We start from the raw sequence: 72089 nt of genomic DNA on the forward strand, positions 1-72089 counted from the left end.
ATTTAAAAAAAAGAGTATTAAGAAGTCAGAAATAGAGCAGGTAGGAAAGAACAGGGAGCTAAGAAGAAATCACAAAACTAAGCAAAGAAATATTACTTTGGTGTAAATATGTCAGCAGTTATGAACTTATAAGTTATTTTACTGCAGAATGGATAAAACAGAAGATAGCCAGTTCTTACACTGATATGAATGTCACTTACTGAGGATCACCTCTGCCTTAAGTAGTAAATTAGACATAGGAAGAATAACAACAGCAAAAATTAGAAGATAGCTTCTACTTTGGCTATTTAACAATTTATGCAAATAAGAAATATAGCAAATATCAGAGACAATCATGGATGCCTAAGAACACAAAGGCTTCATAATTCTTACATAATTAGCTACAAATGAGCCCCAGTAAATATAAGTAGGTAAGTACTGAGGTACAATATAGATGTATGTATGTGCATGAATAAATGAAAAGATACATGTAAACAATATATTTGTCATGTAAAGCAGATCACCTTGAGAAGAATAATGACCTGCATTAAAAGAGCCAGCCTAGGATGATTCCACATGAAACAAAATAGGGAATAAATACTCTGATATGATTCTCTTTCCTCTCCCAGATCTGGGGTTCCCCACTGTCTAGTGGCAACTGGAAACCTGTGGGCAAGGAAGCCCGTGCAAGTAAACTCCAGGCTCCTGGGACACAGAGCAAAGGGGAGAAAGGTGGAAAGGGGATCAGGAGGTGTAAACAATATAGCTAGCACACTAACTTTAATGGAAATACTTCAAAAGTTTCTTAAGGATAATATTTGCTGTCATTTGGAGTACTTTTTAAAATCAGGTTAAGAATGTTGCCTTCTAATCCTAGTTATCATCATAAATAAGCTGAATTTTTGAATCCTTTTTCCCTGCATATATTGAGATAATTATATGATTTCCTCCTTTAATCTGTTGATCTAAATTGGTATGTTTTCTAATGCGGAACCATCTTTGCATTTCCTAGATACTATGTGATATCAATGTATTATTTGTATATAAAGTGATTTATTTTGATGAAATTTTCTCTAGAAGTTTTGAATATCCATGTTTATGTCATAATGTGCTCTAATTTTATTTTCTTGAGCTATTCTTGACTATATTTTCTTTTAATTCTTAATTTTATTTACTGAAACAAGTTATATAGATAAAAATTGTAAATTTCCTAAAGGCTTGGTAAAATGTGCTTATCAAGTCTCTGAATATAATGCTTTATTTCAGGAAGAGTGGTTTTTTTTGTTTTTTTTTTTAGTGGTACGTGGGACTCTCACTGTTGTGGCCTCTCCTGTTGCGGAGCACAGGCTCCGGACGCGCAGGCTCAGCGGCCATGGCTCACAGGTCCAGCCGCTCCGCGGCGTGTGGGATCTTCCCGGACCGGGGCACGAACCCACGTCCCCTGCATTGGCACGTGGACTCTCAACCACTGCGCCACCAGGGAAGCCCAGGAAGAGTGTTTTTATTAATTAAAACTAATTCAATTTTTCTTTAATGATTCTCCATCATTAAGGTTTTATTCTTAGTGAATTAATTTTGTTAAATTATATTTTATATAAATTGGTTTTATCTACATTTTCAAAATTATTGGCATATAGTGTTTGTAACATTATATATTCTTAAAATTGTTAGTATTACCTACTTCTTGGATGGTCATGTTACCATACTCATTCTTAATATTGCTTTTTGGTTTTGTTTGGCTGCACTGCGTGGCTTCTGGGAGTTTAGGTCCCCAACCAGGAGTTGAACCCAGGCCCTTGGCAGTGATAGCACCGAGTCTTAACCCCTGGACTGCCAGAGAATTCCCTTAATATTGTTTTTATCCTCTGAGGCTTGTGTTTTCTGTTTGTTCAAAGTATCAGCTTTTATTTTTCTGGATCACCTCTACTGTTTATTTGTTGTCTGTCACTTTGCTATTTTCCTTTTATCCTTATCATCTCCTCCTTTGTTTTAATTCTATAATTCTTTTTCTTACCTTCATTAGTTAAGCAGTTTATTAACTTTCAGTGTTTTATTTTTTGTTTGTTTTCTAGTATGTGCTTTTCGGGCTATAAATTCCCTACCCAAATACTATTTTAAATGCATCCCACATGTTCTGGTAAGTAATGCTTTCATTGTCACTTAGCTTCCAAATATTTTTTAATTCACTATGATTTCCTATTCTTAATGTATGAATTATTTAGATGTGTGATTCTTTTAAGTTTCCCTTGTGTTTTTTTAAACACACCGTTTTTGGGTATCTTTTTATTATTTATTTCTAATTTTATTGCATACTCATCAAAGGATATGTGAAACTGCAAGAAACTTCCTTTCTAGATCAGTTTGTAGAAAAGTTTTATAAATCATTAATGTAACTTTGAAAGAAATGTGTAATCACTATTCATTTGGTATGGAAGTTACATATATTCAGCTTGTAAGTTGTGTTGTTAACAGTTGATTAATCAGAAGCATATCATAATTTCCCTCTATTAATGTTACAATTTCTGTAATTTAACCAGTTCTCACTTTATGTATGTTTATGGTTTTTTAAATACACATGTGCTCATAATAATTAATTTTAGCTGGTGGATGTTTCATTTTATCATTGTGTAATATCCCCCTTTATCCCTGTTAGTGATTTTTGTCTCAAGTTCCTTTTCTTCTCAATTTAATATAACTACTAATGATCAGCCTTATTTTGGAAGAGAATAAATATGGAATGATTTTATCTTTTCCAGTTCCCTCATTATCTTTTAGTGACATATAGGGCAGAACTCATAGCTTTCTAGTCAAGTTCAGCCATTAAAAATTCATTCCAGGGCTTCCCTGGTGGCACAGTGGTTGAGAGTCCGCCTGCCGATGCAGGGGACACGGGTTCGTGCCCCGGTTCAGGAAGATCCCACATGCCGCGGAGCGGCTGGGCCCGTGAGCCATGGCCGCTGAGCCTGCGTGTCCGGAGCCTGTGCTCCACAACGGGAGAGGCCACAACAGCGAGAGGCCCGCGTATCGCAAAAAAAAAAAAAAAAAAATTCATTCCAGGGCTTCCCTGGTGGCGCAGTGGTTGAGAATCTGCCTGCCAATGGAGGGGACATGGGTTCGAACCCTGGTCTGGGAAGATCCCACGTGTCATGGAGCAACTAGACCCATGAGCCACAACTACTGAGCCTGTGCATCTGGAGCCTGTGCTCTGCAACAAGAGAGGCCGTGACAGTGAGAGGCCCACACACCACGATGAAGAGTGGCCCCCACTCGCTGCTACTAGAGAAAGCCCTCACACAGAAATGAAGACCCAACACACCCCAAAATAAATAAATACATAAATAAATTAAAAGCCATGCTCATAAAATCTTTCTTAAAAAAAAATAAAAATTTCAGTCCAGTCTAGTCCAAAACTCCAGTCTCATATATAACTTAAATCTCATCTCATCCCTATCCCTTAGTTGCATACCACCTTCCCATTCTAGGTTCCTCATCCACAAGTCCAACAGTTTCTTCATTTAACCAACTTCTCATCCAAATCAGTGCTGAAATTTGTTTTAAATTAAAAAATTGAAATAAATTAAAAAATACCATATCTTTACACAGAAAGATATAACAGAATGGAATAGAGGGAAAATAAGAAAAGTTTATTAAAATTACTATCAATTCTGACTCACAAACAACTCTGCCTTAGAATATCTAGTGCTAGGAATCCCAGAGGGAGAAGAAAGAAAGAAAGGGAAAAAGCAATATTCAAAGAAATAACAGCTGAGATTTTTTTGTTTTTAATTTATGACAGGCACTAAATCATAGATAAAGGAAGCTTAAAGAACACCAAGGAGGAGAAATACCAAGAAATCTATAACTTGGCATGTCACATTCAAGTAGCAGAAAATCGAAGACAAAGAAAACAAAAATCTTAAAAGAAGCCAGAGAAAGAAAACACCTTACTTACAGAGGAATAAAAATAACAATTATATAAACATCACTTCTGAAAACATGCAAGCAAGAAAAGAGTGGAGTGAAATAGGTAAAGTGTTGAAAGAAAAAAAGAGCTGTCAAACTAGAATTTGGTATCTAGTGAAGTTGTCCTTCAGTACTGAAAGAGAAATAAAGACTTTCTCAGACAAACAAAAATTGAAGGAATTTATCACCAGCAGAATATTGTAAGAAATGTTCAAAGAAGTTCTTCAGAGAGAAAGAACTATATGACATTCCAAAAAAGGCAAAACTATGAAGCTGCTAAAAGACCAGGTGTTTTTTGTTGTTTGTTTGTTTTGGGGTTTTTTTGCCAAGGGTGCAGGTGGAGGGAGTAGGAGTGGATAGGTGGAGCACAGAGGACTTTTAGGGCAGTGAAACTATTCTGTATGATACCATAATGGTGGTAACATGACATTGTACGTTTGTCAAAATGCATAGAACTATACAACACAAAGAGTGTACCCTAATGTAAACTATGGACTTTAGTCAATAATAATGTATCAATATTGGCTCATCAATTGTAGCAAATGTACCAAACTAACACATGATGTTAATAATAGGTGAAACTGTGTGCAGGGACAAGAGAGGATATAGGAACTCTGTACTTCCTGCTTAATTTTTCTATAAACAGAAAGCTCCTCTTTAAAAAAAAATTTATTAATTAAAAAAATTAACTTAAAAATGTTAAACTAAATATATATAATTATATTGTGTATATCTCTAGATAGATAGAGAAATATATTCTTAAGGCATGTTAGGGATAGGAGTAGAGTATTAATTATCTGGATAATATACTTAGTGTCCCACTTCAGCTTCTACCAGAAACCAATAAATTGTTAAGAAGATTTTTGAAGATGGTAGTTATTTTTCTTACTACATCTTAGCTTCATCACCTGGGTGAAGTCAGGATGTGCTGGGAACTTTACTGTGGGTCACTGGGTTCCCATACAGATGATGCAATGGAAAAACAGCACACAAGCAAGGGAAATGGTTTGACTTTGTTATTGCAAAGAGAATTTTTGGTTGACCATATAATATGCTGGAAATTAGATCTTTGTACCTCAGGATCTCATAGCTTTCCTTCTGCCATCTGATCTTCCTCTGTCAGCATGTTAGAATACCTTTGTATATAGAATACCTATAAGACTTTTTTTTTTTTTTAACAGCATTCACATATGAATCCCTGTGTTTGGGAGTCCCTTGCTGTGCTGATGTGATTCAGGAGAGCAAATGCAGAACACATGATTGAACTGAAGGGCTGAGCCTCAGCAAAACCATTATGTGCTTTTACTTTTCTGTTTCCTCACTTTGCCTCATCCTTCCACATTCTTCACGGTATTTGCATGCGTGGTCTTTGTTTTCAGAGCAATAAGAAGGTGATAAAGTGTTTTAATTGGAATGGGTGTTAGAGAGAGATCATATTTACGTTTCAATAAATCATTGTGGTGAAAAACAGGTCAGAAGGAGGCAAAACTGGATGTGGATTTACCTGTTAGATGGCACGTCTAACCTAGATGAGAGATGGTTCTTCCCTTCTAAGGATATCTGCATGTTAACAGTTGATAATCCTTTCACTCAAAGGAAGAAAGTAAAATTTCTGATATTCTTAAATTATGTAGAAAGAAAGACATTTAGAGTAGTCTCAGGGCCCCTCAAATTACTCTAATTATATCTAAATACGAATATATTTCTTGAACTTTTTAAAAAAATAATGCAGTCAAGCTTAATGTTTCTTGCTCAATTCCCCAGTGGTATTTGGGCTATAAGGCCACATTTCATACCCTGATTGCTGTAACAAATACCGACCTAATGGAGTCATTGGAAGATTTGATTTCAGCCTCAGTAAAGTTACAGGATTTCTCTATTTTCAAATAATCTTTAGATTTTGTTGGCAAATGGATGACTAAATACTGCTGGATATTATACAAAATGTATGGTTTAGTCAGTGAGTGCAATAAGGCTAAGTTACTCATGCACTAAAGTATATATTTAAATAGCTATTGAGCCCCTAACACCATGCTTGGCACTGTGGGAAATAAAAAAGTTCATAAGACATGTTATGTACCCTTGAAGGAACATATAGAAGCAGTAAGACATGTATACAAATAAACATAAAACAGAAGAGAATAGACCTGTTATTAAAAGTTATCTATGAAGCTATGACAATTCAGAGGAGGAAGAGATCTAAGAAAAACTTTTAAGAAGGGGATTGCATTTGAATAACACCTTACAGAGTAGGTGAATGGAAGCAGAGGACATTCTACTTGGAGGCACAGCATGAGCAAACCCGTATTCATAGAATGGTGAGCTCTCCAATTAGGATGGAGCATAGGGTACCTAAAAAAGGTAGGGTTTGAGACTGAAATGGAGTGTAGAGCCAGTGAACAGTCATGAGTGTCAGGTTAAGGATCCCAAGCTCATGTTTTATTAGTTTTGGAAAAGCTAAAGGAGGTTTTAAAATGAGAAACAGAGAGAAGAGAGGTATATGGAATTACAGAAATTTTTCTATCTAAGACAATGTTTCTCAAAAATGCCCATGGTTGTACCTCACCTCCAGAGGCCCTGAATTTTTTGGTCTGATCATCTGTATTTTTTAGAAATTCCCTGGTGATTCTAATGTGCTAGCCAGTGTTGGAGAAAAACCACTACATTAGAATGTATCTGCTAAGTTCACAATGACCCCCTCCAGGATCTCCTACGTAATTTGCAGGTCCAGTGCAAAATGCAAATGCAGGGCTGGTCCTTGTTCAAAAACTATTAAGGCTTTCAAGACTGTAACAGCATTAAAGCAAGGGTGGGGTCTCAATGAGCTTGAGACCCTGTGTGACTGCACAAGTCACACTGCCCTGAAGCTAGCCCTGCCTCCCTCCTTGTTTTTCTGTGAAATAGCATCGCCCTAACCTGGGTGAGGGCTTTCAGGAGCTGTGTTTGAATTTTTTTACTCCATTCCCCCAGCCATAGCTGACTGGTGCAGCCCAAGCTATGTAGTATAATCTATTCCACAATACAATGCACTAATTGAGACTGAGGGAGGGTAGATAACTTGCCCAAGATCATACAGTTACACAGCAGCAGATCTGAGATATAAACCTGGACAGCTTGACTCTGAACCAGAAGTCTGCCGCCCAATATGCTTTGGGTCAGATAACTGTGTGTTCTCAAAGTTTATGACAAAACTGATCTAAGACTCAGTTCCTTCCAACCGATATAGTAAATGAGATTCTATTTTATTTGTAATTGTTTTAATGTGTGGTAGCTATAAAACACTTTCTTAAATGACTAAGTAACAGTTTGGTTGGTATTTAGCAACTCCCCTTCAAGAATTTTTTTAAAAGAAAAAAAAAACAAAACCAGCTTCAGGATAGTGCACGTGTAACTTAGTTGTATTTTGTTTCAAACAGCAGTTCTTTTCTTCCATTCCCACTGCCATCTTTTTAATCTAGGAATTTATTACTCATACCAAGACTATCTTAATAGCCTACCTCTAAATTCTCACTGTTCCACATTGCCCTAGCTCCTTCTCCTTAAAATACTGCTATAATTATCATGCATAACCCCCTCCCTGACCCCGCTTAAAATCCCACATACTGGTCTTCACTAGCAGGACCCCTGGATTCACCCCATCTATTGCTTCAACGAAGCTACAATTTCTCCATCAGTTTAGTTCCTAACTGAGGCAGGAAATTTACCAGCATCCCTCACGCCCACTTCTCAGTCTAGTGAGCTTTAATAGTCACCCCCTCTGATCCAAAGACCTGTTACAACTTGCAGCCTCTTCACTGAACCTGTGCTCGCAATGATGACCCAGGGGCGGGTGTGTCACATGAGTATTTTCCCTCACCCTGTGCTCTCCCCTAGCCCACATTCCTGCCCCCTTTGCTCAGGGTATAAGATAAGGACCCTGCCTTGGACATTCTTAGCTCCATCTATTTCTCTCTCTAAGTGACATATAGAGTTGAAATTCTTTCCTCTGTTAAATGCAAGTAAGATACTGTATTTGAGGGGATAACTGAGACAAAAAAGATATGGTCCCTGCCTTCAAGACTTAAATTAATGGACAAGTTAGATTATGAATAAATAACTATAATCTAAGGCATAGTTAAATGCATACTATAGTAAAGGGATAAGCAAAGTTTAGGGAATTCAAAGGAGAAAAGCTCTTAATTCTGGCTTTGAGGGCTGGAAAAAACTAAGCAAAGGAATGGTATTTGAGCTTACTGTTGGCGGATAAGCAAGAGTTTGATGGATATAAGCCATATTATTCTCATGTTACAAAGATGAATAACCATGTCAGTAAAAATTACACTACAATTATAAATTAATAGTCAAAATTAATACCAGTCGGATTTAACAAATCTTACATTGGAAAATTTATAAATAATTTAACAGTTAGTTTAATAAAATTAAACAACTTTAGAGTCATGATCCATGCCAATTTAGCCACATTTGTGTTTAAAATCTTATGTTTTAATTTGGATCACTAGAGTGAATTTAGTATATTAATTATCATACTTATTGAATTATACATTTCTAGTGAAATGGCATCAGTGTTGTAATTCTCTATTTATTTGTGTGTCTCCCACTTGACTGGGAATCCCTTGAAGGCACGGACTTTGTTTAATTATCAGGTATCCCTAGCACTTGACACATGGTAAGCATGCCTTAAATATTTATGAAGGGAATGAATGAATAAATGAATGAATTGTTACCTATGTGCCTTACAGCCAGAAAACTTTAATTCCAACAATCAGTAATTTCACAGATCAATCTAAAGAATAAAATACCACTCCGGTACCACCCCTTTCTTAATCGGAATTCAAGTACAGGTTTCCCAATATCCAAAAGTAGAGCATTCCTAGGAAACTTTTTGTAAGCCAAATTGGCATAAAGCAAAGAAGCAATTACCTTAGGACACATCTTGCTAACAGATGAACAAAATAAATCAAGATAAAGCACAGATGCTCACAGATACAGTTCAAAGCTATAGCAGTTTGATGCCTGAGATGCTGAGTGTAGTTCTCTGGGCAGGAGCTTGGCAGTGCCACTCTCACTGCAAAATTCCTCTTTGGATTTCTTTCAGTTAGCCAAGACAGGTACTAATATAGGTCTTTAGAAAAGCAAAGTGACATAAAGCGAAATTTGGAAAAATATAGGATAACTGTCATTATATCTTTCAATTAATGGAGATTTTAAAATGTATATTTTGTTTATTTTTGGCTGCATTGGGTCTTTGTTGCTGCACGTGGGCTTTCTCTAGTTGCAGCGAGCGGAGGCTACTCTTTGCTGTGGTGTGCGGGCTTCTCATTGCAGTGCCTTTTGTTGCAGAGCATGGGCTCTAGGAGCGTGGGCTTCAGTAGTTGCACCACGCGGGCTCAGTAGTTGTGGCTCATGGGCTCTAGAGCGCAGGCTCAGTAGTTGTGGTGCACGGGCTTAGTTGCTCTGCAGCATGTGGGATCTTCCTGAACCAGGGATCGAACCTGTGTCCCCTGCACTGTCAGGCAGATTCCTAACCACTGCGTCACCAGGGAAGTCCCAATAGTGATTCTTAATAGAGTCCTCCCTCAGTACCTGTGGGGAACTGGTTTCAAGAACCCCTGTGGATACCAAAATCCATGGATGTTCAAGTTCCTTACATAAAATGGCATAGTATTTGCAAGTAACCTACACACATCCTCCCATATACCTTAAATCATCTCTAGATGACTTATAATACCTAACACAATGTAAATGCTATGTAAATTTTTGCCATTGCAACAAATTCAAGTATTAGAACTTTCTGAAATTTTTTAAAATACTTTGACCCCTGGTTGGTTGACTCTGCAGATGCAGAACTTGTGGATACCAAGTGCCAACTCTATTTTTAGAAGAAAGAGACAAATTTCCAGGACAATCTCCTGTACCTTCTATATTAACAGCTACAGTGTGTGAGGTTAAAAATAATGAGCCTAAGCAGCAAAAAAAAAAAAGTCACAATGCTTAATAATTATTTAGTGTTTTCAGTATACATATTGCTTAGCGTATATCAATTTATTTGAGCCTCAACCCTGAGAGGTAAGAGTCACTAAAATGATCATTTACAAATGAAGAAAGTTAAATGAGGTCATAAACTGCTCAAGATCACGTGGTTATGAACTGTAGAGGTAAGTTTTGAACATTAAATTATCTTAATATACTTACTGGAGTAGAACATACACTAATATTTCTGAAACATGAACCATATCAAATTACAAATTAACCAGAAATACCCTGCTCACCAGAAACCATATTCTCAAGCAATAAAACAGTACATATTTTTTTCTGCCTGGTATGTGAACCCCCTTTCTGTTTGAGGAATTTTCTAGCGTATGAGTTTTGGTGGCAGTCAGAACTGCCTCCCACTTATGGAGGCTGAAAAGGCCAGATACTTGATTTCCCAGCCTCTCCTTTAGCATGGATATAGGCACTTGACCTGTATTTGGTGACCAGAAGCCTCTGTCCCAGAGTTTGGATCTGGGCGCTGATGCCACAGAGAAGCAGAGACAATGGACACCTTATAAGCAGTTCTTTGCGGTACCACTGGCTGCCTGACATCCCTTATTCCTGTCTATTCGCTGACTCTAGTTCTCTAGCTTTCTGGGGATTTCAGTAGGTTTGCAATGTATTATTTTTCTACTTATTCAGCTGGAATGTGTTTGTTTGCTTGCATTGATGCACTTAAATGACAGATACAATGATGTCCCTCATTAATAGCTAGATGATACAGGCCCGGTTTTATCTGTCAGGAAATGTTGGGCTTTTTTCACACCAGATAGGGCTACAGTCAATTTAGAACACTGGAATTGTGGAATGAAAAAGTTTAGGGAACAATGTAGTAGATTAATTTATTCATTTATTTTTTTCATGTTCACAATATTTTGTATGTCCTTGACATTCCCCAGTAAAAACTTGCCAGTGCTCTATGCTCTGACCTGAAAATTATGCTCTCTGCTTCTCACATTTTTGTCACTTGCTAGTCTTCCATGCCAGCCCAGAGTACAGGATATTCAACGTAGCTTAGTGGTTCCCAAGTGTGGGTGCACATTGCAATCCCCTGTGGGATTTTTTTAAAACATGGAGTTCCAGGTCCTACCCCGTATCTGTTAAATTACAGTGTCCAGAAGTGGGACCAGTGCAGGCACACACACTCCTCTGATGACTCCACAGCATACCTGTGGTTAAGAACCCCTGGCTTTTTCACTAATTCTACTTGTATGTTTAACATGCTTCATTTAGAGGAATCCCACTATGGTGGTCTCAATACAAATAATAAAATCTAAGGAGAAATTACTGAGTTTAATTTTACCTATCAACACCACCTTTTTCTTCTTGATTTCTTTAGGAAACTGTCTCAAATATTAATGCATTGAATCATGTAGTCTTCCTAATATTCATAGACTCTACCAAGGTTTCTCATCTATAGGATACTAAAAAACTAGATTTTCTGCAGAGATTTTGAGTAATCACGGCAATTAAAGAAATTAGAGTTTTTTTTTAAGTCAAAGTGATTAAAAGTCCTATTATATTATCATCGCCGAAGAGTAAAAATGAAAGCAGGAGGATGATATCATCAGCACTGTGTGAGGTCAGGAAATCAATCATGACTTTCACAGCTCTGTACATCATCAAGTAAACAGATTGTCCAAGACTTCAACACCTTCTACTTTCTAAATTTAAAAAATCTAGTGGGTTCTCAATGTTTTCTCATACATGCATTTAAAGAATCTTCACATTCCTTTTTTGGATTTCATCCCAGGATTCGATCAGCTTGAAGTGTATTCACTCATCCAAGACAAGGCAACTTTGTCTGTCCTGTGAGTGAACTTCATAAAGTCAAGTCTGATAGATGCCACTGCATTTCATACTAGGACTCAAACTGTCTCTCCTCAGTTTTACTTTTTTTTTCAGGTTTCATACCATCCTAAGTCTGTATTAAATCTCTCAGGGAAAGAAAGTTTCATTATAAAAGTTGGAGCTGATGGTCTGGTGTTCGTTTTTATGGCTTCCTCCTAAGTGTGAAGTACTCTAATCCCATGTGTCAAGTGCAGTAAAAGATAATGTGATAAATATCTTCATCTTTCTGACCCTGGTTGGACTGTGGCGTGTTAAACAATTGATAAGATTTATTTTGAATGGCACATATTTTTGGTAGAATAAAAATCTATCACTTTATTTTGTAAGGTTGAGTGTAATACGAACAGAGGAAGGATTAAGGGGGCTTCTGCGCATAGATTTCCAAGAAGATAAGAATACTTTAATTATACTCAATACATGCTATTCTACTCAAACCTTATTTAGAGCAACAGCTAAAACTGAGAGACCTACATTCAAAGAGGCTGACTGCAGCAGCAAATGAGGAGAAAGAGGGTAGAATCTGGAAAACAATATTTGAGAAAAACTCAAAAAGAAAACAGTAGAATGTGGTATCCTCTAGGAGAGGATTTCGAGAAATAAAGAATGAGAGGATGGGAGTCAAGGGAAATTTTGGAGGGAGGCGTGAACGAGTCTTGAGCTTGTTTACAAGCTAAATGGAAGAATTTGGTAGGAAGAAAGGCATTGAAGATGCAAGAGGAACAAAGGCAGGGTTCCAGAGGTAGTGAGTATGGAGGATCAAAGCACAGCAAATGGGGTGACCACCACCTCTCCAGCGCTCAACAGTGATCTCATCTCCTGCTGCACAGAGGACACCGGGGGCCCCTCCCAAACACACTGAGAAATATAGCTTTGTCTGCACCTCTCCCTTCCTTTCCATCTGTGTAGAAGATGTGTCTTTTCTCATTAAGAAGCTCAGTCTCTATATATGGTAAATAAAACTGTGATTGACGTTTGCCACATATATAATTATACAACTTAAAGAACACAAAAAGTCCATTGCAAAGCAATTATACTCCAATAAAAATGTTTAAAAAAAAATTAGGAAAGTACTCCCCCCCCCAAAAAAAGAACACGAAAAGTATGAAGTGATCTACAGTGTGTTTAAATCTATGCAATAAGCATAGATTTTATTACTGTACTAATTGAATAATTATAACATTGTAGATTTAAAATGGATCACTCTTTCATTCACATGAAATTGGAACAGTCACTAATATAAACATTGATAAGATCCTTTATTTAGGACATCATGACCAAATGCTAAACAATTGGTCTGGATTAACCATATAATCCATCTGTTCGGCTAATTATTCAAATAATTTAAGACACATTCCTTTTGCTATTACATCATATGGATACAGTCTTTAGCTTTATCGAACGTAAAAAAAATGATATAGCCAAAATTCAACTGCAAGCATGAAAACAATGAGAAGAAAGAACTGTCTCATCTGTAATATTAAACACACTTTCACTGATGCCCTGAATACTTAGTAGTTAAACATTAGCTTTACACTACTTTTGGCAAAAAAAAGTGTCACACTAAGCTTTTAGAGATAGAATTTTCCATTACCAATGCCAAAATGATAAGAATGACTACAATATAGCTATCACTTAACAATCCATAATCACTTCTTCATGTATTCTGCAAATGCTTCTTTCATGCCCACTATCTGACATACACTGTGCTCAGGAGGAGGAGATACAAAATAGATAAAATACCAATTCTGCCTTTGAGGAACTTGCAATCTCATAGGAGAGACATGTTCATAATTAGTTATTTCGTAAACGTAGTATGTAATGCCATGAGAGAATTATGGTATAAAAAGGCTACAAATAAGTATTGAAGTTTATATCCTTTGATCAAAAATTTTACCTCTGGAAATCCATCTAAAGAGAATAATCTGAAAAATAAAACTAAAATTCAGTGCAACAGACAATCATCATATTGTAATTTACAGTGACAAGAAATATTTAGAACAATTACCAAAAATATCCATACGCATACTTGTCAGGACAGGCTAAGGTATGCCATCGTAACAAATAACCCTAAAATTTCAGTGGCTTAACAAAACTAATGGCACAATCCAATGTGAGTTAAAGGCCTCTCCTTGTCAGCTTTTCCCCAAGCAGTGACTCAGGAATCCAGACCCTTTCTATCATGAATGAACAGATGTGATTTTTGGAATGTGTGGCTTTCCAGGGAAGATAAGAGAAGGCTGAAGGATCGTGCAGGGTATCCTTAAGGATAAGGCCTAGCAGAGGCTTGCATCACTTTGCCCACACTCCATTGACTGTAACTCAGTCACATAAGCCCTCACCTAACTGTAATCTTTTGCTTGCCAGGAAGACAAAATGCAACCTTATCATATGCCAGGAAGACAAAACGGTATAGGAACACGCCGTCTCATCTCTAATGAAGAGTTAATAAATTGGGCAATGGATGCATACTTTTATCAAGAGCTTATAAACATACAAAAAAATGTTTTTGTTACAAAGTTTAATAAAAATTTAGTATGCAAAGATTTATCATGATTGAAAAAATGGGAATATAGAAAGGACTGGCAGGAAATATACTAAAAAATTAATATTAATAGTAATGTGGATGAAAGAATGAAAATAAAATGTTTTCTATTTGAATTTCTTCACTTTCTATAAAATATGTATTATGATGGAAAAAGTTAAAGTGACTTTTTGAATTTCTTTAGGGCTGTATGATAGCAATTACCATACTATTAGGGATAACTGGAAGTCAGGTACTCTGCGGGGGTGGCAAAGAAGGGAAAAGGGAATGAGATGGGTAGCAAACTAGGAGTCAGTAGCTTTTGGAGGTAAAAGCAACATACCATGGGCATTTCAGCCTAGGAACTGCATGTGAACGTTGTACATCATTCATGTAAGGGGCCTGGGGCCCTGAGAGACACTAAAACCTGGCATTTGTGCAAGAGCGGAGGGCAGGGTGCAGTGTGGCCCTGGTGTGAGGTCCTCATAGATGAAGCTAGAAGTACATAACCCACTGTGTGAGGGAAATGTAGAGATCATTTTATTCTGTGAAGGTTGTATTGAGTAGAAGAATGAAATGTTTCTGGAAAGATGTCCAAGTCATACTATACCTCAGGAGCCACAGCAAACAGCAATGTGTACATCTGGACATTGGATTTCAGGTTTACTACACTGTGAGTTATTTGTGTCCTGTGTACCCATTAGATGAAGCATGTGTAATTTAAGTCCTGCACAGAGAACTATGGTGTCGGATGTATTCACAGGCTAAAATTATCATAAACCAGCAATGATACTGATGCAGACTTTGGGCAAATGGATGTAGAAAATTCCTTCACTGACATTTAACTACATTGAAGGTCACTGTGAATTTTTCCTCCACCTATTATTCTTCTACTTTATTCCTCAGGAGTTAAACAATCTACTATTTGTTTTGTTAGGTTTAATTTTTCAGTACCAGTTGGTAGGTAGAGTGAGGCTTACACTCTTAGCTTCTCTGCTAAACTTCAACCAGGCCCAGGTCTTAGCCTCTTGCTGTCTTCCTCAGGGCCTGACACAGTGTCTAGCATCTAGTTTCTTTTTAAAATAATTATCTGTTGAATAAATGATTCCTTACAGCTCACATTCACATTCGTCATGTTTAACTATGTATTCTAAATCTAACTTTTACTTTGAAACAAACTTACTGAATATCCCCTCAGATGCCATTTTCCCAAAGCAAACTGCTCTGAATCTTTGCAGTACTTCTTCAAATAATGAATCAGCTTGTGTAACTGCCCCGCAGAAGCTTGTGGTGTGCCATCTAGTGACCAATGCCACCAATATATGAACTGTACTTAGGATATTTGTTATTGCATAAATATATGCATTAAAGTTTTATGAATATTTGAGTGGAAAAGAACTTTTCCAAGTAATTATGTGCATATTAATATTACTGATGTATGACACTCAAATAGAGGAAGGATGAAAAGAAATGCTGGCTGATGTTGGCCTCCTACTATTAAGCATTCCTACACAGTGTACAAAATGACTAACCACTATCGTGGTCGTTGTTATCACCAATGGTTACCCACCATGCACCTACAGTGTGCAAGGTACCATGAAGAAAACAAAAAAATCATTGATATGGTACCTTCTCTCCAGGCATGATGTGCACACAGAGGTAGTTCGTGGCAAGTGACAAATATTTGATGTACACTACTACAAACAAGTGATAAATGGGTTATAAGAGTGGAAAAGGCAAAAAGTGAAATGAATGTCTTAAAAAACGGGAAAACAGAAGCAGTACTCATAAAGAAGTAAGATAAGGAACCTTGGAGCCATGCTAAGACATTCAGACTTTATCGTGTATCCTGTTAAGTTATAAGAACCCCTGAAGAGCTTTAAGGAAGAGAGTAACATGATTTAAACGGCTTTTGAGCAGGCATGTAATATAGTTAGACGATAAGCACAAGTCCTCTCTTATAAGAGGAAATAGGATACAGATTAGAATTATTTAATGCTATCAACACAACAACTTGCAAAGTATAGTCTATCCAGAGGATAACTGTTATTATTATATAGATGATCATGAAATAATATTGGAAATGTCATATCCTTAATTTTTAAAAATATTACAAAGAACTATTGCCCTTGCTAGATGAGCAGAGTAAAGTATGGGCTTGGTTTTCATACACTTGTGTGTGTATGTCTGGGATGGGTCTTCTCTGTTTTCTTTCTGGGATGGGAACTCTCAGAGATCCAGGGGAGAGTTTAAGATGTTTACTGGATCTCAATCCTAATGGTGAGGCCGAAAGGTCCTGCCCGATGATTTATGGGTTCAGGTGGGGCGACCTTCACACTAGCAACAGAACTTTGGTTGCTAGATAAACACAGTCAGAGGGATACTGCTTGGGTGATTTGCAACAGTGAAGGATGGCAAAGGCATTTATGATTCTCCTTTCACCAAACAGGACACGTCAAAATGACTTGGCAAGATGGAGAAAAAGTATTAGATTCAAATGACAATTACCTGACACCAGCTGAGTTTCCTCTGGAAGGGTTATTATGAGACTACAAATAGCCAGCATGTCTATGACCTCATGTTTGATAATTTATTAAGAAAAGTGGGAAAAAGATGTCATCTCCTGGGTGAGCATTCAGAAGTGAAGGTTTCACCTCCTCCTAACTTATGTTACCATTCCTTTCTTTTAGCTTGTCTATAACATTGATTACACTGGGAAACACACCTAAAATTTATTTCTAATAGTTATCTTATAACACTTTATTTAATATGGGAATATTTGTTTTAAAAAAATTGTATCTGCCTAAATTCAATCATATCCACACAAAAGATAGTCAAGAGGTTTGATTGTTCTGAATCCTTAATAAGAAATTTTTCCTTTATATTTTGTCAGGGTTCATAAAAACATTGTTTCAGACTCAAAACATTGTTTCAGACTTTAAAGTCTAAATTTAAATGAATATTTAGGTTCCATTCAATGTGATCCAAAACAACTAGGCAATATTAATTGTGATAGAAATAAAAGAGGAAGCAAAAGGAACGAAGGCAGCAAAGGAGACATTTCAACAAATCTTCTGAAAGTGACAAAACAGTTGTATGTGTGTATCAAGTAGACCAAACTTCTTGCCAATTAGCATCAAGGTGTTTTCTTCTCTCTAGCTGCCTTTCAGTTCCTCTAATGTACCCTCTTCTCTAGCCCTAGGGTCTCTGCTCTTGCTGTGTCCCTGGCCCGGAAACCTTCCTCTCTAGCCCCTACTGCTCTCTGGATATTCTGAACACTCCCTTCAGAGCTCAGCTCCAGCATCATCTCCTTAGGACAGCCTCCCTAATTACCAACAAACTCTGTCCTCACCAGATTAAATGCCCCCTGCTATGCATGCTTCCAACACCCCAAGATTCTTCTTGATTATACTAAAGAAATAACTGTAAGTAGTTAATCTCTCACTCCTCCTGCACAGTGTGAGCTCCAAGGAAGTGGACTTTTGTCTTTCTCAGCTATGTCTTCAGGGAGGAAAAGTCAACTGAAATCTAGCACATTTCCAACCTTCCTGTGGAAGCACCACCCCAGACACTGCCCAGAAGAGCGCCCCTCCCGCCACCCCTGCAAGACGGTGCAGTCTGCCCAGCCACCCGGCCCCAGCCACTCTAGCTCCACACACCTGGGCTCCGCCTTTCCCTACCCAGGGGTGGGTCACTTCGCAAGTCAGCAGCATGCAGAGGCTGCTACTGCCAGAGTTTTGTGACAGGTATTTTGAAGTCCTTGGATGCTTTCTGCACCTGCTTCAAGGATTTCAAGGGCAGTCTCCCGCATCACCTAAGAAGCAGCCCAACTTATAATGATCCTGGTGGCTTACCTAATAAGGATGTAGACAGCTAGACTGTTTTGAAAAAACAGCTTTTTGAATGAAGAGATTAAGGTCACAACTCGATTTTAAGAACACACTCATTCTAAAAAGTATTTGGAGCTGTGGGTAGTGATGGACAGTTAAGTACAAATACAGATTGCAATGAGTGTTGAGAGAAAGATAGATTATTACTAACTTTTTAGATACTTTATATGAGTCACTAAATGCTGTTATTTACATTGGCTGCTATGGAAATGTAGACAGAATCAAATCCAATAAATGCTGACACGAAAGAATTAAGGACTTTTCACAGCATTCCGTGACTGCAAGTAAAACACTCATTACCTAAGGCTCATTATGACTGTGCACATTTTTCTGCATATCATGCTTACGATGATTCTTTGGAAATAGCCAATAGGGACTCTGTCTGTAGGAGGAGAAATCATTTTTTAAGCAACTGCATTTGGTCATGGAGGCTGTTTTTGTTACTCCTGAAATAGGTCATTCCTTGGTATGAGGTTGGATAAGCAATACTGTACATGTAATCCAGAGGTGTTGTGATGACTATTTTAATTGGACATTCAGTGGTTCTATTTCAGTAATATACCCATGGCCAACGCTGTACAAGAACAGGAAGGTAACAAGTTGGTGGGAAAAGCAGAGGAGTGTGACTGTGGCTCAGCAAAAGCAAGTGAAAAGGATGCTTGCCGTCAGATTGTAAGAAAGCCAGATGCACTGGACTTTAGGACTTTTCCGTGAGAAGTGCAGTTTTTTCCCTGCTAAATACAGTTTCAGAAAAGAGAAAAATGAATATGATCTGGAGGAGCTTTGTACAGGGATCTCAGAAGAGTACCCAATAGATGTCTATGTACAAGATGGAACCCTTGTATAATGATTCCCATTGCTAACATGGTATTTGCGATTCTTACCTTCAGTAGTACAGAAACATTTTTGATCAAGAAGCAAAGAGTGGACCAATTAAGGGTTACTATGATAAAGAAGACAGGTTTTTCACCTGGGGTATTTCAGGCATTGATTACAAAAAGGTGTTCATTGAGTGACATGTTATGGCAGCGAATACAATGTGTCGGTGCTAAAGGCTTTTCTATTATGACAGAGAACATTTCCCTAATTCAGACTGGAATGAAAAGCAAGGATGCCACATGCCGGGGAACAGGCTACCATTTAGCAATGATGCCATCAGGCTTGCATGATATTGGAGGAGTAAAAGACCACACCTCATGTGGCAAGAATGTAATATGTATTAATAGGACCTGTCAGAGTATATCAATACTTGATGTGACTGTCTTCAGGAAAAGCACAACCAACAGGGATGTGCAAAAAAAAGAAATATCGGCACTGTAATGGCCCTTTCTGTGAATATCCTAGAAATGGAGGAAGCTTTAACATCAATGGCCTGGGAACCCCACGATCTCTTTTCTCATCAGGGCGGCCACTGTGGTCACCTTTCACAAAATAACTTCTAAAAGACATGGATAAAAAGACACATGTCACATGTGTGGGATACAACTACAAAGCAAAATTTTCTGGTTTTGTTTTTTCGATTTAGCTGTAGAATCTCAATATCTAACGATCACACTTAACTGACAAACATAAAAAATAGATAATATATATATACACACACGCGTATATACCTTAAACAGAAGTTTGGACTTGCTTACAAGTTTCTTTAATGTATTTTTGCAAACGTCAGGGAAAATTAGAACCATTAATTGACTAGGAGTTAATATCATTTTTCATAGACTCGGCTTCTTTAGAGCAAACAATAAAATGCCGTATTAGAGCCAAGCGGAATTTGTTTTCTTTCTAATGTTGACAATGAGGAGATTTTGTCCTGTAACCCACCTAGTCATAAAAGTATGAAATAATGGATGCTAGATGATTTATGATAGCCATCTGACCAATTGCATTAAAATTACTTGTGGAGCTTCTCTAAAATATATAAATAAACACTGACAACGCCCTCAGGAAGAAACATACCCATCCATATTTTAATTTCCTGAGATAATCCTAACAAACACTGTCTGTGGTATGCAGCCATCATAAAATTTCTAAATTCTACCTTTTTAATACTAGTTTGGCATATAGACAGTGAATCTCCCAATCATATTATTAGTTTTAAAGGAAAATAATAGGTGAACTTGAGTTAACATCTAACCGTGGCCATGCTAACACTGCCATCTGATCAGTTTTCACTATTTACGAGCTTTGTACTCATATAAATCTCCAATTATTTCATCGTCCTCAGCCAATCAGCCTCTTACAAAGTTTTCAGTTATCCATTAGAAACTGACTCAGAAAGTACATCAACAACACCTTGATAGAGAGACTTTGTCAAATGCATTTATCTCCTCAAATTTTGGCCAGGTAATTTTAGAAAAAGAAGCTCTGAAGGAAAGACAGCACATTACTTACCCTCCCTGAGCCTCCCTTTCTTTATCTGCAGGGTTACAGAAAGGATAAGCAATACCGTATTGTTGTTACTGGCACTAAGCATCCACTCAACAGTTGATAATTAAAATAATAGCTATTGGATGTTTCTCCAAAGAAGTCCTACAGATGGCCAACAAGTACATGAAAAAGTGCTCAACATCATTAATCATCAGGGAAATGTAGATCAAAGCCACAGTGAGATATCACCTCAGACACATTCTCGAACACATAAGAGATAACAGATGCTGGCAAGGATGTGGAGAAAAGAGAATCCTGGGACACTGTTGGCGAGACTGTAAACTGTTACAGCCACCATGAAAAACAGTGTGGAGGTTCCTCAAAAAATTAGAAGTATAACTACCACATAATCCAGTAATCCTACTTTTGGGTGTATCCAAAGGAAACGAAAACAGGATCTCAAAGAGATATGTGCACTCTTATGTTCATGCAGCATTACGCACAATAACCAAGACATGGTAACATGAATAAAGAGGATGTGGTATATGTATATATAATGGAATACTATTCAGCCATTAAAAAGTAGGAAGTGGTGCCATGTGACAACATGGATGGACCCTGAGGGCCATCCCTCATTTATTTACTTGAAATAAGACAGAGAAAGACAAATACTGTATGATCTCACTTTTTTGTGGAAACTGAAAGCACTGAACTCATAAAAACAAAGAGTAGAGTGTTGATTGCCAAAGGCTAAGAGTTGGGAGAAAAGAGGAGATGTTTGTCAAATGGTACAAACTTTCCGTTATAATGTGATAAGTTCTGGGGATCTAAAGTACAGCATGGCAACTATAGTTAACAATACAGTATTGTATACTCAAAAGTTGCTATGAGAGTGGAGCTTTAATTTTCCCACCATAACAACAACAAAATAGTAATTACGTAAGGTAAAGGATGTGTTAATTAACCTTATTGTGGTAAACATTTCAAAATATATACATATTTCGAATCATCACATTGTACACCTTAAACTTACACAATATATGTCAATTAAATCTCAATAAAGCTGGAAAAAAATTAAAAAGAATAAACTGAAAATCTATGATAATTATAGAAATTGCATCGGTAATATGGTAGATTGTGTTATTTGTTCAAAATACTCGCTGCACACGAATGGACCTAGAGATCATCATACTAAGTGAAGTAAGTCAGACAGAGAAAGACAAATATCGTATGATATCACTTATATGTGGAATCTAAAAAATGATACAAATGAACTTATTTACAAAACAGTAACAGACTCACAGACATAGAAAACAACTTTTGGTTACCAAAGGGTAATGGGGGGAGGGATAAATTAGGAATTTGCGATTGACATATACATATTACTATATATAAAACAGATAAACAATAAGGATCTACTGTATAGTACATGGAACTATATTCAATATTTTGTAATAACCTATATGGGAAAAGAATTTGAAAAAGAATATATATATGTATATATATACATATATATATATACACACACACACATATATATATATATATAAAACTGAATCACTTTGCTGTACACCTGAAACTAACACAACATTGTAAATCAACTATACTTCAATTAAAAAAAGAAAAAAAAAAAAGGGGGCTTCCCTGGTGGCACAGTGGTTGAGAGTCCACCCGCCGATGCAGGGGACACGGGTTCGTGCCCCGGTCCGGGAAGATCCCACATGCCGTGGAGCGGCTGGGCCCGTGAGCCATGGCCACTGAGCCTGCGCGTCCGGAGCCTGTGCTCCGCAATGCGAGAGGCCACAACAGTGAGAGACCCGCGTACCGCAAAAAATAAAAAAATAAAAATAAATAAAAATAAATAAATAAAAGAAAACAACTTGCTGCGTCTCTTTACCAACCTGCCTTGGGAGGGGGAGCATTGTCCCACACCACTGACCGCATGCTTTGCGAAATGACTTGTCTAGCCAATGAATATGATCAGAAGAAACATACGCTATGTCTGAGAAGAAGCTTTCTTTCAGCTTTCCTTGTTTTCACTTTTTTTCACCCTTGATTTGTCTCATTTAAGTGGGTCCAGTGTTCATAACTGAATAAAACTCTGATTTCCTGTCCAAATATCTCTAATGAGATCCTCTTAGAGCACTTTAACATGTCTCAAATATAAATTTCTTTTCCTTAGAACACTCTAGTTTTCCTATCTCACCAGCAGCCATTGTCATAACCACTGTAATCATCATTAGATGGGTATTACCATGGTGAAAAATATCTATGTATCAAAGAGAGTCACTGACTTTCAGGCAAATGCTGAAGTATTTCTCTCCTTCCTTTCCATCCTCCCCACTGATGTTACCAGCTCAAATCACTATTACTCTGCTTCTCCTCTTACAATAGTTAATTCCCCAGCAATTCACAATATAGCTTTCTTCTCGTCAGTTGGGCAGCTGTGTGCCACACCCTGCCATTAATTTTTATGAGTCGTGGATGTTGGTTTTCCATTTGCTCTTACACATGGTTTTCTAATGCTGACGCTAGTTTTCTCATGCTGGTTAGTTTATTTTCCCTCTTTGTTAGAAGCAGGTTAAAAATCATTTAAGGGGAAAATAATTGAAGACTATAATTTCAGTCTAAGCCAAGTACAAGTAAAAAGAAAAGCAAGAAATCAAAGGAACACACTCCATTTTCTCCTTGAAAATTTACGTCCCATATCAAAGTCAGAACTCAAAACACTAGGATTCTGCCCATCTCTAATGAAGGAGAAAAAGTCTCCCAATGAAGCCGGAACAGAGCCAGAATGCATCTATGGTCTTGAGCAGAGAGAAACTTATGCTAGCAAGCATCTGTTGGTGCCAGGCATCTGTTATTACTGTAAAAAGGCAAGTGAAGGCTGCTGCCAAGGTCTCCGCAAGCCAGAGACCAGGCCTTCCTGGAGTCCATGAAGAACACTGTTATAAGGTCTCTGGAAATGTCCTTATGGCAGCTGTCACACCACAAACGCATAGACTGATTAAACAGCTTCTGCCGTGATTAACTTTCTGGTCAACATCTTACCTGGTCAGAGATGGAAAAACTGTATTTTTAACAATCTTACACTTTTGGTCTGGAACAGAATGGAAAATAGAATCCCTAAAACAGTTTAAAGCTGATTTCCTGGAATAGCCTTCTGCTGCAGGGAAGCTATGAAACTTGTTTCTTTCTATCACCTTCATGAAGATTTCCTTCATAGCTTTATTCTTAAGCACTTGCCTTTCCATTGCTATGAGCCAACTGGAAATACCCAGCATGCAAACACTGGCTCTATTCAGACCCCATCAGCGAAACATCTAAAACTGAAACTGTCTCACTGACTAAGGGAAGACTTGGTAATTGGTATCCATAGACTTGTAAAAGTATACAAGGGTACTTAGCCATATTTAACTCACAAACTCAAACTCCAAAGTTTAGAGGAAGAAGAAGGCTTAATATCTCCTAGTCCCCTCAATTTACAAATTAGTCAAAGCTATAGTGGATATCTGTTGTGTTTGCCTGCCCTGTATCCTTTTCCGGGTTCTTCTGTAGACAGACTCCACTTTCCTAGGGATTGAACCATGGCATTCTCACCTTCACTCTGCCCTCATTGACGGATGGCTACGTTAAACAAACTAAACCAATCAAGTGCTTTCCCAGTGGAATCTAAATTGGGAGCCAAGTGCCCTCCAGGACAGTGTCCCAGAGCGACAGGTTATCAGTTCCTGCCTCAAAGATCCCTGGAGCCACTTCCCCAGGCTGGCTGCTCACTTTTTCCTTCGATTCTATGAAATCTCAACTATCTTTCCAAGAAATTCACCCTGCCTCTCCCCTAACTTCTTAATTTGTGCTTAAGTTAGCCAGAGTTGCTTTGGTTCTTGCAACCAAAGAAACTGATACAGGGACCCTGTCAAAGGTGGGGAAGAAAACTCTCAGTTGTTCACCTCTGACCACGCTGTACGCTGCACAAAGCTGGTTTCATAAGCAGGCAGAGCAGATGGCCAGCTATGAAGTGTAAATGACACCTTGGACAGGCAAAAGTTATGCTTTAACTAAGTAACCTTACCTGAAACAACACCAACTTCAAACTAAGGTTCTCTTAAAATGAGCCTTTTGCCTTATTCATCATTCAATGACAAACTGATGGCTGACTCCAATATTTGACAAAAATAGGCTTTGCTAGGTAGAAACATGAGTGGGAAATGGGAAGAGAAGGACAGAATGGAGGGCGGACTTTATAGTGGACGGTCTGGGACAACCAGAGGTATCATGAGAAGACTTGGTGGAAGGAGGAGCCTCACCCCGTGTCCCCATGGCCCGGCAGTTACCGCCGCTTTGCGTTGAGGATCTCATCAGATCTTGCTGAGATGCTTGCAGCCCCTCCTCATGGGGCCTCCTGTCACTAGTCCCACCACCTCTCCTCCTCAAACCCACCTTCCTCACAGAAGCCCATGATCTAGTGTGAATATAAGTTTGGTCACCACTCACCTGCTTTATCAATGATTCACTGCCTCAGCTGCAGGGTAAAACCTAAATTCCTCAGCATGGCTTGGACGGCCTTTCATGATCCTACTTTTCAACTGTTTCTTGTAGCTACCCTGTGTTCACTCACATTCCACTTATCTTTTCCCACACCTGTTCCACTTGCCCTGCCTTCAAGCCTTTGTACATGCTTTTCCTCCATCCGGAATACCCTTCCCTTATATTCCACTGGACTCACACTCTTCCCAATATAAACTCAGGTGTCACCTTTACCAGAAAGACTTCCGGGACCCCTTAGCTAGAATTAGGTATCTTTTTTCTGCTCTTCTAAACTATCCTGGAATTCACATTTCAACTAAAATATATGTGAGAGGCTTTAACTGTCTATTTATAGCTCTAGATTTAGAGTATCTACAGGGTTTAGGACCGTATCATTTATCTCCGCATCCTTGGCACCCAGAACACAGTGGACTCTCAATAAATGTTACTAAATGAAATTCAGTGTTCAAAACTGAATTTAATTTCCCTTTTTTGTAAAAAACAAAAAGTACTCTTCACCATTATTCTTTGTAAATAATATTATCCATTCCATCAACCATGCTGAAAATTTTTATCATATTTAACTCTTCCCTTTCCCTCTCTACCTTTAAGCATTCTGCATGCTCAGTGGGCCAAACATCCTAACCAAAGAATCACAAATATTTATACCCCATAAGGAGAGACTATTCTCTTCTTCAGCGTTTCACACAAGGTTACCAGAGACCGCGACTCTGCATTACCCCAGCAATGCCCTTGTCATTAGAGCTTTCTGACTTGAACTTTGGTTTATTAAAAATAGTAGTAAGTTATTATGGTGTCCATTTGCTGAGGGAACGACATCCTCTGGGTTTAGTGATAAAAGCTTTAAATGGCACCACATATCTCAAAGACAGGAACATCCACTGCAAGAAAATTATCACCTCAGCCCAGGAGGAAGGGACAAGGCCTAAACTGGAGCTGGTGGGGATTCATGTGGTGGAAGGCAGGAGCAGCTGGTAGACATTCTACCTTGAGCACATAGTATTCGGAGTTTAAGATTAGCATGTCAGAGACCTTCCTTAAAACCACAAGCTCCTCTCAGTCTTTTCAACAGCTGAGGCTTCCAGCTGAGAGACAGAATACTTGCCTATCTTAGAATATTTCCCTGCTCAGTGATTGATATGCTCTCCACTTCTGTTGGGGTGTGGGGAGAAATCACCCGTATACATTGACAGAAGAAACGTGAATTGCTACAGTCTTTCTTGGACAGCAATCTGGCAATTTCTTTTAAAATTAGAAATACACATACCCTTTGACCCAGCCATCCAATGCCTAGGAATCTCTCCCACAGAAATAAAGGCACGAGTATGTAGAAAAATAAAAGGGCCCATATTCGGTGAGCGCATACCCGCACAATGTAGCAGCCAGCATCTGTTCTGATTGGTCTGTACCTGTGCCATACCGGTTGTTAAATATTTTTAATGCCACCTCTGGATATATAAATAAAATTTTACAGAACTGAGATTTTTTTAAATTATGAGCACTTTTTTCCTTACGAACTGTGTGTGCGCACACACACCTTGCTTCCTTGCACCCCCCTCTGCATCCTCATCTCTCCAGGAAATCAAGGTTCTTTAGGTTTTTTTTTCTTTTTTTTTTGCTCATAACACACATCCTTATGCACATAACATTTGGGGAGGCTCATCGTGTATAAAAAGGGACCGTATTGTAGACACTCTGCTACATCTTGCTCTGCTCTGTACATTTAGAAATCTCCAGTTAAACTAGAAACTCTAACTCATTGTTTTTAATTTTCACATAGTATTTATGGTCTAGATGTGTCACAGTATATTCAACCATTTTCAGACTGATAAGCGTTTTTTCTGTTTCTGTTTTGCCCTCTAGCACAAAGATTGCTGCAATATACGTCCTTGTTACCAACCTAATAGAGGAGAATTTTCTACTACTGAGGCAGAACATAAGTTCATATTTTGATGAGCCCTTTGAATTTGCATTTCTCTGAATTGCTTTTTCCCATTTTCATTGTGCCTTGGTCATTTTAGTGTTGATGTGAAAGAACAGCGTGTATTTAAATATTGTTTCTCACTTTCTTATTTTCCTTTTATCTTGCATATGGTATCTTACTATAAAGACATTCTTAATTATTATGTAATATAAAATTAAATTTTCCTTTTATGGTTTTTAGGTTTTCCATCTTGGATTAAACGTTCTCACGTCAAACTTACATATTACATACACTCTCCACGATTTTCTTCTAAGAGTTTTGAATTAACTTTGATAATTACATTTGTATGAGTAAACAAGATTTGACTTTATTTTTCTTCTAAATGAGTAAGGAGAGAGATGGAAGGAGGAGGGGAGGGAGAAAGAGAAAAACTATTTCTAGGCTTCCTCTTTAGTTACACTAATCATTTTTTTAGCTATTCTTATGCAATTATCTTTCCAGAATATCCCTTTTGTTCATTATTTTGGAGAACTTGACATTTGTATGTGTTAAATTTTTTCACCCAAGAATATGGTATGTCATTCCGTTTTTTTTTTTTAAATCAGGGGTCAGCAAACTATAGCCCATTGGCCAAATCTAACCACGCCCATTCATTTACATATTGTCTACAGCCGCTTTCGTGCTACGACTGCAGTTGAGCAGTCAGTCACAGAGTTGAATAGTTGCTGTGGAGACCATACATGCCACAAAGCTCAAAATATTATTTGGACCTTTACAGAAAAATTTTACAAATACCTGCTTTAAATCATAATTTATGTTCTTGAGTGAAAAGTTATTGTTTTACTCATCAGTAACTTTCTTGTTAAATTTATTTCTAGGTACTTTCTAATCTTGGTTATAATGGAGTTGTTACAATACCGTATTTTCCCCAACTCTATTTCTGACTGATTATTGTTATTATGTATAAAATTAGAATAACATATATTATATTTTTATGGCCAGGTTCTGTCCTAAGCACTTTTTACATATCACAGCTCATTTCATCCTCACAACAGGGCTCACTTTCAGATACAACCAACAGCCTTTCGTAGACTTCACCAGTTCCTCTCCATGGTGTTAGACTTCCCTCCGATTCTCCGTTTTCCCTCTCTTAGACCGTAACCCTCCAACTTCTCCCACAATTTTATAAGATCTTATTTCATGTCACTCAGTTGAAATGTTTTCCCAATCAAATCCTACCTGCTACACATTTGCTCTTCTGTGTTCTTCTTTCTTTGTCATCTTCATTCTTTTCCAGTTTTTTAAGTTAAATGCTTAGCACATTAGTTTCCAACCATTTTTACTTTTGGCTGCAGCACACAGCGTGTGGTATCTTAGTTCCTGAATAGGGACTGAACCCGTGCCTCCTGCAGTGGAAGCACGGAGTCCTAACAACTGGACTGCCAGGGAATTCCCTCCAACCCTTTTTGTTTCCTAATAAATATTTTAAAGCTACACATTTCCCTATAAGCATTACTTTAGCTATGTCCCACAAATTTTGACATACAGTCTTTTTTTTTTTTGCGGTACACGGGCCTCTCACTGTTGTGGCCTCTCCCATTGCAGAGCACAGGCTCCGGACGCACAGGCTCAGCGAGCCCACTCTGCGGCATGTGGGATCTTCCCGGACCGGGGCACGAACCCGTGTCCCCTGCATCGGCAGGGGGACTCTCAACCACTGCACCACCAGGGAAGCCCGACATACAGTCTTTTAATTTTTCTTTAGTTCTAAATATTTTTCAGTTTCCTTTATGACTTTATTTTTAACCCAAGGGTTTTATATTAATAGTGTAAGAACATAATCTGTATGACACTGATTACCATTTATATCTCTTTAGTATCTACTGGTTTGTTCCTGTTCTCATTGCTTCTTGTACCAATTTTGGCATTTTAATTTTTTCCAGAAATATCTTCATTTTATCCAGTTTATCAAATTTATTAGCATAATATTATTAGTATGACATAATAGTTAAGAACAGTTGCACAGCTGAGTGAACTGGACAAGTTACTTAGCTTTTGTGCACTTTAGTTTCTTCAGTTGCAAAATAATGAGGGATATATTTCATATGTTATTCTGAGGATTCAAATTACTTAGAACTGCACTTCGCACATTCTAAGCACTTAACTGTTAGTTATGCTCATTTTATCATCATTACTAGTTCTTTGGTATGTATTGAGGCTTCCTTTGTACATGGTCAAGTTTTGTAAATATCCTATGAGTGCACAAAAATGTGTATTCGGTGTTGCTGAGAGTTCTACATATAACTAACAGGTTGAGCATGTTAATTACATTGTTCAGGGCTTCTATTTCTTGGCTACTTTTTCCTAACTCATTCCAGGAGGACTGTGTTAAAAGTCTAAAACTGCAACAGTTGATTCATCTATTTCTTCCCACAATGTTGCATTGTATTTTGAGGTTATATTGTAAGATAGGAATATTCGTAACTATTATATCTTCTTGTTTCATTATTCCTTTTATTGAAACCTGATTCTTCCTTCACCTTTGTAATTTTTTTTTTTTTTTGCTGACTTCTATTTCATCACATATTAGGATGGCTAACACCCCATCTTCTTTTGTTAACACTTCTGTTTTTTCTTACTCTATCTTTTTGGTTTTTCAATTTCTATATCCTTTTGTCATAATTTCTATCTTTTAGACACTGAATGATGTTTTTAGAAATTTTCAATCCAAATTAAGAGTCTCTGTCTTTTACTTGTTGCATTTAGCCCAATAAATATATTACATTCATTGCAATTAGTACTCTATTAATACCATCTCCTTTTATATTCTATTTCCCAGACTTTTGTTTTCTTTATTCCCTTCATTGCTTTCTAATGAAGAGAACAAAAATTTTTCCAATCGTCTAAACTTGATTATATTCCATTTTTATTTTTACAGAGATTGTCCTAAACCCCAGCCTCAAACATAATGTTTTTCAAGTTTTCACACTCTCTACCTTCCTCTCAATGAGACAATAACTCTAGCATGCTCTCACATTTCCCAGGTTTTTCCCACCCTTCTCCCATATGGTCAATATTATTTACAATTTCAATTCTGAGTCACATTACAAACATCCAGGCTTGGGCCTAAAGATAATGGGCATGGCTCTTTCATGCTTCATTCCCCCTTGATACCTGCAGGAAACAATTGTACCCCAGCTGAGACTAAGTAATGATAGTGCCCTAGGAGATAGCAGAGCAACATGATGAAAGGAAATAAGGTGCCTGGTATAAATAGTATGTATAATATATATGTGTGTATATGTAATATGTGTATAATATCTAGATACATATTATGTAGGATGTATATAATAAACAGAATCAGCAGTTCCCAAAGTATGATCTTCTAAACCCTGAGGGTTCCTAAGAGATTTTCAAGGAGGCCACAGGTAAAAACTATTTTCCTAATAATACATTATTTGCATTTTTCATTGTGTTGGCATTTGTACTAATGTGCAAAAGAAAAGGTGGGTAAAATTGTTTAGCACAAGTCAAGGCAGAACACTTAACTGTACTGGTAGTCATATTCTTCACTGACACACACTTGCAATAAAGCAAAATGCTTGATTCATTTAACAATATACTGATAAGTAATGAGAGAAATCAAAGATAACACAAACAAATGGAAAGATATACCATGTTTTTGTATTAGAATAGTCAATATTGTCAAAATGGTGCTGAGTAAACTGGGCAGCCACATATAAAAAAATTAAATTAGAACCTTCTCTAACACCATACAAAAAAATAAACTCTAAATGGATTAAAGACCTAAATGTAAGATTGGATACTATAAAACTATTAGAGGAAAATATAGGCAGAACACTCTTTGACATAAATCACAGCAAGATCTTTTTGGATCCACCTCCTAGAGTAATAAAAAGACCTAAATGTAAGGCCAGAAACTATCAAACTCTTAGAGGAAAACATAGAACAATCTATGACATAAATCACAGCAAGATCCTTTTTGACCCACCTCCTAGAGAAATGGAAATAAAAACAAAAATAAACAAATGGGACCTAATGAAACTTCAAAGCTTTTGCACAGCAAAGGAAACCATAAACAAGACCAAAAGACAACCCTCAGAATGGGAGAAAATATTTGCAAATGAAGCAACTGACAAAGGATTAATCTCCAAAATTTATAAGCAGCTCATGCAGCTCAATAACAAAAAAACAAACAACCCAATCCAAAAATGGGCAGAAGACCTAAATAGACATTTCTCCAAAGAAGATATACAGACTGCCAACAAACACATGAAAGAATGCTCAACATCACTAATCATTAGAGAAATGCAAATCAAAACTACAATGAGGTATCATCTCACACCAGTCAGAATGGCCATCATCAAAAAATCTAGAAACAATAAATGCTGGAGAGGGTGTGGAGAAAACGGAACAGTCTTGCACTGCTGGTGGGAATGTGAATTGGTACAGCCACTATGGAGAACAGTATGGAGGTTCCTTAGAAAACTACAAATAGAACTACCATATGACCCAGCAATCCTACTACTGGGCATATACCCTGAGAAAACCATAATTCAAAAAGAGTCATGTACCAAAATGTTCATTGCAGCTCTATTTACAATAGCCCGGAGATGGAAACAACCTAAGTGTCCATCGGATGAATGGATAAAGAAGATGTGGCACATATATACAATGGAATATTAGTCAGCCATAAAAAGAAATGAAATTGAGCTATTTGTAGTGAGGTGGATGGACCTAGAGTCTGTCATACAGAGTGAAGTAAGTCAGAAAGAGAAAGACAAATACCGTATGCTAACACATATATATGGAATTTAAGAAAAAAAATGTCATGAAAAACCTAGGGGTAAGACAGGAATAAAGACACAGACCTACTAGAGAATGGACTTGAGGATATGGGGAGGGGGAAGGGTAAGCTGTGACAAAGTGAGAGAGTGGCATGGACATATATACACTACCAAACGTAAAATAGATAGCTAGTGGGAAGCAGCCACATAGAACAGGGAGATCAGCTTGGTGCTTTGTGACCACCTAGAGGGATGGGATAGGGAGGGTGGGAGGGAGGGAGACACAAGAGGGAAGAGATATGGGAACATATGTATATGTATAACTGATTCACTTTGTTATAAAGCAGAAACTAACACACCATTGTAAACCAATTATATTCCAATAAAGATGTTAAAAAAAATGAAAAACAAAAGTAAACAAATGGGGCCTAGTTAAACTTAAAAGCTTTTGCTTAGCAAAGGAAACCATAAACAAAATTAAAAGACACCCACAGAATGGGAGAAAATATTTGCAAAAATATAAAGCAACTGACAAGGGATTAATCTCCAAAATATACAAACAGCACATACAGCTCAATATCCAAAACAAAACAAAACAAAACAAAAAACACCCAATCAAATAATGGGCAGAAGATCTAAATAGAGATTTCTCCAAAGTAGACATACAGATGGCCAAAAAGCACATGAAATATGCTCAACATTACTAATTATTAGAGAAATGCGAATCAAAACTACAATGAGGTATCACCTCACACCGGTCAGAATGGCCATCATCAAAAAGTCTACGAACAATAAATGCTAGAGAGGGTGCAGAGAAAAAGGAACCCTCCTACACTGTTGGTGGGAATGTAAACTGGTACAGTCACTATGAAGAACAATATGGAGGTTCCTTAAAACACTAAAAATAGAGCTACCATACGATCCAGCAATCCCACTTCTAGGTACATATCCAGAGAAAACCGAACTTCAAAAAGATACATGCACCACAATGTTCATTGCAGCACTATTTACAATAGCCAAGACATAGAAGCAACCTAAATGTCCATCAACAGAGGAATGGATAAAGAAGATGTGGTACATATAAACAATGGAATATTAGCCATAAAAAAGAATGAAATAATGCCATATACAGCAACATGGATGGACCTAGAGTTTATCATGCTAAGTGCAGTAAATCAGATAGAGAAAGAAAAATATATGATATTGCTTTTATGTGGAATCTAAAAAAATGATACAAATGAACTTATTTACAAAACAGAAATAGACTCACAGACTTTGAAAACAAGATTATGGTTACCAAAGAGGAAAGGTGTGTGTGGGGGAGGGATAAATTAGGAGTTTGGGATTAGCATATACACACTACTATATATAAAATAGATAATCAACAAGGAACTACTGTATAGCACTGGGAATGCTACTCAATATTCTGTAATAACATATATGGGAAAAGAATCTGAAAAAGAATTCGTATATGTATATGTAAAACTGAATCAGTTTGCTGTACACCTGAAACTAATACAACATTATAAATCAACTATACTCTAATATAAAATAAAAATGAAAAAATATCCTCATAAAATTATTTTTTTGCTGCTTTATCAAAAATTAACCCTCGAGTACATCATTTTTAATATTCTGTGTGATGAAACGCAAAATGTTCAAAAAACACTTCTGCTATGTATTAAGGTGAGATGATTGTCTCAAGGAAAACCACTTGTGTGGTTGGGTTTAGAATGAAACTAGTATATATGGAGAGATATATAGATAGATATAGATAGATATATTCCACTGGAGATATATACAGTAAGTCCCCTACATAACAAATGAGATCCACTCCTAGAGTGCATTTGTAAGTCCAACAAAGTTAGCCTAGGTGCTAACACAATCAGCTATATAGTACAGTACTGTAATAGGTTTATAATACTTTTCACATGCCTCTCTCCACTCTCTCCATTATTTTCACTTTTGTTTCCATTGTTATCACTTGGTACTTCTTAGCAGTAACAGCTACCTAACCACTGCTTTTACGCTTGCTTCCAGACATCCCGGGTTTGAAAAAGAGATACTGTACTACTGTACTCTATACAGAACTTTACAGTAAAGTACACAAAAGCACAACCACCTGTAGAGGATGCAAGCACATGACAATGTACACCAGACACATGAACTAACTTATGTGATTGGACATGCAACCACACGTTCACATCTTTGAAAGTTTGCAACTTTAAGGCTCATATGTAGGGGACTTACTGTATGTATGTATTATATATATATATATATATATCATATATACATACATATATATGATATATATATATATAATATATATATATATATACAGGAAAATAATTGACAGTATTTCTTTCTTTTTAAAGATAAAAAGTAGAATTTTGGAAAAACCTTGAGATTAATCCCTTCCTAATACTTAAAGAATTTTCTGATGAAATTGGTGATAAATCAATCTAGTTTTCTGATAATGTAAAACTATCTTGACATTTGGAAGATATGCAAACTCAATGAAACAATATTTTCCACATTACCAGTGCATGATGTTATAAAACCATACATGGGTAAAAGATCTCTTCAAAGTGCACAAGAAATAATGGATTTTAGTGTAACTGAGTATAAAAGTTTCATTGATATAGTTTCAGATTTCACACTGCAACTAACATGTAAGAGCGCACCACTTGTCAAGTTTTGGTGTAGTATTAAAAAATATCCACAATTATCTGAAAAGGCCATTAAAACATTCTTCCCTTCCCAACTACATATGAATGCTGTATGTATGAGGCTGGCTTTTTCTCACATACTTCAACTAAAAATAACATACTATGGATTGAATGCAGAAGCAGGATATAAGAATACATTTTTCCTCTACCAAGACAGACACTGAAAAATTTGGAAAATGCAAGACATTGTCACTCTTTGCTATAATTTTGGTTTTGAAAATATAGTTGCCATAAAAATATAATTTTGTTACATGTAATAATTTACTATTGTTATTTTAAATAAATTAATGAATATTTTAATTATTAGTTTTAATTATTAATATGGTACATATAGATATGTTATAACACACATGTTCTAATATATACCTATGTGTACACACATATGACCAGTATATTATAAGCCACGTACACAGAAGCTATTTGGGAACCACAATAATATTTTAAACTGTAAAGGAATCCTGAGACCAAAAAGATTAAGAATCACTATATATGCAGATATATATTCTCACATCATTGGATGCAACACTATATACATATTAAATTGATATTTGTGTGTGTGTGTGTGTATATAATAATGTAATTTGAGTCTTCTGTGTCCTTAGTAATTTTTGACAACTGTTTCATCAGTTCTGAAATAAGATAACAGTATCTCCCACTACAAGTTTATTTTTTCAACTTTTTAAATAATAATTTTGCTTTGCATATTTAGCTTCTGTACATTTTGGTGCACATAGATTTTTTTTTGTGCTAGACATGTTCCTAAACTGCACTTCTTATCATTCTGTATGTCTCTTCTTATCCTGTTTACACCTTTTAACCTATCTCATCTGATATTAATAGTGTGACTTGTGTTTTCTTTTTATTTGCATGTACCTGTTATCTTTTATTTTCAAATTTGCTTTATCACTTTGTTTCTCACTTGTAAATAACTTGTAATTGGGTTTTGTTTCTTAACCTAAAGAGATCATCTCTATCTTTTAATAAAGGGATTCAGTCTGTTTCTACTTAGTATGAGAGCTAATACGCTGACTTTATGTAAGCTATTTTATTTGTGATATTATCTTGATCAGCTGTTTTAAAGAGAATAAACACACAAGATGTTCATTAAGAATAAGCTTGAGAGAAATATCTCATAGCAGTTAGGTCAAGTAAAATAATTTACCAATTTTCAATTAAAAATGTGTTCTTTTGTTTTTGTGTTTATTTTTGCAGATATCATCTGTGGGAGATAATGTCTCCCAGTATGCCTTGATCTCAGAACCCCACCTGAGATGACAATATTGACAAATCATTGATCTGTGGGGTGTTAGAGACAATATTTCAATTAATCCTTACAAGATACTACGTTATCCTCTTTAAAACATAAGAAAACTGAAGCTCAATGAAGTGACTTGTCCATAGTCATATAATCTATAGGTTTGATTAGGAATTAAATTTCTAGTTCTAATGTTGGAGATAGATGATTAAAAAAAAAAAAAAAGCCTTTTCCTAGAGACCCAGACTGAGAGACTGGGGAGGATTAAATGCAAATAAGCCTTCTCACCACCACCCAGCCTCCTCGGTTGCATGGAAGAAGGATGGGGAGGATGCCCAGTGGAAGATGGGTGTCAAGGGCTACAGGGACTCACACCTCCAGGCAGCTTTGGTATGTGCTGATAGAGGAGAAAGGTGGGTGAATTCTACCAACAGCCCACTAATTCTTAAAGAAACTGGGTCTGCACTTTTCCAGGCAAGAGAGAAAAACCACCACCGTCAGCTGGTCTGAACAGGTGCCACAGCAGAGAGAAAGGCTGAGTAATTTTCATTACTCCATATTCCATAATTATCTTTCAACCCAGTCTACAAAGTGCCACGTTCTAACAACTGTTCATGTCCTGGCTCTTTCCCAGCCTGTCCTTTTCCACATGTATCGCTCATTCCCTCTTTGGGTCCACCATGAGAGACAGAGCCTGTGGTGTGCTGTTAACAAACAGCAGTCTGGCTGGTTCATGGTATCTCCTTTGCTTTTCTACCCGACTGTAGTTCTTTTTCCATTTAAGCTACACAGCCATGCTGTAATTGAAACAGTATTCACAAAAGAATTAAAAAGTAACCCTAGATCCACAGAGCTTATAATCACATACTGAGTCTACCTAAGAGATCATCAAATCCTACCACTTCGTATTCTAGATGAATCCTGAGGCCCAGAGAAGAGAAGCTGGGGCAGATCCTGTTGATGCCCCACTGGAGGGATTTCATTTCGCTCACAGTTAACAGTCTGCCCTTGGGACTTTAGGGAATCACTCTTGAGCCCTAGACCCCTCACCTTTACAGAGAGTCTGAGGAGACTGACTGTTTAGGTTCCCACCACCCAGCCTCCCATTGTAGCCCAGGACACCCAAGAACTACCCAGTGTAAGAGTACAAAATCAGGGGCTCTGCCTCCAGGCAAACTCTTGGGGAGATTTAACTCCCTAAATTCCTGGGGTTCAGGCTGAGGCAGAGACTTCCCCTGAAATTGCATCCTCACTTGGCTTCTGCCCTTTTCCTATTCTGCTCCTCCAACTTCTTCCTGGACTTATCCAAGGAGTACTCTAGGAATAGGTCCCTTGTGTCTGAATACATGTCTAGGAGTCTGCTTCTGGGGAACAACATCTTGGACAGGAGGAGATTTACCCTGGTTATACCTCCACTCAGAGGCAGAAGCAGGATAAAAGTGGATGCTTCTTCCTCCTAGTTTGGTACATTTTTCATCTCTCCACAGGGATTCCCCATAATTCAGCTGCAAGAAGTAATGCTCAGGTTACCCAGTCACAGAATCCTATCTACCCAGACCTCCTTACTTTGATCTCTTGCAGAGTTCTTCGACTGAAGTGAGTTACTGTTCTGCCATTGGCCTCTCTGAGGGACACAGTAAAGAATCTTGTAACACCATTGTGTTTATGGTAGCCAGGTGACCACAAACAACGTCCACTACGCAGCCAGTATCCCCTTTGTGAAAACTTACAAGAGAAATTTTTATTAGACCTCAGTACCAGGAAATGCTTTGCTTCTCTTAAAAACTCCGTGGTCTATTTATTATATTGTCAAAAAGAATCTTGTACTTCATATTTTCTCCTTTTATTTTGGTCATTAGGAAGTTCAGAGACAAATTTGCAGTTCATATTCACTAACCGTGCTGGGCTTTATGGCCTGTCTGTTCCTGACTTTGTCTCTGCCCTCACTTAGCATTCCGCACTGTTTGTCTCTGCTTAAAATATTCATTTTTTTCATATGTTGATATATAGTTTTTCAGCTCTCCCAAAACCAAAGTGAAACAGTGTTAAAGAAATGAATAAGATGTCAACAGTCCATTCTGTAACTAGAACACAGAGTACTTTTACTGAAGGAAAACTGTTCTGCAAATACTAGTTTAAAAGTATCACATACTGTTTCTTCCTCCTATTAAAGTAAGTTTTTCACTGATTATTTTAAAATAATTTATGGTAATAACTATGTTTTTTCAAAAAGTATCTCCACAAGATTACTGTGTGTGATAATGACAACACAAATATTGAGACTTTCTGTGTTTAAATCATTGCAATAATTTTCCCATGGTTTATTTTTTAAGATTGTTTCCTGCATCATTAATACAGTAAACATTTCTAACTTCTATTACATTTACTGCAATTTGTACTCATTAAGCAGAAATTTCTAGTAATATTGGCCATAACAAGTAAAAAGGACTTTCTGTAATATTGGCCATAACAAGAAAAAAGGACTTACATTGTGAACCGCCAAGTGATTGGCACTTTCTTTAGAGAAGCATAACTAATCACAAGTCACTGGCCAGGGGCCTCCTTTCAAAGGTGAAAAGCATTTATGACCGTTAAAGATATTTCCTTGACTAATACTTACCTCATACTAAGAGGTACTCCAGATGATAATACACACTAATTTGGCACCTACTATACACAACATACTGTTCTTACATATATTAACTCATCTAATTTTCACAATGACCCTTTGAGATAATATACTATTATTACATCCATTTTACACATGAGGAAGCTGAGTCCCAAATAGGTTTAATAACTTGCCTCATACTTTTCCTTTTATATGGGAAGAGGGGGAAGTGGCAAGAAGTAATGACACAGAAAGCTTAAATTGGTTTTGATTGTAAAAAAAAATTTAAAAGAGATTGGAATCGCCAACATGGAATTCATGATTTCTGGTTCACAAATCCAAATTTAGTACCTCTGTTTATACCCTTATGAGGTGAGCAGTACCTCTATATGTCTTCTGTGTATTTCCTGATAGATCTCACAGGAAGAAGACAGTGGCCAAAGGCAGCTTTCAGAGTTTCTAAGTCCCTTGGCCAAATATTTGCTGAATAAATTAAATTTATGAAGAGTTTACAGAAATCAGGAACCAAAGATGGTGGCCTATGATCACCGATAGTAAGCACCATAATAATAGGAGTGGATCATTCAGTCAAACAATATCATTCGCAAAACACTTTACTTATCTACCTATCCACCCATTTACCTATGATCCTGTGTTGGGAAATGTACAAAGTAAGTAAACAAACAGTCATAGTTCTTATCTTTTGGGGAGTTTACAAAATGAAAAATGCATGAACATCGGTATTACACACGAAAATTAACCAAAAAAATGAATGCAAAGAGGAAATAATTAATATGTATTATGTTTCTGTTATGCCTGCACTTTGCTTCCAGTAGAATGAAGGAGTCATTTCCCTACTCCACATTCAGATGGAAACCAGGTGGGTCATTGACATACTCTGTCAGCTCTAACACTTTGCTGCATCTCTTTAAAGTGCCCTCACTCGGGAACAGTGTCCAGCAACAGTAGCTTGTTGCCCTTTTGAATCTCACAGGTCACAATAATGAAAACATCTGGGTCTCCTCACTCTTCTCTACACTCTTGGAGGCTGACGCCATGAGGTCATATAAGCTGCTTGTCTACGGCTGACAGAGTCTCCTAGTGGAGTGTAAAGCAGGAATTCTTTGGAAGAAAAAAAATGAAAAAAAGATCAGTCCAGGCAATGAACAAAGTTAAAAGATGAAAGAGTTAAAGACAGGGTTAACATGATGAAGGGGTATTGAATAGATTTACCTAAAATTAGCTAAGAGAAAGGACGGGAGAATAGGAGATTCCAAAAAAATCAGAGGCAATCTAACATGACACCTTGAAAGAGAGCATAAAGTATTAGAGTTTGATTCACAGCATAATGGCAAGTCACCAGGGCTGGGACAATGCCCCACAAATAGTAGTCATGCAATAAATATCTGCTGTTGCGAAGACAAGTTTGGTGACGATGATGATTTTAAAGAAAAGAAAGGGGGGTGGTGTGCTCTGGAGTCAGAGTAGCAGCTTCGGCAGTGTGTTTGTTGCTTTTCAATATGTTTGGGGTCCATTAAGGAAATTAACATTGAACACAGAGCTTTTTTTAAGAACCACACATTGTTCTTTAAAAATGCAAAGGGGAAATGGCTCAGGAATGGTTAGAATTTAAGTTGGACGAATAGGAGAGCTGTAAAGGTGACAATTGTGCACACATCACAGCTCAGCTTAGACATCAGATCTCTGAAGACAGCTCCTCCTGCTTTCACATTCAAGTAACTCCTGCCACACCCTCTAGCTCCCGGCATCTACTATGAAGCCTAATTCTCCTCTTCATGTTCATATGTACAGTCAGCAGCATCTAACCTCCTTCACCACGCTCATCTGGATTTCACCAGTGTAAAGTGACTGATCATTTCCTAGTGAATAAACCTCTGGATGTTTTCAGGGGATGGAGACAATGTAAATACATTTAAAAGGCTTTTTGCATACAGCACTGTTAAAAATGGAGGGAAAGGATTTGTGCAGGGAAGATAAAAATCAAGGCACTGGGTCTTTATCTGGCTGCTGTGACATACAAGAAAACTTGGATCTTAAAATAATAAATAACAAAAATAATAATAATCTTATCACACCTGTGTAGTTATAACTTCAGCATCTGCAGATACTTGGGGAAATGGCAATAAGGCAGATAGCACATTCACTATCAGAAAGAAGGTGCTCTCCTGCCTCGGAGTTGTAGATTACAAAAAAAAACACAAGAGGGCTGTTTAAATGTTAACTAGACCACTGACACAGAAGCTTCATGTATTAAAGAGGTTTATGTGGGTGCCAGGAATGGGGCTAGTTAAAGAAGAGGAGGAAAATTCAGGCTAAGGAGAAGGCCATTAGCTTGTAACACATTCAAAGAATACGGAGAGCTGTGAACCATCAGGAGAAATAACTAGCAAATGATAGGATAATTGCAAACATATGTATCCGAAACTACTGGCAGGATTTGGACTTGTGGATTTTATCAGATGGTAATTTATCCTGGAGCAAATGTCAATCAATGAACTATCCCATTCCAAAACCAGGATTTATTTCCATGGTTTGCCAAAATATCATAGGAGAACAATTATTATTGAGACAGTAACCATTCTCTCAAATAAATGGAATATTCAGGGAATGAGTCATTCTCTTTAAAAGATACCAACTGGTAAACTGAAAATTGCTCAGAAAACCCTTGTAACTCTCATCTATATTTTGGGAAATGATTTCCTGCGATTTTCCATAGAGCACGGCGAAAATAATGGAGTTTTCCTGCTGTTGGGAAATGTGATGTCTCACTGTTTCGCACTGCCCAGGACTCCAGGTGGAAGGTATAAACAACTGGGCTGCCTGTGTTCTGGTCTCCAGTCATCCTTTGAGGGCCCCAGCATTACCCAAGCCCAGGGGACACCATTCATACTGAAAACTGGGCTCTAAAATGCCAGTCATATCATGAATGGGATCCCCTGGAAAGACAGTACTGTCTGGGGATGTTACTGTTACTATTTTAAACAAATGCCCGATGTTTATTTCTTTCTTTTGTCATTTGCTTTTATCTCCAAAAGCAGAGAGCTGAGGACAGGCAAAAAAGGGATGGGTATGATGAATCCAGTTGTTCGGAAGCAGCGGTCCTTAACTAAGGGATATTTTGCTCCGCCAGGGGACATTTGGAAATGTCTGGAGATATTTTTGGATGTCATAACTGAGGGGGTTGGGGTGCTACTGGAATCTAGGAGGTAGAGGCGAGGGATTCTGCTAAATATACTACAATGCCCAACACAAACCCCTACACAAAGAATCATGCAACCCAAAATGTCAACAGTAATGAAATTGAGAAATGCCAGTCTATAATTTTAGTATTCATTTCTGGTTTACTGTTTACTTTAAGAGGTTATCAAATGGTATGTTTATTTCACATATGAAGAGCTAACTAAAAGAAAAGGATTATTCTGGGAATTGGGTGAAAGGTAAGAGTTGAAGGGTAGGAAAGAACTATTTTTCTCCAACGTTGGAGCACATACTATATTCTGAGAGCTGTGCCTGGTACATCGCTTGTTATCACATTCTCTAATTCAAATAACTTTATGAGACAAATGTTTTTCCTGCACTTTATGAGCAGACTTTTCTCAAATAATTAAGATACACTTGAGGAATGGAAGCAACTTAAGTGTCCATTGACAGATGAATGGATAAAGAAGTTGTGGCGCATATATGCAACGAATATTATTCAGCCATAAAAAGAAATGAAATTGAGTTATTTGTAATGAGGTGGATGGACATAGAGTCTGTCATACAGAGTGAAGTAAGTCAGAAAGAGAAAAAAAAATACCGTATGCTAACACATATATATGGAATCTAAAAACAAGGTTCTGAAGAACCTAGGGGCAGGACAGGAATAAAGACACAGACATAGAGAATGGACTTGAGGACACGGGGAGGGGGAAGGGTAAGCTGGGATGAAGTGAGACAGTGGCATGGACATATATACACTACCAAATGTAAAACAGATAGCTAGTGGGAAGCAGCTGCATAGCACAGGGAGATCAGCTGGGTGCTTTGTGGCCACCTAGAGGGGTGGGGTAGGGAGGGTGGGAGGGAGACGCAAGAGGGAGGAGATATGGGGATATATGTATACGTATAGCTGATTCACTTTGTTATACAGCAGAAATTAACAGAACAATGTAAAGCAATTATACTCCAATAAAGGTGTTAAAAAAATAGATACACTTGAGGAACTTGTAAGCAGCTCTATAGAGAAAATGAATTCAAGAGGTGAGACTACATATAAGTAATAACATAGAGTGCTTGTTTTTCTCTGACTTACTTCACTCTCTTTCATGTGGAATGTAAAAAATAAAACAAACGAATGTATACAACAAAACAGAAGCCGACTCACAGTTATAGAAAACAATCTAGTGGTTACCAGCGGGGAGAGAGAAGGGAGCGTGGCAAGATAAGGGTATGGGATTAAGAGAGACAAACTACTATGTTGTTGGGCTGTACCCTGCAGGCCTACAAGCCCTGTACTTGCCCATCCTCCAGACGGAAGAAAGACCCAGGGTCAGTGACAGAGACGTCGAGGGTTTAATGGATTGAGGGGGAGCTTACATGTCTGAAGCAAGGTCCTGGAGCGACACCCCAGCATGAGTGGCAGACAGTGGGCCGGTCATGGCAGCAGCCTTCGCTCCCAGGGTGAGAGGGAGGGTACTAGTTATAGGAAGAATTGATGTCAGGTGGGCTCACCGGTTACCAGGGAAACCAGCAGATGAGCACACCCCTCACTGCCCCTTCGATAAGCTAGCCTGGTGGAGATGTTCTGATCTAAAGAAAAGAACAATCACTAGCTGGTTCCTGGGCCAGTACGTAGGAAGGTCAGTCATGTAGGTAGGGTGTAAGTGAAGCAGGCACTGGTCGAGCTGGGGAAGTACAGAGAGCAAGAGAACAGCCATCTTTGGTGGCCTGATCATACATATATATATAAAATAAATAAGCCACAAGGAAATATAACCATTATTTTGTAATAACTTGAAACGGAGTATAATCTATAAAAATGTTGAATCACTATGTTGTACACCTGAAACTAATATAATATTGTAAATACTTCAATAAAAAAAGAGGTGGGCTTCCCTGGTGGCGCAGTGGTTGAGAGTCCGCCAGCCGATGCAGGGGACGCGGGTTCGTGCTCCGGTCCGGGAGGATCCCACATGCTGCGGAGTGGCTGGGCCCGTGAGCCATGGCCGCTGGGCCTGTGCGTCCGGAGCCTGTGCTCCGCAACGGTTGAGGCCACAACAGTGAGAGGCCCGCATACCGCAAAAAGAAAACAAAAACAAAACATTGTAATAAAAAAAAAGAGGTGAAGCTAGAGGAGTTATTTAGGTCACTGACAAAGTAGTAAAAACTATCCACTCAGAATCAAAAAGCACCTAAGACATAAGCTATCACCTGTAGCCTTCAGTCTGGGGGAGTTGGCTCTTTTGCCAAGTGGGAGAAAGTACTTTTAATTGCTCAATCACAAGAACACCTGGCTCCTCAGAGTGTAGGATGCCTCTAAGCTAGTTGCACACACGTTCTGAGTCCTGTCTTGATTTCTGACTTGTGGTCTGAACCTGTGGTCTCAAGAAGACTGTTAGAGGGGAATGAAAACCATATTTGTTAATCTGCATGACATTAGCTCTGACCACTCTGCAATGGGACAAACACTGTCAGTGCCAGGCATCTGCAAACCCACAAACACCAGGACGCCGGGATGTTTTTCTGGCTAACTAAGGTGCTCTAAAGTTTTCAAAGTTATATCTGTAACGTGCCCATCCTTACTGCTCATACAACTCCAACTGATCACACAAGAGATCTAGATGAAGATGGACCTGCATACACATTTCAGCAAGGCTTCCTCACTGAAGGTCTGCTGCAAACCAGGAATTCTCTGGCTTCCGTCTTTCTATGTGGCTCTTCACCCTCATACATCATGTAGCTAGCCTACATTTCCTTTGTCTTTTTTCTTTTTCTAAATTGTAATCAATTTTTGGACAGAGCACAATAGTCCTGAAGCTTATCTTCGAGACCCACCAATATTTCATCGTGTGAGAACACTTTTGATTTGGGAGATGCAGATGCAATTTATTTAAAAACTAAAGAAGCTATCACCAGCACATCAATGAATGCATTGCCAACAGGTGGAAAAAAAAAACCAAGAAAACAACTCTAGGGTTCTTGGACTTTAAAATGAAAGCTTTTTTTTTTCTTTTCAACAGCCTGCTAAATAAAAACTGTGAAAGGGAAATTAGGTGGTTTAAGCAGTTGCAAGTTTCTTTTAAATTGCATCCATGGGAAAAAAAAAGTAAATGAGTAGTGAATAGTTAATTATACCTCTGAACAAAATAGGTATGCCAACAGAAGTGTAATTTGAAGGATTCCAGAAATACACACACACCTAAAATACAAATCTCCCCCCTCTAATCTGTTAGAGTGTTTTGAATGTCATAATTAGAGGGATTTTTAAAGTAAATATTGTCATATATAGAATACCTATTAAAATGTAAATGCCCCTGGTAAATGAATGAATTAAATGATTTCTATAATTAATAAGACTGGGGACAGGTTGTAATGCAAAGGGATGACATTGAGGAAATGAGATGTTTGGATAAGTATGAGTGGGACTGGAAGGCCGAGGTACAGCTGAAGGAAATAATGCTGGTACTGGGTAGTGTGGTTGCAAGAGGGGAGAGTATAAAGGGCCTGGGTAAATAGAAAAAAAAGGTGGAGGAATCAAGAAAGAGAAATGAGTAAAAACAGCGAGGTGAAAACACCTAATTCACAATTTTCCACAGTCTGGAAAAGTATTATTCTGCAGAGCTTTCCCCCTCTGGCATTGAGCCTCTGAGAGTTTCTAAAAAAAAAGAGCACTTTTCCTCAAACTCCTCTTAATACTCTGCTTAAACCCAGCTTAGCACAGTGCCTTTCATGTAGTAAGCACTCAATAAATATTTGATTGATTGATACTCACTCTCCTGTCAGCTTAGGTGTCCTGCAACTAGCACCACATCTCAAGAAGCTCTAAAAACTAAGGAGGAAAATGCTCATGTTGAATGTGGAAGGAGACAGACATATTCCCACAGTTAATGGCATGCCACCACACAATTGGGTGCATGCAGTGGGACAGCACACCAGAACTGGCGTTTATATAGCTTATTAAGATAGATGAAAAGCAAATGCAACCTTACTTTTCCTAGGAATCAATATCAAAAGAACTTCCCAGCATAGGTTACTCCAGTTAGAATAACACGTTTGTTTGTTTGTTTGTTTTTGCGGTACGCGGGCCTCTCATTGTTGTGGCCTCTCCCGCTGCGGAGCACAGGCTCCGGACGCGCAGGCTCAGCGGCCATGTCTCATGGGCCCAGCCGCTCCGCGGCATGTGGGATATTCCTGAACCGGGGCACGAACCCGTGTCCCCTGCATCGGCAGGCGGACTCTCAACCACTGCGCCACCAGGGAAGCCCAGAATAACATGTTTAGTAATCCTACGTCACAGATGTAAGATACCAGCTATTACAAAATTACAGTATTCAAGTGCATTCTGAGTGAACACAGTCAATGAACAACAAAGCTTGGACTCTTGAAATTATCCACCCAATCCATATCCTAGTCTCAGTGAAATGCACCAAGAGTCACTAAATCCTAGCTGGTCACATATGGAATGCTCTGAAAGGAATATTCATATGCTATAGCATTGTGCTATTTGGGAAGTTTCATACATTTTTCTCTAATGGTACAAATGAAACTGTAAGCTCCTGTTAGTGAATAAAACCAGATTGCTCTGGGCACAGAGCCACACCAATCCAGGCCTAATGTGTCAACCCGAACTGAGCTTTGTAGGTAGCCTCCGAAGAGCAAGAAAGTTATGCCAAAGAGAGGAGATGCCTACGGCTATTCTACTTAGGCAAATCAGTCTAGCTACCGAGTTGAAAGGACAGTAAGGGGTCTAGGCCAGAAGAATAGAGATCAGTTAGGGACAGTATTGCAATAAACCAGGCAAGATATGAAAATGGCTTAAACTAAAATTGTAGCAGTGGAAGTCATAGTAAATGGTAAGAATTCTGGATAGAGTCTACTGGTAGAGCTAGGAGAATCTGCTAGTGAACTGAAAGCGTGGTGAAAGAGAGAGAACAACGATGACAGTGTTTTCGTCCTGACTAATTGGATGAATAGAGGTTTTATTTATTGCATGGAAATGCAAGGTTCAAGAAGAAAACAAGCTGAACTCGTTTTAGTTGAAAAGGCTGTTAGACATCTAAGTGGAGATGCCAAGCAGACAAATGGATTTACAGCTCTGGATTTAAGACAGGGTTAGACTGGAGATACAAATTTGGGAGTCATCAGCATATAGATTGTGTTTAGAACTATGAGGAGAGATGAGATCATTAGGAGATGAATATTGGTAGAAAAGAGAAAAGGTCCAAGGCCTGACTCTGGGACACTTCAGATGCAAATCCTGGACATACTGATGGCGTTTGCCAGAGGATGGTTATAGGAGGCATTCTGGGACCATTGACCCATAAAGAACCAAGTGATCATTATTATCAGACATGACTATTTTCATATGTAGAAAATCAGGTATGTTAAAAAACTCTTATACCCTCTAAATAAACATTATATTTTTTATAGTGTATGCATGGGAAAATTGAACAAAGAATCAAATAATCTGTAAATAGTTACTAGATATTATTAATTTGTCTAAATTTAGTCAATCCACAATCCTCACAACTCCAAGTATTTTTTTTTTTTATTTTACTTCTTCTTTTAAAAGAGAATTTGGGGACTGAATTGCCTTAATTCTCCACTTCATTGTGCTTGATATAAATCTAGAGCCTCCATTGCCAAAATCAAAGGGTTGATCTGTTCATTATTTGGTTAATCTGAGTTGCTCAAGTCAAGAAAACTTTTAACTGGGACACCCAATTTTGCCTTCAAGCTTAAGCATATACTATTTACCTATGTTTATAAATTCCTAGAAATCATATATCCACTTTACATGATTTAAGAATTTAGGTAATCAGAATGTACAGCTTTGGACACATAGAAAAGCATTAGTCTTTTTGAGATAACTTTGACTGGATGGATGGATGAAGAAAGAAAGGGAGAAGTAAACATACATTACACAATTCACCCCTAATGATAAATATACATAAAGATCAATGACACTGAGGTAGTTTCTAGGACCTTATCTTAATGAAAAGAACTGAACTTTCTGGTGTACACACCTAGCTGTGGCTCATCTACACAAATATACTTGTTAGTAAGTCCATAAAACTCATGTCAGATAAATATTCAGAAACCAGCCCTTTGATTATACCAATACTTTGATCAAAAACCCCACTGAGGGCCTCCTATGGGGACACAGCCTGAGGAGCAGGGGCAGGAACTTTAGACTAGGGAGGTGTAAAAGCCATGTGGCTGACAGGGTCTTGGTTATGCGGACGGGTGTCAGGTCTGTACCTCTGAGGAGGGAGAGCCGAGTTCAGGACATTGGTCTACCATAGACATGCCGGCTCCACATAACATCAAATGGCGAAAGCTCTCCCAGAGATCTCCATCTCAACACTAAGACCCAGCTCGACTAAATGACCAGCAAGCTACAGTGCTGGACACCCTATGTCAAACAACTAGCAAGACAGGAACATAACCCCACCCATTAGCAGAGAGGCTGCTTAAATTCATAATAAGGTCACAGACAGCCCAAAACACACCACTGAATGTGCTCCTGCCCACCAGAAAGAAAAGATCCAGCCTCATCCACTAGAACACAGGTGGCAGTCCCCTCCACCAGGAAGCCTACACAACCCACTGAACTAACCTTAGCCACTGGGGGAAGACACCAAAAACAATGGGAACTACGAACGTGCAGCCTGCAAAAAGGAGACCCCAAACACAGTAAGTTAAACAAAATGAGAAGACAGAGAAACACACAGCAGATGAAGGAGCAAGGTAAAAATCCACCACAACAAACAAATGAAGAGGAAATAGTCAGTCTACATGAAAAAGAATTCAGAGTAATGATAGTAAAGATGATCCAAAATCTTGGAAATAGAGTGCAGGAAACACAAGAAAACTTTAACAAGGACCTAGAAGAACTAAAGAGCAAACAAACAATGAGGATAAAACAATAAATGAAATTAAAAATTCTCTAGAAAGAATCAATAGCAGAATAACTGAGGCAGAAGAATGGATAAGTGACCTGGAAGATAAAATAGTGGAAATAACTACCACAGAGCAGAAAAAAGAAAAAAGAATTGAGGAAAGTCTCAGAGACCTCTGGGACAACATTAAATGCACCAACATTTGAATTATAGAGGTCCCAGAAGGAGAAGAGAAAAAGAAAGGGACTGAGAAAATATCTGAAGAGATTATAGTTGAAAACTTCCCTAATATGGGAAAGGAAATAGTTAATCAAGTCCAGGAAGCACAGAGAGTCCCATACAGAATAAACCCAAGGAGAAACACACTAAGACATATATTAATCAAACTATCAAAAATTAAATACAAACAAAAAATATTAAAATCAGCAATGGAAAAACAACAAATAACATACAAGGGTATCCCCATAAGGTTAACAGGTGATCTTTCAGTGGAAACTCTGCAAGTCAGAAAGAAGTGGCAGGACATATTTAAAGTGATGAATGGGAAACACCTACAACCAAGATTACTCAACCCAACAAGGATCTCATTCAGATTCAATGGAGAAATCTAAACCTTTACAGAGAAGCAAAAGCTAAGAGAATTCAGCACCACCAAACCAGCTTTACAACAAATGCTAAAGGAACTTTCCTAGGCAGGAAACACAAGAGAAGAAAAAGACCTTCAATAATGAACCCAAAACAATTAAGAAAATGGTAATAGGAACATACATATCGATAATTACCTTAAATGTAAATGGAATAAACACTCCCACCAAAAGACATAGACTGACTGAATGGATGCTAAAACAAGATGTGTATATATGCTGTCTATGAGAGACCCAATTCAGACCTAGGGATACATACAGACTGAAAGTGAGGGGATAAAAAAAGATATTTCATGCAGATGTAAACCAAAATATAGCTGGAGTAGCAATTCTCATATCAGACAAAATAGACTTTAAAATAAAGACTATTACAAGAGACAAGAAGGATACTACATAATGAACAAGGGATCAATCCAAGAAGAAGATATAACAATGGTAAATATTTATGCCCCCAACATAGGAGCACCTCAATACATAAGGCAAATACTAACAGCCATAAAGGGGAAATCGACAGTAACACAATCATAGTAGGAGACTTTAACACCCACTTTCACCAATGGACAGATCATCCAAAATGAAAATAAATAAGGAAACACAAGGTTTAAATGATACATTAAACAAGATGGACTTAATTGATATTTACAGGACATTCCATCCAGAAACAACAGAATACACTGTCTTCTCAAGTGCTCATGGAACATTCTCCAGTATAGATCATATCTTGGGTCACAAATCAAGCCTTGGTAAATTTAAGAAAATTGAAATCATATCAAGTATCTTTTCCGACCACAATGCTATGAGACTAGATATCAATTACAGAAAAAAATCTGTAAAAATTACAAACACATGGAGGCTAAACAGTACACTACTTAATAACCAAGAGATCACTGAAGAAATAAAAGAGGAAATAAAAAAATACTTAGAAACAAATGACAACAAACACACGACGACCCCAAACCTATGGGATGCAGCAAAAGCAGTTCTAAGAGGGAAGTTTATAGCAATACAATCCTACTTCAAGAAACAAGAAACATCTCAAATAAACAACCTAACCTTACTCCTAAAGCAATTAGAGAAAGAAAAACAGAAAACCCCACAAATTTAGCAGAAGGAAAGAAATCATAAATATCAGATCAGAAATAAATGAAAAAGAAGTGAAGGAAATGATAGCAAAGATCAAAAAACTAAAAGCTGGTTCTTTGAGAAGAAAAATAAAATTGATAAGCCATTAGCCAAACTCATCAAGAAAAAGAGGGATAAGATGCAAATCAATAGAATTAGAAATGAAAAAGGAGAAGTAACAAATGACACTGCAGAAATACAAAGGATCATGAGAGTTACAAGCAACTCTATGCCAATAAAATGGACAACCTGGAAGAAATGGACAAATTCTTAGAAAAGCACAACCTTCTGAGACTGAACCAGGAAGAGATAGAAAATATAAACAAGCGAATCACAAGCACTGAATTTGAGACTGTGATTAAAAATCTTCCAACAAACAAAAGCCCAGGACCAGATGGCTTCACAGGTGAACTCTATCAAACATTTAGAGAAGAACCAACACCTATGCTTCTCAAACTCTTCCAAAATATAGCAGAGGGAGGAACACTCCCAAACTCATTCTACAAGGCCACCATCACCCTGATACCAAAACCAGACAAAGATGTCACAAAGAAAGAGAACTACAGGCCAATATCACTGATGAACATAGATGTGAAAATCCTCAACAGAATACTAGCAAACAGAATCTAACAGCACATTAAAAGGATCATACACCATGATCAAGTGGAGTTTATCCCAGGAATGCAAGGATTCTTCAGTATATATGCAAATCAATCAATGTGATACACCATATTAACAAATTGAAGGAGAAAAACCATATGATCATCTCAATAGATGCAGAAAAACTTTCCACAAAATTCAACACCGATTTATGATAAAAACCCTCCAAAAAGTAGGCATGGAGGGAAGTTACCTCAACATAATAAAGGCCATATATGACAAACCCACAGCCAACATTGTTCTCAATGGTGAAAAACTGAAACCATTTCCTCTAAGATCAGGAGAAAGACAAGGTTGCCCACTCTCACCACTGTTATTCAACATAGTTTTGGAAGTTTTAGCTAGAGCAATCAGAGAAGAAAAAGAAACAAAAGCAATTTAAATCAGAAAAGAAGATGTAAATCTGTCACTGCAGATGGCATGCATGATACTATACATAGAGAATCCTAAAGACTCTACCAGAAAACTTCTAAAGCTAATCAATGAATTTGGTAAAGTAGCAGGATACAAAATTAATGCACAGAAATCTCTGGCATTCCTATACACTAATGATGAAAAATCTGAAAGAGAAATTAAGGAAACACTCCCATTCACCACTGCAACAAAAGGAAAAAAATACCTAGGAATAAACCTACCTAAGGAGACAAAAGACCTGTACGAAGTAAACTATAAGACACTGATGAAATAAATTAAAGATGATACAAATAGATGGAGAGATATACCATGTTCTTGGATTGGAAGAATCAACATTGTGAAAATGACTGTACTACCCAAAGCAATCTACAGATTCAATGCAATCCCTATCAAACTACCAATGGCATTTTTCACAGAACTAGAGCAAAAAATTTCACAAATTTTATGGAAACACAAAAGACCCCGAATAGCCAAAGCAATCTTGAGAAAGAAAAATGGAGCTGGAGGAATCAGGTTCTGGACTTCAGACGATACTACAAAGCTATAGTAATCAAGACAGTATGGTACTGACACAAAAAGAGAAATATAGATCAATGGAACAGGATAGAAAGCCCAGAGATAAACCCACGCATATATGGTCACCTTATTTTTGATAAAGGAGGTAAGAATATACAGTGGAGAAATGACAGCCTCTTCAGTAAATGGTGCTGGGAAAACTGGACAACTACATGTAAAAGAATGAAATTAGAACACTCCATAACACCATACACAAAAATAAACTGCAAATGGATTAAAGACCTAAATATAAGGCCAGACACTATAAAACTCCTAGAGGAAAACATAGACAGAACACTCTATGACAAATCACAGCAAGATCCTTTTTGACCCACCTCCTAGAGCAATTGAAATAAAATCAAAAATAAACAAATGGGACCTAATGAACCTTAAAAGCTTTTGCACAGCAAACGAAACCATAAACAAGATGAAAGGACAACCTTCAGAATGGGAGAAAATATTTGCAAATGAAGCAATTGGCAAAGGACTAATCTCAAAAATTTACAAGCAGCTCATGCAGCTCAAAATCAAAAATAACAAAAATCCCAATCCGAAAATGGGCAGAAGGCCCAAACAGACATTTCTCCAAAGAAGATATACAGATTGCCAACAAACACATGAAAGGATGCTCAACAGCACTAATCATTATAGAAATGCAAATCAAAACTACAGTGAGGTATCTCCTCACAGCTGTCTGAATGGTCATCATCAAAAAGTCTACAAACAATAAATGCTGGAGAGGGTGTGGAGAAAAGGGAACCCTCTTGCACTGTTGGTGGGAATGTAAATTGATACAGCCACTATGGAGAATAATATGGAGGTTCCTTAAAAAACTAAAAATAGAACTACCATATGACCTAGTAATCCTACTACTGGGCATATACCCTGAGAAAACCATAGTTCAAAAAGAGTCATGTACCACAATGTTCATTGCAGCTCTATTTAAAATAACCAGGACATGGAAGCAGCCTAAGTGTCCATGAAGAGATGAATGGATAAAGAAGATATGGCACATATATATGATGAATATTACTCAGCTATAAAAGGAAACAAAATTGATTTATTTGTAGTGAGGTGGTTGGACCTAGAGTCTGTCACACAGAGTGAAGTAAGTCAGAAAGAGAAAAACAAATACTGTATGCTAACATATATATATGGAATTTAAAGACCAAAAAAAAATGGTTATGAGGACCTAGGGGCAGAACAGGAATAAAGATGCAGATGTAAAGAATGGACTTGAGGACACAAGGAGGGGGAACTGTAATGTGGGATGAAGTGAGAGAGTGGCATGTACTTATATACACTACCAAATATAAAATAGATAGCTAGTGGTAAGCAGCCACATAGCACAGAGAGATCAGCTCAGTGCTTTGTGATCACCTTGACGGGTGGGATAGGGAGGATGGGAGGGAGTCGCAAGAGGGAGGAGATATGAGGATACATGTATATGTATAACTGATTCACAATGCTATAAAGAAGAAACTAATACACCATTGTAAAGCAATTATACTCCAATAAGATGTTTAAAAAAAAAAACCATTGGGAATAACATCAATAAGATGGTGAGATAGGAAGCCCTGAACTCTCCTTTTCCCCCATATTTGTTGACACAAAAATTCAATGACAAAACATGTATTAATTTTCCTTGTGAGAAAGCCAAAAGCTAGTTAAGAGGCTCATGCATCCCAGACAAGTGTGAAACCAGCCACATCAAAACTGGTAAGAACATGGGAGACACCCTCTTGTCATAATCCCCACGCCCACTACAGTACCATATGATCACGACGAAAAACCCATATCCCAACTTTTCCAAAGATTTGGGCTGCACATCTAACATCTCAACTTTTCCAGATGATGCCCAAGGACTGGCTTCTAACTTGCCCATTTCAGAGAACAAATGGGACCCTCCATATGCTAAACCCTTGGGGGCTGCAGAGAACAAAGATGACAGTTTGAACTAGTGAGCAGACACTTGTCAGAGGAGGAGTCCTGTCTCAGTACAGAGCAAGCAGGTAGGGGAGAAAAACCCAGCTCCCAGCTTCTCCCTGGGGAAGGAATGAACTGTACCTCATATCAAACAACAAGGCTTCTGTGTTGGAGTGCTTATGGGATCTAACATATTCTAGATACCTGGGAGCCTCTGAGAAAAAAGAAGTTGCTTTGAACTAGAACACAAGAGCCCTCCAAAGCCCCTTGCCCCTCTGACCCAATGTGGGGTGATTATCATATCCATGAGAGGAATAATCTGGAGGCCATTAAAAATAAAGATGGCAGTTTAGACGAGCATGAAAATTTGAGACACCCACAGAAGCTGTGGCCAGGTTGGTTTGTGAAGGTCTTCTATACACAGCCAATGTGTAAAAACTGGGAGAGGTGGCAGTTTTTCTAATTCATAAATAACAACACAGAATCAAGGAAATTGAAGTAAGTGGGAAACACAATGCCAACAAAGGAACAAGATAAATCTCCAGGAACTGACCCTAGTGAAACAGAAATATATGAATTACTTAAAAAAATTTTCAAAACAACCATCATAAAAATACTGAATGAACTCAGAAGAACAATGCATGAGCAAAGTGAAAATTTCAAGAGAAAGAAACATTAAAAAGTACCAAACAGAAATCATGGAGCTGAAGAATAAAATAAGTGAACTGAAAAATTCAATAGAGGAGTTCAGCAGCAGACTAGAGCACAGAAAGAAAGATTCAATGATCTTAAAGACAGGTCATTTGAAATTATCTTCCCAGACAGCCAAAATAATGAAAAAAGCTTAAGGGATTGATGGTTCACCATCAAGCAGACCAGTATACATATTAGCAAAGCCTCAGGAGAAGAGAGAGCAAAAAGATAAGAAACCTTACTCAAAGGAATAATCGCTAAAATCTCACCAAATCTGGGGAAGGAAATGGACTTCCAGTCCCAGGAAACCCAAAATATCCCAAATAAAATGAACTCAAAGAAATCACAGAGATACATTATAATCAAATTGCCAAGAGTTAAAGACAAAACGTGAATTATGACAGGCAAGAGAAAAACAATTTGTCATGAAAAGGGAAGTCACATAACACTATTATTTGATATTTCAGCAGAAACCCTGCATGCCAGAAAGGAATGAGATAATATATTTAAATTGATGAAACAAAAGAAAAAACTGCCAACCTGGAATATTATACCTGGCAAAACTGTCCTTAAAAATGAAGGAGAGATGAAGACTTTCTCAAGCAGAAGGAGTTTGAGAATGGAGTTCATCACTACTAGAACTGCCTCATAAGAAATGCTGAAGGGAGTTCTTTAATTTGACAAGAAAGGACAATAAAGGGAAACACAGTAGCATTAGAAAGTACAGTTGACCCTTGAACAATGTGGGGGTTAGAGGCACTAACCCCCTATGCAGTCAAAATACACACATAACTTTATAGTCAATCCTCCATATCCGTGGTTCAGCACCTGCAGATTCAACCAAATGTGGAGTGCAGTACTGTAGTATCTATTGAACAAAATCCACATATAAGAGGACCCACGCACTTCAGACTGGTACAGGTTGTACAGGGTTTACTGTATAAAACTTGTTGGTAAAGGTAAATACATAGACAAATATGGAATATTGTATTAGTATAATTGTGGTAGGCAAATCACTTTTAATTCCAGTGTAAAAGTTAAAAGAAAGAAGTACAAATATAACTATAACAAAAAATATGTTAATGGATACACAGAATAATACATACATATGAAATACAAAATAGATGTAAATTGTAAAGTCAATAACAAAGTTTGGGGGACATTAGTAAAGTATATAATTTTTGTATGTGATTGACATTCAGTTGATATCAGCTTCAAATAGACTGTTATAACTATAAGATATTTTATGTAAGCTCTGTGGAAACCACAAGGAAAATACCTCTAAACACACACAAAAAAGAGAAAGGAATCAAAGCATACAAATCCAAAAAAATCAAAAAAAAAATGTAAATAAGGACAGCAAGATAGGAAAAGAAGGACAAAAGAAATACAAGATGAATAGAAAACAATTAATAAAACGATAATTGTATACCCTTCCTTATCAATAATTACTTTAAATGGAAATGGATTAAACTCCTCAATCAAAAGATGTAGAGTGGTTGAATGAATTTACAAAAACAAGATCCACCTACAGGATATTCATTTTAATTATATCTGAAAGACATAGATAAGGACATGCATAGGCTGAAAGTGAAGGGATGGGAAAAGATAGTCCATGCAAATGGTAACCAAAAGAGAGTAGAGGTGGCTATATTTATATCAGACAAAATAGACAAAGTCAAAAATTGTCACTAGAGACCAAAAAGGACACTATATAATAATAATAAAATGTTCAACTCCTTAAGATATAAAAATTGTAAGTATATATGTACCCAACATCGGAGCACCTAAGATATATAAAGCAAACATTGACAGGACTGAAGGGAGAAATAGTCAACAATACAATAATGGTAGGAGACTTCAATACTCCACTTTCAATAATGGATAGAACAACTAGACAGAAAATCAACAAAGAAACAGCAGACTTAAACCACACTATAGACTAAATGAACCTAATAGACATATGCAGAACATTTCACCCAAAAGTAGCAGAAATCACATTTTTCTCAAGTGCACATAGACGATTCTCCAGGATAGATGATATGTACAAAATAAGTTATAACAAATATAGGAAGATTAAAATTATACCAAGTATCTTCTGACAACATGGATTGAAACTAGAAATCAACAAGTGTTGATGAGTATTTGGAGAAACGGAAACCCTTGTACACTGTTGGTGGGAATATATAATGGTGTGGTCACTAATGAAAACAGTATGGATGTTTCTCAAAAAATTAAAAATAGAACTACCATAAGATCTAGTAATCCCACTCTTGGTTTATATCCAAAGAATTTAAATCAAGATTGCAGAATGATACCTGCACTTCCAGTTCACTGCAACACTATTCACAGTGGTCAAGATGTGGAGACAACCCAAATGTCTATTGATGGATGAAGGGATACGTGAAAATGGATGAATGGATATGATGAAAGAAAACATGATACATACATATGATGTAATATTATTCAGCCTTTAAAAAGAAGGAAATCCTGCAGTATGTGTCAAAATGGACAATGTTCAATCACAAAAGGACAAATACTGCAAGATTCCATACATACAGTGTATCTAAAAGTAATCAGACAGAAGCTGAGAGTAGAATGATGGTTTTCAGGGGCTGAGGAAAGGGAAAAATGGGAAGCTGCTAATTAATGAGTATGAAGTTTTAGATATTCAAGATGAATAAGTTCTAGAAATCTGTACAACATCATGCCTATGGTTAACAGTGAGGCATTGTACATCTAAAAATTTATTGAGAGTAGATCTCATGTTACATGTTGTTATCACAATAAAATAAAAATTAATAATTAAAAAAATCCATTGACCTCTTCCTACTTCCTACTTCGACTTAAGCTCAAATGTTTTGACCTAGTGTTCAAGACTCTCTGAAGTCCACTGATATCCTTCTTCATCTTATTTGGCTTCCACTATTCCCCTGGATGACTGCTCTCCTGATGTCATTTTCTACTCATTGACTCTGTCTCACCTTGAGCTTTCCTGTATCTTGGCCTTTATTCACACCATTCTATTGTCTACTGCAATGACCTTCCTATTTATCTCCATCTATATACATTCAGCATTCCTCAAGGCCAAATATAGCCCTTTTTATCCACAAAATCTATTCTAAGCATCACAAATGGAACAACATTTCCTTATCTGAATGCTGGAAGTGCAGTAACTATGCTCGTTTCAAAACTTTTGTCACTCTCTACTTTGATCTATGTGTATTTCCTCTATTAGACACTAACCTCCTTGAAAATAAAATCCAAACCTACTTCATATTTGTATCATCTTAAGTGATAAAAAATAGTTCTTGAACATAATGGGTACTGAAAAAGAAATTTGTTTAGTGAAGAAAGCCATCCTGCAGAACCAAACATAAGGAATACATTGAACAGAACAATTACTAATAGAAAATAATTTGTGCTTGGCAAACATAGATATGTAAGCCATGTTTGTGAGCAATAAATTTTTTCCTCAGAAACTTCTTTAACTTCTTCAACCATCTTCAGTCCAAAAATATCAGGTCATCTGTGCAGCCTATTTAGCAGTTGTGATAGCCCCAAACAGTAAACAAACTATTTTAGATTCCATGTTTGCTTTCCTATAGACAAGAATCTACATGTTATAAACAAAGCAGCTCAAATTCACACTGTTGCACCCTCCTTTCAGCACCCACAACCACCACTTCATTACTACTGAGGGCTGCCTCAAACATAGCTTTGGATCACGAAAATTATTAGCCAAGTAAACAGTCAATTTTGATGTAAGGAATTATTGACCATTGTGCATTTCAACAATGTACGCAACCATCACACAAAGCCTTGGTGTAAAATACTAATAGCCACTGGTTCCACTCTTTTTCCTTCTCTCCTCCTCCATCTTTTCCCTGCCTTGCCCTAGCACGTTTTCCTGCCAAGAAGGCTTGCAGAAGGATTTCCTCTCTTCTGTTGTATTTGTTATTTTCCATCTTCTCATTCAGAACAAAGGTTTGCTATGGTCTTGTTTTAAATTTCATGTTGGACCATGGTGGTCACTGGTTGAAGAGGAACAAAGCGAAATCCAGTCTGGAAAATGATAATGTTGCTTTCTAACTAATCATCACTACGTATTCTGCCTGTCTTGGCTCCAGAAAATTCTCCAGTTATTTCCTTTTGGCAGCACCACTTTTGTGCACTTAATAAATCTGGACTTATGAGGGCGTAGAGTAGCCTTCCCAACATTTTTTTTAATGTTATGGACATTGCTGTTTCCCCTAGAGAGAGCTAAGTAAAACACCTCCTGCTCTTTGTCATGCAAACTGGCTCTGCTGTCAGTTTCAGGTTTTGCTGCTGTTGGTGCTGCTTCAGGACAGGCAGAGTAAGGGTTCCTCTACCCAAAACGATTCAACAGGGTTCAAGGGAGTCCTGAGGCCCAAAATTCTTTCCCCTCCTAGAAGCCAATCAGCTTCACCCTTTGGATGTACTGGGTGATTGAAATTCCCCTATTATTATTTATCACCATAGACCATTTAACTCAAATGTCACTTTCTCCATGAAGCCTCTCATAATTTCCTTCACTCATTTCAGCCTCCCGCTTCAGATGTAATAAATCAACCCCTCATCTTGATTCTACAATTAAAACTGACCATATTCTATTGTACAATTAGTTATGTTTCTGTCTCCCCTGCTGAACAGTGAAAGTCTCAAAGGTTAGAGCCATATCTTATTTATCTTTGTTTCCCCAGCATCTGTCACATAGCAGAGGATCAATTAACGTTCCATGAATGAATATAGTGCCTGAGATTCTATCATACATCATTCCTTCGGATTCCTTTTCTACAAAGCTTCCTCTTAAGTGCATATCCTCTTGGGTAGAATGTCATGGTGTAATACTAATTCAGTAATTATTATTGGTAAACTATTAAAGCACTCCTCTTGACAGGGACCAGGATCAGATGAAAATATTGGGGGCGGGGGAGTGTGCCAGAGGATGATTTAAAAGACAGAGAGAAAAGGCCCACAAAGGGAGGCATCAAAGATTATCTACTTGACGATTTCAGTTTTTAGGCCAAACCTATCCCTCAGCTCAAGGCTAATTTACTACAGAGAATTATGCATTCAAAATGTTTGCCCATAGAGGATGTAGGAGTTGACTGTCACAATTAATCTAGAGATGCATTTGTATCTGCAATATAATAGGGTACATGAAACCTTGCCTAGAGCCAATACGCCTTTAGGCTGGAACTCAATAATGATGCGCCCATAAAAAATGTTCCAGCTATTACCAAACACTCTGGCAAGCTGAGGGGCTCTTTTCATAGTCATCCCTCTGGGCTTCTCCAGTGACTCAATGTGTCCCAGATACACCCCAGCTCATTAAGCTGCTGGGTTATACGGGCAGACATTAATTACTCAGAATTAAGTGCCTGCGTGTAAATGGTTATTTTGGATAATTCAGAGGGTTATTCTAAAGAAGTACCATTAACTTCCTAGCAATTTTGACTTGTGTTCAAAAAGCTTTACTCAGGAAGGCCATTCACTCTAGTTGGATGACAATTTAGTAAAAAGACATCACACTTGACTAAACTGGTTTGCTTTCCAGTCTCCTTCCTGGCTCTCCTCTCTGTAGGATCCTTGGCATCCAAGAAGATTGTGTCTCCAAAGATTCATTTACTTACATGTATCAGCACCCCTGAAAAAAATGTCTCAATAAATATCTGAATCACTCTCCCATTGGCTGCTGCGCTGCTGGCACAACTTTTCTGAGCAGCCATGTTACGGTGCTTACAACAGAGGGATCGCTTAAAAAGCAAGATAAGGGTGAAACTCTGTCCATACACCCCCTCATCACCACAGCTACTGCTTTTGATACCAGCAGGCTTTTCAGGACCAAGGAGGTTCAGGTGTTTGAGCATAATGTTTCTAAATCGCCAAATTCATTATTTTAATTTTTTGCCCAAAAGGTACAGTTTTTTAATTAATATCTGCATCAGATTTAAATTCTCCGGTTAGGGGACTTCCCCCCTGGTGGTCCAGTGGGCAAGACACCGAGCTCCCAATGCAAGTGGTCCGGGTTAGATCCCTGGTCATAACCTGCATGTCACAACTAAAGATTCTGCATGTCGCAACCAAAAAAAAAAACAGGTCCCGCACACTACAATGAAGATCCTGCATTCTGCAACTAAGACCCAAGGCAGGCAAATTAATTAATTATTTAATTAATTAAATAAATTAAAATTAAAAAATAAGTTCTCCTGTTAGGTGGTTCCCCCCCCAACCCCTTTCCAAGATACTGACATTAAGATTAGTATCTGAGAATTAAACTGTAAAATCCACATATAATAAAGATCTAAAAAATCGCCTTGATGTGATGATAGCTTCCAAGACTAGGAGACTCTACTGTAAACCTAATAGTGGCTATATGCAGCACATCATTACAATATTAGAGTTCTTGTCTTGGGAGTTCCCTGGTGATCTAGTGGTTAGGATTCGGCACTTTCACTGCCGTGGCCCGGGTTCAATCACTGGTGGGGGGAACTGAGATCCTGCAAGCCTTACGGTGTGGCCAAAAAAAAATAGTTCTTGTCTTCCTCCCTTACTTTACCTTTGACATTTTACTTTTTGTACCTCAGTTTCCGCCTCTTTAAGATGACAATAATACTGTCTATCTCATAGGATTGTTTGGAGTATCAGAGAAAAGATGCACTTAACATAATGTCTGGTTCATAATAAACACTCAATAAATGTTAGGAATTATTGCCATTAACATCCACAGATAACATATGTTTAAACACCAACATGTGCCTTGTACTATGAATGAAAAGGGCATATAATCATGAACTTTCAGAATAACAGAGATAAAGAAAGGAGTCTAGTAGAGAGGGGAAATTCAGACAATGTACAAAGAATTGGAAACCAGAATGATGTCAGACTTTCTCAACAACAACCATCGAAGCTATAAAAGGATGGAAAAATGCCTTAAAAATTCTGAAAGAAAAAAGTGATTTTCAACTTGGAATTCTGTGTAGAAACAATCTAATTATCTAGGGTGATGGAAGAATGATACATTACCATCAATATCCTCAGAGAGAAAAGATAATGCATTTGTAAAACAAAAACAGGATGCCATGAAAAGGGATGAACGTGAAAAAGGAGAAAGAGAGAGAGAAGGAACTCTTGAAAAAATTTTAAGAAGGTTAATATAATAATTCAAAAATAAGGGCTAGAAGATACAGTCAAGAAACTGTCTCAAAAAAATAGGGGAAATAACAAGTTAAAATAAAAGACAAGAAGATAAAAGAAAAATAACCAATTCAGAAAAAACTTTCAACTAATAGTAACTCCAAAGAAACAGAAGATAAAAAAGGAGGGGAACAAAATTATCAAGCAAAAATTATGCTTCCCAGAACTGAAAGACATGAGCTTCCAGATCAGAACATTCTATCCTGTGTTTTATTATGGGTGAAAAAAAAATACTATGAATGAAGAAAGCATATAATCAGAAAAATTCAGAAGCATTGCAAGAGAAGAAACCCAAATGACATACAATTGGAAATCAGAATGACTTCAGATAACCTAATAGCAAATGTTGGAGACAGAGGAAAACAGAATAATGGAATAATGCCTTAAACATTCAGATGCACAACCGATCTATCTAGTATAAGAATAGAATAAACACATTTTCAGAACTATGGGTCAAAATCTTTACTTCTTTCACACCTTTTTAGATATACCTACTAAGGATTCGATCCAGCAAATGAATGTATGCTCCAGTAAAACCAAAATGGAATGAGATTTGGGATCCAGGAGATAGGAATTCTATTCTAATTTAACAACAAAGAAAAGTCCTATTTTGATAGTGGAGGAAACTCCAGGAAGATAGCAGTGAAGCAGGCCCGGTATTAAAGGTAAGTGGGATCAAAATGATAGATGACTTTGGGAGACTGGTATCTAAGGGGAAATGAAATTGACAGCTTATATGATTGTTTGAGCTTCTGTAACTAAAATTAAAAGGCAGCTTACAGATCTATTGAAATATTTGGGAAAAATTAGTGATAGACACATAGAAAACCAAACAAATGAAAACTAAAACAACCTACATTTAGATCATGATTTCTAAATACCATTCCCCAATACAAGGAACCAAAACCCTTGGAGAAATGGCTGATTCTAGGGCCAAGAAAATAAATACAAGATAAGACTAGAACATCTTGTAGTGCCAGAAAGTGGGGAAGTACTCAAAAAACATAAGGATGGAAGCATATCAAAAGGATGCAGGAGTCAACCTGGAAGAGCTCCCAACAGCCAAATCTAGTAAAATTTGAGTAACAAAATAAATAACCTAATATAGGATGATAATCCAAAGTATAAAATAGAAATTCATGAACTCATACTGATATAAATAAATGATTGAATAAATAAATGAGAAGAGACAAATCTCCTTTACAGAAGATTACCCAAATAACTTAAATAGATATATCCCTCCCTTCCAGGAGATGAAGCTTAGTTATACCTCTCCATGAGTGTGAGCCAGACTTTGTAATTCACATCCAAAAAGTAGAATATGGGGGGGAGGGGAGAAGGGGTGGTGGTGGCGACAAAAACTTTACACTGGAAAATACTGGTAAACACTATCTTGGCCAGGTGGTTGAGGTTAGCACCACCAGTGATAATTCATGTTGATAGCACGTATCCACTGATATGATGATGAAAAGGACACTTCATCACTGTGTCTGTTCTTCCCAAAACTTTGTAACCCCCATGTAATTATTAGAAACATCAAATGGACCCATGTTGAGGGGCATTTTACAAAACACTTGACCAGTACTCCTCAAAACTTTAACATGAAAAACAAGGGAAAACTAAGAAACTGTAACAGACCAGATGAAACTAAGGAGATGTGGCACTAAATGCAATATGGCACCCCGGATGCAATTCTGGAACCAAAAGAAGACACAAGTGAAAAAATGAGTGAAATCCTAATAAAGTTTAAAGTTTACTTAATAGCAGTGTACCAACGTTGGTTTCTTTGTTCTGACAGTGTACCATGATAATGTAAGACAATATTTCATTATGAAAGGCATATAGAAATGCTCTTTACCATCTTTGCAATTTTTCTGGAAATCAAAAATTATTCCAAAATTAAAAGTTTATTTTTTAAAAAGTACCCATTAACTCTAGGAAAGCAAACAGTTATACAAAAAGGAAATATTTTCCAGTATACTACCTGGCTCTGCAGTAAATAATACTTGTGTTGTCATGATAAAACAATTCCAAACACTGAATTAACCAAAAAATTGTAAGACATCACTATTATGGAAGAATTGAAGGAAAGAAAGTAGAGGAGGTGTGTGAAAGAGACATCAATCCCATTTACCATTTACCATAGGGAGTGGTAATGTATAATAATAAACTATGAAATAGTAGTGTAAGTATATTATTTTCAATTATAGAGGTAAATACCAGTAAAAACAGTTGAAAGAACTGAAAGTATTTAAAGACTGAAGAGTGGGAAAAGGATGGCCTTTTTTTTGTATATAGTGTTGTTTTTTTTATAATTGAAGTATAGTTAATTTACAATGTTGTATTAGTTTCAAGTGTACAGCAAAGGGATTCTCGTATATATCCTTTTAGAATCTTTTCCATTATAGGTTATTACAAGATACTGAATATAGTTCCCTTTGTCTTATTTTGGACTTTAAAAAAATAATAAAACTCTGCTCAAAAAGTTATATACATATAACTGAATCGCTGTGCTGTATACCTGAATCTAAGACAATATTGTAAATCAACTATACTTCAATTTAAAAATTAGTAAAATAAAAAGTGATGTTTACACTATAAACAAAAAAACTACCTAGTTTTTTTTTTTTTTTTTTGGCGGTACGTGGGCCTCTCACTGTTGTGGCCTCTCCCGTTTCGGAGCACAGGCTCCGGACGTGCAGGCTCAGCGGCCATGGCTCACGGGCCTAGCTGCTCCGCAGCATGTGGGATCTTCCTGGACCGGGGCACGAACCCGCGTCCCCTGCATTGGCAGGCGGACTCTCAACCACTGCGCCACCAGGGAAGCCCAAAACTACCTAGTTTTTCCCCCTCATGGAATCAGAGAGAAAGTAGATTCAAGAAAGAAAATTATTTTCAAGTTTATCCAAGCAGTATCTAGGGAGGAGGAGCCCCACACTGTGAGAGATAGAGTGCTCCTGTGTCCAATTATATCCCTATTTTATGCCTAGTGTTATCCTCCCACAGAGGCCCACAGATTTGTTTTTAGCCAACGTAGTGTGTGTATGAGTTACGAGGGGAGCTCCCTCTGTATGCTGGTCACTAAACATACGTCACATCGTTTAAATTCACAAGAAAACTGCAAGGCAAATATTATTTCCACTTTACCAATTATGAAACTCATGTTTAGAGATTAAATGTTTTGCTTACTGTCACACACATAGTAAATGGCAAACATGACCTGGACCCAGCTCTGTCTGGCACTAAAGCTGTTACTTTATTACCTTCCCCACCCTCATTCCTGTAAGCTTCAAGGAAAGAACAAGTAAAGGATCAGAATGGTGAGGAGCTAGTCTCGAGAGGCTTCTTGGAGAACTCAAACATGAAATAACCAGAAGGAAACAGCAGGGTACTCATAATCTACCAAAACAAAATGCTTGAAAGCCCAAAGGTGGAAAAGAGCAAGACACACAAGAAATCATATGGTGACTGGCTAAGCCGCAGAATAAGAGTGAAAAGGCAATGGTTAATGATTCAAAAGCTTCCTAGTAACAAGCTGTGATGGCTTCATTCACGTTTAAACCATCACTCTTTCAGCATTGTGGTTAAGAATGAGACTGAAGTTCAACTACCTAGTTCAAATCCCAGCTCTGTGACCTTAGGAAAAATACTGAACCTACATGTGCCTTGGTTTCTTCATTTGTTAAATGAGGAAAGTAACTGTACATTCCTCATAGCACTGTAATGAGAATTAAATGAAATAATTCATTAAAATGCATAAAACCATGCCTGCCACATAAAGGGCTCAATACATGCCAGCTCTCATTGGTTCTTAGTTGAATAGTTGTACAACAAAGTTGGTGCACTCCCCCAGCTTGGGTCAGTGTTCGAACATTTGTAGTGTTGCTAACCGGTTGGAAACAAGAGATGCTGACATTGTATTTTCTTGGAGTCAGGCTTTTATTACTTAGCTGCCCCACAGCAAACCCTAGTTGGTCCCACAGAGCCAATCTCCCTCTTTAGCAAACTGAATGAGAACAACAGGCCATCATTGTACTGCCCCACATCGAAACACCAACTCTGCTACATTGCTTTGATTAATTTTTTATTCTTTTGTTTGGTCAAAACATTTTATTGCCATTTACCATGAGTGAGGAACTCAGCTAAGTCCTGTGACAGATATAAAGATGTAAGGTTTTGTCTCCATTACCTCTTGCTAGGGCTCTTGCAACAGCGCCATGACTTATCTCCGTGCCTCCTGTGTCTTACCTGTCTAATTCAATTCATACAGAGCTCCAGATAACTCTTTTTAAAGTCTAAAATTTGGATCACGTCGTTTTCAGCTCAATTATTTTTTGTAAATGTCTTCTTTCCCAAATGAAATTCAAACTTACAAACTTGTCATTTACGGTCTTCTAGCACCTAACCTGAATCCAAAGTTCTTATCTCTCTTTAGAGTTTTCCTACATAGTTCATATCATCCCTGAATTGCACTGCCTCCAAGGTCCCCACACTCCATCTGAAATCCCTCCAGCCATTCCCACCTCATGAAATACTATGTATCCTTAAAAATTAGCTCAAAAAACACTTTTCCCTCTAACCTACATTCATCTCATCTATCTATACTACCAACAGATATATATTGAGCATTTGTTGTGTTCCATGTACCACACAAACCTGCAACCTCATGACCTCATGACCACATGTACCATGTACAAAGGTTCTTTTGTACCTTTCCTAAATGCAAAGGATACACAAATGTATGAGGTAAAGCTCCTGCCCTTAAGACGCTCACGCTCTAGTGAGGAGAGACAAAAGATAATCAAGTAAGAGTGATTTGAATAGAAATATTTACATAGTGAAATGAACCATAGAGAAATTGTCAATGTGACCTGGTGGGTTCAGGAGTAATTTCAGAGAAGATTTGGCACTTGGACTAAGTGTTGAATAAGCGAGTATTTACGAGGCAAGCAAGGTGGTAAATGGTATGCAAGGTGGTGAGGACAGCATGAGTCGGAGAACAGGGCATGTACCCATAGGGCAGCCTCAGAGACTGTGAGTGGCTGGGTTTGGCATGGAGAGTGAGGAATAAGCAGGAGAGAAGGCAAGTTGGTCTTATGTGCAATACTAAGGACACAAGACGTTTTTCTGGGGGACATGAGAGCCATTAAAAAGCTTTAAACAAGGAGGTGTTATAATGAGATTCTGATTTTAAAACATATGCCATTCTCAGGCAGCAGGATAAAGGATAAATTAGAGAGGGGATGATGATGGAGGAAGGGAGACCTCATAGAATTCCATTCCAATTTTCCAGTGAGGTAAGAAAGGTTGGATTAAAGCAGTGGCAGTAGGTACACAGTGCAGTGACTAAATTGAAAACTGGTGAAGGAAGGAGAATTTAGAGGGTTTGGTCAGAGCCTGGATATAAAAGAATAATGAAAGTGAGAAGTGGAGGATGACTCCCAAAACCACCCTCTCTTAGAGCTCTGTCTTCTGAGTGGAGAGGGTGGCATTTGCTACACAAGAAAAAATATAGAAAAAAAATGAGTAACAGGTGTGTATTAGTGATGAAGAAATTTTCACATATTGAGGTATGGGGAAGTCATTCTAGCTTATACATAATTTAACTTGAACTAAACTTGCCAACTAAAAGAGCCTGTTTTGTGGCCTATTAAACATGCTTTGTACATCCGCTTTAACCCTTAAAGAAAAGACTGCATTTAAAAATCAAAATGGACTAACTGTGGTTCAGACATCCAAAATGGAGCTGGTTGGCCACTGGGTGTGGTTTCAGACACATTCCTGTATTACTGAGAACTTGAACTTTCTGAACTGTATCAGACTCAAGGACACTACCAGCCATTCTCAAAACAATATCTGCTGGCAGCTGCCAGCTGCAACCTCATGACTTCAAGGTCTCCCCTTGTAACTGTGCAACAATTTAGAACCCCAACTAATCCCTGCTTAAGAAGAACCTGTAATTCTTGACAAACAACTTATGCAATTTTGAGAGTTTTACCTTTATAATCCTACATCGTTTTGTAGTCTGGTGGAACAAAATTCAAGTGCTTCTTTTTTTTTTACATCTTTATTGGAGTATAATTGCTTTATAATATTGTGTTAGTTTCCACTGTGTAACAAAGTGAATCAGCTACATGTATACATATATCGCCATATCCCCTCCCTCCTGCATCTCCCTCCCAAACTCCCTATCCCACCCTCTAGGTGGTCACAAAGCACAAAGCTGATCTCCCTGTGCTATGCACCTGCTTCCCACTAGCTATCTATTTTACATTTGGTAGTGTATATATGTCCATGCCTCTCTCTCACCTCGTCCCAGCTTACCCTGCTCCCTCTCCATGTCCTCAAGTCCATCCTCTACATCTGCGTCTTTATTCCTGTCCTGTCGCAAGGTTCATCAGAACTTTTTTTTTTTTTTTAGATTCCATATATATGTGTTAGCATACGGTATTTCTTTTCTGACTTACTTCCTCTGTATGACAGTCTCTAGGTTCATCCACCTCACTACAAATAACTCAATTTCGATTCTTTTTATGGCTGAGTAATATTCCATTGTATGTATGTGCCACATCTTCTTTATCCATTCATCTGTCAATGAACACTTAGAATGCTTCCATAACCTGGCTATTGTAAATAGTGCTGCAATGAACATTGTGATACATGTCTCTTTTTGAATTATGGTTTTCTCTGGGTATATGCCCAGTAGTGGGAGTGCTGGATCATATGGTAGTTCTATTTTTAGGTTTTGAGGAATCTCCATACTGTTCTCCATAGTGGCTCTATCAATTTACATTGCCACAAACAGTGCAAGAGTGTTCCCTTTTCTCCACACCCTCTCCAGCATTTATTGTTTCTAGATTTTTTGATGATGGCCATTCTGAGTCGTGTGAGGTGATACCTCATTGTAGTTTTGATTTGCATTTCTCTAATGATTAGTGATGTTGAGCAGCCTTTCATGTGTTTGTTGGCAATCTGTATCTCTTCTTTAGGGAAATGTCTATTTATCTTCTGCTCAATTTTGGATTGGGTTGTTTGTTTTTTTTTGATATTGAGCTGCATGAGCTGATTGTATATTTTGGAGATTAATCCTTTGTCAGTTGCTTTGTTTGCAAATATTTTCTCCCATTCTGACATTGTCTTTTCATCTTGTTTATGGTTTCCTTTGCTGTGCAAAAGCTTTTAAGTTTCATTAGGTCCCATTGGTTTATTTTTGTTTTTATTTCCATGTCTCTAGGAGGTGGATAAAAAGGATCTTGCTGTGATTTATGTCATGGACTGTTTTGCCTAGGTTTTCCTCTAAGAGTTTTAGAGTGTCCGGCCTTATATTTAGGTCTTGAATCCATTTTGAGTTTATTTTTGTGTGTGGTGTTAGGAAGTGTTCTAATTTCATTCTTTTACATGTAGCTGTCCACTATTCCCAGCACCACTTATTGAAGAGGCTGTCTTTTCTCCTTTGTACACTCTTGCCTCCTTTATCAAAGATAAGGTGACCATATGTGTGTGAGTTTATCTCTGGGCTTTCTATCCTGTTCCATGGATCTGTATTTTTGTTTTTGTGTCAGTACCATACTGTCTTGATTATTGCAGCTTTATAGTATAGTCTGAAGTCAGGGAGCCTGATACCTCCAGCTCCGTTTTTCTTTCTCAAGATTGCTTTGGCTATTTGGGGCCTTTTGTGTTTCTACACAAATTGTGAAATTTTTTGTTCTAGTTTTGTGAAAAATGCCATTGGTAGTTTGATAGGGATTGCATTGAATCTGTAGAATGATTTGGGTAGTAGAGTCATTTTCACAATGTTGATTCTTCCAATCCAAGAACATGGTATATCTCTCCATCTGTTTGTATCATCTTTAATTTCTTTTATCATTGTCTTATAGTTTTCTGCACACAGGTCTTTTGTCTCCTTAGGTAAGTTGATTCCTAGGTATTTTATTCTTTTTGTTGCAATGGTAAATGGGAATGTTTCCTTAATTTCTCTTTCAGATTTTTCATCATTAGTGTATAGGAATGCAAGAGATTTCTCTGCATTAATTTTATATCCTGCAACTTTACCAAATTCATTGATTACCTCTAGTAGTTTTCTGGTAGCATCTTTAGGATTCTCTATGTAGAGTATCATTTTATCTGCAAACAGTGACAATTTTACTTTTTCTTTCCTGACTTGGATTCCATTTATTTTTTTTTCTGCTCTGATTGCTGTGGCTAAAACTTCCAAAACTTGAATAATAGTAATGAGAGTGGGCACCCTTGTCTTGCTCCTCATCTTAGTGGAAATGGTTTCAGTTTTTCACCATTGAGAACAATGTTGGCTGTGGGTTTGATATATGGCCTTCATTATGTTGAGGTAGGTTCCCTCTATGGCTACTTTCTGGAGAGTTTTTATCATAAATTGGTGTTGAATTTTGTCAAAAGCTTTTTCTGCATCTATTGAGATGATCACATGGTTTTTACCCTTCAATTTGTTAATATGGTGTATCACATTGATTGATTTGTATATATTGAAGAATCCTTGCATTCCTGGGATAAGCCCCACTTGATCATGGTGTATGACCCTTTTGATGTGCTGCTGGATTCTGTTCGCTAGTATTTTGTTGAGGATTTTCACATCTATGTTCATCAGAGATATTGGCCTTTAGTTTTCTTTTTTTCTGACATCTTTGTCTGGTTTCAGTATCAGGGTGATGGTGGCCTCATAGAATGAGTTTGTGAGTGTTCCTCCTTCTGGTATACTTTGGAAGAGTTTGAGAAGGATAGGTGTTAGCTCTTCTCTAAATGTCTGATAGAATTTGCCTCTGAAGCCATCTGGCCCTGGGCTTTTGTTTGTTGGAAGATTTTTAATCACAGTCTCAATTTCAGTGCTTGTGATTGGTCTGTTTATATTTTCTCTTTCTTCCTGATTCAGTCTTAGAAGGTTGTGCTTTTCTAAGAATTCCCCCTTTTCTTCCAGGTTGTCCATTTTATTGACATATAGTAGTAATCTCTCATGATCCTTTGTATTTCTGCAGTGTCAGTTGTTACTTCTTTTTTTTCATTTCTAATTCTGTTGATTTGAGTCTTCTCCATTTTTTGCTTGATGAGTCTGGCTAATGATTTGTCAATTTTGTTTACCTTCTCAAAGAACCAGCTTTTAGTTTTATTGATCTTTGCTATTGTTTCCTTCATTTCTTTTTCATTTATTTCTGATCTGATCTTTATGATTTCTTTCTTTCTTTCTAACTTGTGGGGGTTTTTTGGTTCTTCTTTCTCTAATTGCTTTAGGTGTAAGGTTAGGTTGTTTATTCTTGTTTCTTGAGGCAGGATTGTATTGCTATAAACTTCCCTCTTAGAACTGCTTTTGCTGCATCCCATAGGTTTTGGGTCATCGTGTTTTCATTTTCATTTGTTTCTAGGTATTTTTTGATTTCCTCTTTGATTTCTTCAGTGATCTCTTGGTTATTAAATAGTGTATTGTTTAGCCTCCATGTGTTTGTATTTTTTCAGATTTTTTCCTGTAATTGATATCTAGTCTTATAACATTGTGGTCAGAAAAGATACTTGATACGACTTCAAATATCTTAAATTTACCAAGGCTTGATTTGTGACCCAAGATATGATTTATCCTGGAGAATGTTCCATGAGCACTTGAGAAGAAAGTGTATTCTGTTGTTTTTGGATGGAAAGTCCTATAAATATCAATTAAGTCCATCTTGTTTAATATGTCATTTAAAGCTTGTGTTTCCTTATTTATTTTCATTTTGGATGATCTGTCCATTGGTGAAAGTGGGGTGTTAAAGTGCCCTTCTATGATTATGTTACTGTCGATTTCCCCTTTATAGCATTTGCCTTATGTATTGAGGTGCTCCTATGTTCGGTGCATAAATATTTACAATTGTTATATCTTCTTCTTGGATTGGCCTTTGATCATTATAAGTGTCTTTCTTTGTCTCTTGTAATAGTCTTTATGTTAAGGGCTATTTTGTCTGATATGAGACTTGCTACTCCAGCTTTCTTTTGATTTGTGTTTGCATGGAATATCTTTTTCCATCCTCTCATTTTCAGTCTGTATGTATCCCTAGGTCTGAATTGGGTCTCTGGTAGACAGCATATATATATGGGTCTTGTTTTCATATCCATTCAGCCAGCCTATGTCTTTTGGTCGGAGCATTTAAGCCATTTACATTTAAGGTAATCAATATGCATATTCCTGTTACCATTTTCTTAATTGTTTTGTGTTTGTTTTTATAGGTCTTTTTCTTCTCTTGTTTTTCCTGCCTA

The sequence above is a fragment of the Stenella coeruleoalba genome (genome assembly GCF_951394435.1).
Source record: "Stenella coeruleoalba genome assembly, chromosome: 1".
In the NCBI taxonomy this organism is placed as follows: domain Eukaryota; kingdom Metazoa; phylum Chordata; class Mammalia; order Artiodactyla; family Delphinidae; genus Stenella; species Stenella coeruleoalba.